Source organism: Eucalyptus grandis, chromosome 11, assembly GCF_016545825.1.
Source record: "Eucalyptus grandis isolate ANBG69807.140 chromosome 11, ASM1654582v1, whole genome shotgun sequence".
Taxonomy (NCBI): Eukaryota; Viridiplantae; Streptophyta; class Magnoliopsida; order Myrtales; family Myrtaceae; genus Eucalyptus; species Eucalyptus grandis.
In genome coordinates this window covers 36,217,280-36,289,368 of record NC_052622.1, presented here as the reverse complement: position 1 = coordinate 36,289,368, position 72,089 = coordinate 36,217,280, and the positions used below count along the sequence as shown (strand labels likewise).

The window sequence follows — 72,089 nt, the reverse complement described above, 5'->3', positions numbered from 1 at the left end:
TTCCATTAGATAAATGATCAAATAAGTAAAGAAATAGAACACAATGCACTCAGATTTTTATGGTGGTTTGGTTTATGCCAAGCCTATATCCATTCTCCCAAACTAATAGCAATCAATAGGCCAAGGTCCACTGATAATTTAGTGAGTAGTTAATACGAAACACGTGTTGCTTCTATTCAAAATAGATAGATCCCGCTATCAATAAACAATTTCTACCTACATACTTGTACACTCTTCAAATTACAAATTGAAATGAGTAATGACAACTCTCAAAAGAGTATATCACTATAGATCATGCTCACAACACACAGAGAATGTGACTATATCAGTAACCATAACTTTCTTAGTTTTATATATTATATTAAAAGTGTATTAATCTTCTTATATAGTTTTCGATAGGGGTGAGCATAATTTCATATTAGAACCTAGAACTTAAGAACCAAACCGATAAGAACTTGTCCAGTTCTAGGTTTTAAGATATACAGGGTGGGTTCCAAGTTTCAAAAATTGAGGAATCTGTTTCGACGAGTAAGTTCTAAGTTCTAGATTTGTGAAACATGGAACCTAGAACCTATAACCTAGAGTTTGGAACAAATTTTTATGTTTTTCTTGGTTTATGTCTTCGCGTGATTCTACGGTATTTCATGTCATTGGATGATAAGTGTATAATCTAGAACCATTAATCTGAGTTTCTATTTTATGACGGAAACTTTTATTTTGTTGATATTTTAATTTTTTCGTGTGTCTAAATATAAGTTATAGTCAGTGAATTGTAGTAACAAATAATGATTATTAAAAGTGATAATTCGCTACAATCGTTTAATTAATAATAGATGTGAAATCTGGGTGAACTGGAACCGACTTTGGAGCTTATGACAAAATAAGTTTCAGATTCTAAATTAAGCATGATAGGTTCCAAGTTCCAAAAAAATGAGGAATATGTCCCAATGGGTAGATTTCAGATTCCAAGTGAAACCTTCACAGAACTTGGAATCGTTCATCCCTAGTCATCAACCTCCAAGTCAATCGTTAGAGAATCTCTAAGAAAATCAATTAGTAGTTGGAATTTATGAACATAATTACCGTGAAATCCGATCGTCCATATAATCAAATTTTCTAGGTAATGATGAGGTTTCCCTAAATAAAGTAAGTTATATGCGTCAATAATCTCTTCTTCTAATTGATCGAATAACATAGGTAACAATAAAATTGATTTTTCTCCATATCTTCAATTCGAGATTCTAGGCCCCGAAATTAGCTATTTATTCATTTTAACACACAAATTAAATCAAAGGAATCTCTAGGTCTCCTAATCCAAATTGTGTAAACATGTGAAAAAAAAAAATCTTTTTTTCCTCGGTCGATATAACGAGCTACTTTTATAAGCAATTCTCTGAGTCTATCCAAACTTCCTGTTGATAATCGCCTTACGTATTGCTGCCCAATTCTTCTTGAGCACGCTAGTACTCAAGACTTCACTCAGCATTCATTTTGTCATGATACCTCCAAGTCCTAACAAACTTCCCGTTCGTCACTAAGACCGACAACAGTCTACCCGTGGGAATGAAGCGCAAGAGCTCGATACTGGGGAGGCTGATAAAGGTGTCGAAGTCAACAACGGGGGTGAAGCAGAATGAAGAAGATGTTGTAGTGGGGAAGATGAAGAAAGAAAGAGAAAGACAATAAAAATAGATAAATAAATAAAAAGCCTCTTGATGAAAATGTCCGCTGATCATGACCTTGGGAAGTGTCACATGTCATGCACATGCTTGCCGGCGTATGCTGAGGGTTATTCATTTATAATGAAGCCTATTTTCAAGACTCTTTTGAGAATACGTCCAATTCCAAGGGCTATATACCGAATCTTTTGAAGAATCTGCGACAAAAGTGGGATCAATTTCAAAGTTCCTGCCTCATTATTGAGAAGAGGAAGAAAAATGCACACATTCGAACTTTGACCACCGAAATCAGGCCAGGTGTCATCGTAAAGCCCGCCCCAATAGATATTATTATCCATATTTGGTGCACCTTTTCAGTACATAACAGATGTGACTCCTACCAAATTTGGACAAAGATGTGATGAGATAAAGTGGAAACCCACGAATGACGGACCAAGACAAATGAAAGCTCCAACCCCATTATGTTCCCAAAAGGTGATCACTCCCTTAACGTCTCTCTTAAGGCCATCTCATGTTCACGTTAGACATTTCAAAGCTAATTTCTCAACCATCCCTTTCCGTTCTTAATAAATTCTTTGAATGAATATCATAAAAGATTCCAAGTCGATATTACTCCAAACTGATTTATAATTCTCCATAAACTGATGCGTTCGTGACATATATACATTTCATGAACTTATGTCAAATTTTAGTATAAAATTATCGAATTAGATAACACGTGGCATTAACTCAACTGATATGGTAAGTTCACATGAAAATCCATATCAATTTATTACAGATATATCAATTTGAATTTTTTGAGGCAATTTAGGATTTTTTTTATGGTACTAATCCCAGATTCTTCCTATGGGGAGAACAAGAGTGCGCATGATGTATGTGTATCCCTACACATATTAGGCAAACATAATCCTCACTTTCATGCATTGAAGAGGCACGTTATTTGTGCCCTACGAGAAAAGACACTGCTAATGGCATGGCAGTGAACTACATGCAAGTGAGGAGTCTCTTGGTTCCCAAATATTTACTATATTTTATGTTATCATGAAGTGACAAATGCTCAAAGTTAAAATTTTTGGAGCTGGTCTCACATTTAGCACATAAGAAGATAAAGCAAAAGCTTCAATTAGAGATTAATCAAGTAGTCAACGTAAATAAAATCCCCTTCCTTTTTGCAAGAAAAGTGTGTTACACATCGCAACAGACTGCTGGCTCTGGCCCCGATGTTTTCAACTGAGAATTACTCTATATATTCTCTATATCCAACATGGGCTCTTGTTGCAAGCATCCAATGGGACACCGGAATTGGACCTTTTTAGTGAGAACACTACTTTAGTCAATGGTAGTAATCATTCAGTCGGTTGAAACTACAGGAGATTAGATGAAGGGCATACGATTAAGCATTGGAGTTCTACTCCCTCGAAACAATGTTAAAACATGATAGGATAAAGCTTATACAAAGTTTAATAGTGTTACGATATGATGCGGGATGAATTATGTAAAGTTTTTTCTGCTAATTAAGATTGTGATTCTTAGAAATTTAAATTGCGTGAAATAAAATTGGAAATTTTTTTTAATCAATAAGAAGTATACGTTAGATGCTATAAAGGAGAAGAGAAAGCCGTAAAGCAAACTTAGTAATTTCCCCATAAAGCTCAAAAGTTGAAATTATCAAGGATTTTTCAATGTACACGCTGAATCAATTTATGAAAAACCGAAAGAAGGGCATTTGTCATTTAAGATTTCCTATCGGTCGAGAAATTTTCTATCATTTAAATACTGATTTGAATTTCCAGGCATATTACGACGAAAACTGTAGCAAAACCAAGTTTCCAATTACCGTACAAGATACGTAGAACTCGATTATCATCCTGTCGGAGATAAGAGGCAACAAGGACCTGTGAAGCCAGGCTACGTACCTACAAGATTACAGCTAGGCAATAGGAAAGGAGACTTTTGAAGATATTGCAAAAAAGCTTGGCATGAAGGAATTCAAGACAACAGCTTGAGGGAAAAAATTATGAAGCCCATTTGGATTGTGGGGTCGTACGAGATCGGACGTTTGGCATCCTAACTCCCACTTTGAATTGTTGCACCTTGCGACAGACTGCTGTCTGGCTCTGGCCGATGATTTTTCGACCTAGATTTGCTCTATACGCTAGACAAACAGACTGCCGTCTGGCTCTATGGGCTCTGGCCGATTCTCCCTCCAATGAGACAGACCTTTGACAACCCAGGTTAGGCCAGGTGTCCTCCGAAGAGAGAGCTTATCCACCACATTCATTGCATCTTGGACTAACATAAATTACAAGAAAGATGTGGCTCGTACCAATGACCACCCAAGCTAGGCAGGTGTCCTCCTGTTAAAGCCTGCCTCAAGAGACTTTCGTCTCTATCCGGGACGCCCTTTTTTTTTTTTTTTGGACAATCCGGGACGCCCTTTGAGCACACCAATCGCTCGCAGATATTGTGGGTTCGTACTAGATTCTGACAAGATCTCACTAGATAAGTGTTAGTAAAAAACATTTTTCATCATTTGTTAGCTAATTTAATTATTTAAAAAATTATCAAAAAGTTTAATTTTATATTTTTAATTGACCAAAAAATTAGTTTTATCTTTTAATATTTTTTTTAAGTATTTTTATTTTAAAAAATCGAAATTTTTATTATTTATTATTTTTCTTTTTTTCCTTTTTCCTATCCTTCCTCATTCCTCCTCCTTTCTCCGCCGCCGCATGCCTGACAATGGTCGGCTGCTCGGTGGCCGATTAAGACGCGGTCGCTAGATCCGGCGAGCTCGAGGTTCGGCTGATCCAGGCGAGCCGCGAGTCACTGGATCTGGCGGTAGAGCTCGGGCTCCTTTGGCGAGCTCGAGCGAGGCCCAAGCCTTGCTCAGCTCGTCAAATTTGGCAAGGCCTGAGCTTCACCCCATGTTGGCGAGCTCGGCTTCGCCAAATCGGGCTAGGCGAAGCCTCGTCGGCCTAGGGCGAGGCTTGAGCTGGCTCGTAGCCGGTCGCCAGCCGCTACCATGGCCAGCGACCAACTAAGGCCAAGGAAGAAGATGGAAAGGAAAGAAAGAAAAGAAAAAAAAAAGAAACAAAAAACAATTAAAAACTCGATTTTTGAAAAAATATAAAAGAAAAAAAGAAAAAGAAAGCATAAAAATAAAACAAAAATGTGTTTGGTGAAAAGAAGCAAGGTAGAAGAAGTTATGGAAAATGTTTTTCACTTTTGAAAAGTTGAAAACATTTTCTCACTTTTAAAGGTTGTTTTTTCCAATAATGAAAATATTTTTCTTAACTAGTTTATTTTTCCGTGAAACGAACGCTGGAAAATCTGGAAAACGTTTTCCTGGAAGTCATTTTCCGTGAAACGAACGGAGCCTTAATCTAATTGAGTCAACATCAGACATTTCCAACTGATTTATTTGCCTCTCTTCACCCTTATTTGATGGATCCTTCTTATGTGATCCCCATGCTTTCCAAATTCCTATGGAATCCATTAATAATATCATGTTGGGTTTTTTTTTTATGACGTAAAGAAAAATTTGAGGTAAAAATAATTTGGAATATTTTGTGATTTTTTTTTTTTTTTTTTTTGCTTTTTTGGTCTATTGGCTTTGCACCTGTGTAACAACAAACGCCTCCTAGCAATATTGATTGGAGGAGGAAAGAGGGGCGATGAACAATACCGAAACAGGTGTGTACAAAACAAGAACAATTTTTTTGTAAAGTACGCGTGAATGTCACAACTAGTAGCATAAAAACTCTGGGCATCTTGATTGGAGATCACCCAATTTGTCCATTTCTTTTAACACAGGAATTAGCTTTCCTCTAGCATCAACATATCAATTGCTTGAGTTGCATCATTTCCTTTGGCAAAGAAGGAAAGTTATTTCCCAAATCCTATTTAACTTGGTTAAATCAGAGATGGGATATGGCTTCTTAGTTTTGAGGCTAGCAGCATCACATAGATCGTTCTTCAAATGAGAAATGAACGACCAACTCATCTGAAAAATTTATCTTGCAAAAGGTAGAGGCACTGAAATAAGTTAGCAAATGCCTCTGCTGCTAACTGATCCATTCACCACAAAACTCAAGCGGATATATAACAAGGAAAATAACGCGGATTAACCTAGGAACCCAACTAAAAAGGCTAAGCAGGTAACATTGAACTCAGCAAACACCTAAATGAAACCATAAAAAGGGGGATAACTCGCAAGATCTTCGTTGTCATCCTAATATGATCAATGTGATCATTGTCATGCTAGACACTGGAAATTTTTCATTGAGAAAGTTTCAAGTTGCAAAGGAAGAAATGAAGCCTCAACCAGACTAGTGGTTATATAACAAGGGACTGTTTGAATAAGATATGCTTCAAGAAAGCTCATCTTAGAAGTCACTCTCTCTCTTGTTCGCACACATGCACTCCCCACAAATTTGTAAGATGATGGCCATTGATAGCATGAAGAAAGTGGCAAATGAGTTCCAAAGCACCACAGCTCTGTCGATATGAACATCTGAGATCAATGCCAATGCACCTTCCACCTATGACTCCATAAAGAACGCTAAGAGCGCTAAACAAATAATATGCTGGAGCTTGCAAAGAGCATTTATGTAAACAAAGAACTTCTTGGGAGATAGCAATTAATCCAAGGAGGCTATTGACATGCAGATTCTTCATAGGTACGTGCACTTTTATTAATAACCATGGTATTGCGAGGAAAAGAAACTGGGCTTCTCAATCTGCATATTAAAAAAGGACCACTGAAGTCGAGGAGGAACAAATAGAATCCAAGTATCTTACCTCTGTTTTTCAGGATACAACAATCTCATTCGCAGATCGCCTGCCGTAGCAAGAGCAAAGGATGCTTCTCCAAGTTAAGGTTCTCTTCGTTCGGCTTGTTCCAGTATCTTGACTGTAATTTTTATCTTTTGGCGAAGGCTTTCCTTGCTCGACAGACTCCAAGCAGTCTGCAGCTTTTGTGTGCCTCTTACATAGGTGGAGCTTTTCTAACATCCAGCGTGAGATGAGAAGGCTGTGCGTCCTTCGTGAGGAGAGCCAATATAATCCTTGGCTCTTTCCTCATCGCAGCGACGTGCAAAACTGTGAAGCCTCTTGCATTTCTACTATTCACATGGGCAATTTCGAGATCAAGAAGTTCCGGTCATGGTCTCCGGATCACAGTATGCTCAGGCATAGTGAAGTGCATATGCATCATCCAGAGTGGTATAGCGCTCCTTCGTCAAAGATAGCATGAAGCAAGCCTTTCTCTAAAGTTACAGTTTCGAGATCAGATCTCACAAAAAATTTCTATACAATGTGCTAGCAATCCGTGACTTTCATCACCGCATACCCGTGCAGCGGATAGCACAAGCAAAATGTCGTCTGGGGTAACCTTGTGAGAATGTCAAGTAGGCGCCTCTGCAAACGAACGAGTCTGATTCAGTTATGCTGCATGTGAACTAAACAAAAATATCCAGCATCTCTAGCCGTAATCACCGATGTGGATTTCTTTATCGTAGTCTCCTCAGCTAGTTTCTTTTGCAGCTACTGCTGCGCTACTGAGCAGTTTGGCAATGGACAGGATCCCCCTTCCCGCAAATCATCGTATTGAAGGGGGTATCGAAACAAACAATTCTCCCTATGAATAATATCAAATAGGACGGGAATTAATCAACCATAAAGTTGACACAACCGACCCATAGAGTCAATTTATACTGCGGAAGGGTAAAATGAAAGGGCTCCAAATTGTCAGGTGCTCTTTACTGAAGTAGGTCATAGGTCTAATCGAAGTTATCTCACTTCTAGTATGCCTTAGTATATTATGTAAGAATAATTATGACACGTGATATTATCTAGATACTGAAAAAGTCTATGAAAAGTTGCAATTTTTTGGTAAAGTATGCGTCAGTCCTCTGAATTTGAACACGGACGCTGCGAAACAAAGGAAAGATTTTCAGGCCGCACAACATGATTTGAAATTAGTTTTGCTGTTGTTTTAGTTAGGGGGTTACGTTAAAACCCTTTTGAATAGCTTTGATTGCGTCTCCTTATAGCGAAGATAAACTTGCCGACGTGCTTTTCTTTACCCTCAAATATATGTGGTCTAAGTCAACATTCAGAAATTTTCTTGTCGACCCGTGTCACGACCATCCCCAAGAAAGAAGAAGGGCTTTGGACAAACAATTAGAATTTCCCAATTGGCAGAAATCTGTCTTTTGCGAGTCTTCGTCCAATCACGTCACACGCAGATTTGAAGAAACCAGAGCAAAGTTAGCAGATTTTAACAAATTTCCCAATTTACGGAAGGGTAGATTTGACACCAGCGTTCTATGTGTATAATTTTTTGTGACGTGAAAATATATTTGGGATAAATGTGGTAGAGGCACACTAATTTTGGATTTTTTTTAACATAAAAATTAATTTGAGGCAAATGTTGTATCTATTTCGAATTTTTTGTGACATAACAAATAATTTGAAGTAAATATGATGCAAATATGTCAGTCTGCAGAATTTTTATGATATTACTACATTTCAAATAGGCATGACCATAAGACATCGAGGTACTCCAAATGTACTTAGGCTCTGTGTTTTTTTTTTTTTTTTTTGGGTTAGATATTTAGGCCTTATTTGTTTCACAAAAATGTTATATTTCTGTTTCAGAAAATTATTTTCTAGGGAAATTGCAACTTTTTTCAATGTTTGACAAAAATCTTTAAAACAAATTTTGGACAAGAAAATCTGATCTGAGTTTCCTAAATACATATACACTATTGGGGTGCTTGTGACTTGCGCATGGATAATCGAGGAACCAAGATCCTGAGTCCAACCTTGATGGACCCCAACCCAAGCACTAGGGACCCATGTAAGGCCATTTGGTCCCAAGCAAGAGCGCAGGTACCAATTTCACATCCATAGAAGCCGAATTGAGAATTTGATGCCGATGCACAACTTCTTGACGCGCTGGTGCTTGTGCTCAAATCCTCAGTACCTGAGCTTGGTTCCACAAGGGCTAAGCGAGGAACCCGATGACTCGGGTCCTTAGTGCTCGAGCTCAAGTCCTCAACACTCAAGTCCTGATCCATTGAGGCTGCCCTCGAGACGCCGTTGTCTATTCCTGGGTGCCTGATGACCAAGCATGGGTCCTCAATGTGACATCCCGATTTTCCAATTCTATTTTCAATAAATTGAGACGAGCATTTCGTTGGCATGCATATAGTTCTTTTCCTTGAGTTGGCCACTCATGTGGAAACTAGTCTATCGGGTGAAGCTGTTAAGAGTTTCTAATGCATCAGACTCGAGAATTTGACCAGGAAGCAACCTTTTGACTGAGCTAATCTGCAAGGGTCATTACGGCACAAATAAAAATCGATTAGAGACCGGAGATAGGTTGATTCGACAGAGGCATGTGATTGAGTGTGGGTGATTCCACCAGATCGCACAATTCTTGTTGATCGGCACTTCTATCGATTGGGTACCCTGTGTTCGTATTTGAAACCTTGAGGTTACCCCGACAACCGAAAGTCGCCAATATTTCAAAGATGTACATTGTGGCTTGAGATGATCAACCACAGGTCAAATGCATGAAAATCTCTAAAGGTTACCCGGTAGGTTGGGCCGCGCTAGTATTGTACCAAAGTGAAATTAACCGTGGAATTGAGATCGAATTCAGAAATTGGAAGTCTGGGTGTGTCACAAATCATTTTAAGATCATTGACTTACCTTCGGAAGATTTTTCATGTAATCAGAATTTTTCAGAAATTAAATCCGAGAATGGCTATTTTGGCTCGAGAAATTAGTAGGCCCGTCATTAGTCTTGCTTTTTGGACTTAAGTTGGTTCTACGGTCAAGTGAAGATATGAATTGAAGTGTGGTGACATTGGATTAATTTTATGAACTTCAATTGGACTCAATTGGAAGAGAATTGAATGGAATTGGAGAAATTAGTGTACAAGAATTGGACCCATGAAAATGGAATTGGGCCCGTTGGAAGATGTTGTGGAGGATTGGGTGAGTGGAGTGTGATGTCGCACCCATGGTCGTGGTGGGGCGATTTGTTGGATTAAAGAAAAGGGAAAAAGGAAAAGAAATTGGCCTCCCTTCTTCTCTCTCCTCCCTCTCTTCTTCCTCTCCCGTGCGATTCCTCCATGGTTGGTGTGCGAAGACCAGAAAAATTGCAGAGGAAGAAGCCGAAGCAGCCCCTCGCCGTCCGCCTCCTTCGCCGCTCGTCGCCCGTCACCGGAGCTCGCCGCTCGTTGCCGTCGCGCCGCTGCTCTTCCAACGTTCGCCGTCGTCCTCGCTCGTCTTCACGTTTAGGAGGCTGTCCGACCAGCCTAGGTCACGAATCAGCCACCGTGAGCCGCCGTGCGCCCCCGCCTTAGCCCGTCGGAGCTTCGTTTTGCCTCCGCCGCCCTTGGCCGCCCGAACCGGCGCCGGACCTGCTCCCTCTCGGCCCCGATCAGCAACCCAGAAAATGGGTATGGCAGCCCGGTTTTGACCCGTTTTGGCCGTCTTCCCGAGCTCGGATGCTCGGCCCGCTTTGAGGAAAGTCGATCCTCGCGTCGTCCCCGTCGTTTTGGTCCGCTCGGCTCGCTAATCCGGTGAGTTTAGCTCACTAAATCTTGATTAGACGGTTAATGATGCCCTAAGTGTGCTTAGTCTAAGTTAAGTAAGTTTAGGTGGTTAGATTAGTTTATTTGGTTGATGATTATATTAAGATGCTTAATTAAGTTAAAGTGTGTTTAGTTTAAAGTTAAGTATGTTTATTTTAATATAAAGCCTTGATGTGACATAATAGGGTTTTACTTTTGAATTATTTAATGATTTCGAATTCTGGAATTTATAATATTATATTATATTCTGAAATTATTAAAACATTAATTTAAAAAAAAATGGAAAAATTATTTTTGACCCCGATTTTAGAATTTCGTGCCCCGATCGCTGCGGTGTAATCGGATTTTGAAATTGATGAATGGATATTATAAATTGAGCGTGGATCGTGAAAAATATGGATATTATTATTATATTAATTTTCGGAATAAATTTAGTTATTTAATAAATTCCGAAAATTATTTTGGGACCCTAAATTCTCAGAATTTTGTGCTTGATCGCTGCAAAGTATTCAGATTTTGAATTTGATGATTAGATATTCAAATTGAGTGATGATTGGTGCAATTAATTATCTAATTGTTGTGTGCTGGTTGAAAGACTCGGGTCGCAGTAGTGGCTAGGCCGACTGGATCCTTATTCTATAGAAATGCCGTCAGGAGAGTGACGTGGCTCGGGTCGCAGTAGTGGCTTGGCCGACTGGACCTTTGTTCTTATAGAATGCCGTCAGGAGAGTGACGTGGCTCGGGTCGCAGTAGTGGCTTGGCCGACTGGACCTTTGTTCTTATAGAAATGCCGTCAGGAGAGTGACGTGGCTCGGGTCGCAGTAGTGGCTTGGCCGACTGGACCTTTGTTCTTCTAGAAAAGCTGTCAGGAGAGTGACGTGGCTCGGGTCGCAGTAGTGGCTAGGCCGATTGGACCTTTATTCTTCTAGAAATGCCGTAATGTTAGTAGATAGCCGACCTGCGAGTAGGCTATGCCCTTGTGTGGCAGTGAATGATAATTGGAATGCGTGCTGAGTGCGATTATGATTTATATGAAAGTGATGGCTTTCCAATTGTTTGAATTATTATTACTACCTGAGATTGTGTGATATAAATTGTGCTAATCTGCAGGAAGGAATTAAGACGAGGTAAGTCTTCTGTGTGACGTGGCTAGGCCACCCGGGGTGTATTTTCTTTCTAATAGGGGTTTGGGGGGTTGAACTTGCTGAGACATCGTCTCATCCCGGTTGTGGGATTAAAATTTCAGGTGCCTAGATGGCGGTCGTGGAGGACCCGAAGCCCTAAGTCTGGAAAGGTGGAGATTGAAGTATCAGTGAACGTGTCCTGCTAGTTGGTTTTAGGATGGTTCCCCTTTTGTCGAGCTGGTCTATTTTGTAGACAGTCCAGAGTTGTATTTAAACCTATGTGTTTGGTATTGTGATTGATTGCCTGCTTTTCTATCCCAAGTTAAATTTTGTCAGGGGATTTGTTTCGCTTCCGCATGAGTAATAAAATGAATGGGTCGGCGACACTACCTGGGAATGTCGCATTTGATCGACCGTAGTGGGATGTGCGCGTGCTCAGGGTTCGGGGCGTGACATCACCGTTTAAGTGGTATCAGAGCATGGTCTGTGTATGGAGTGATAAGGTGCGATGAGTCATGGGATAGTTAGTAGGAAAGGCTTTTAATATGCTGATGCATGTGGTTGATAGTTGATTGGTAGTATGTTTGTGGGGTCACTCAAATTCTAACCTGGTGTTGGAATCGGAAAACAGGTATCTATATAGAGTCTGTAGCATGAGTGACCAGGAGTGGAGAACTCCTTGGAGAAGGTTGGTAGGACCTATACCTCGGGGTAGGATGCTGACAAGAGTCGGTACCCGAGGTAGAGCGCAGGCTTAGACCAGCGCGAGTGTGAGAGTACCGCCGCAAGTCGGTACTGAGAGTGTTATAGCACCGAATGATCCTAGGTTTGTCGGGATTGTTCAGGCGCTAATGTTCCTTGGAAGCTCGTTGGGTCAGTAAGCTCAGGATCGAGCCGCCGCTGTTGCCGTTGTTTCTACTACTGCCAGTGTTTTGACCGCTGTTGTTGTTGCGCCTGTTGAGGCCTAATTTGGAGTTGTAATCGAGGATCAAGTCTTCGTATCTGAGTCAAGGTTTAGTTTAGACAGAGATGAAAATCGGTTGGGGAGAAAGGCCGATGTCAGAAGAAAGATGCCCTGTTTCATCCAACCGGAAGAGTAGAGTTGGAAAGTCAGTGCTCAACTCGATCGATGCGTGTCATGTCTGTAAGAAAAGACATGGATCTGTTCCGTGCTGTAAGAGGGAAAGGACTTGTTACAGGTGTCGCCAATAAAGCCATTTGATCAAAGATGGCTCGTATAGATGGATGGAACTATAGCTGTTTATGCATCGTCGTTGATAAGACAGAACAGGGGAAACATGCTACGGGACATTTAGTGGGGTACTTGGAACAGACCCCAGTGCAAGGAATGGTGCATGATGTTCCTTGATGGGAAGTAGACGACTCACCGATTGTGTGCTGAGTTGTGGAAAAAGAGAGTGAGTCAGCCCAATGTCAGAGTAAAAAGAGAGCACGCTTGAATATGGCCAGCACGATCATTGGGTTAGGAATTGTCCGCGTAAGTCCATGAGAGCGTAAGTACCGTTCTTTCGAGATAGGACGCCACTAGGATGGCTAGAAGAGCATGAATGGGTCGACCATGCATTAGTCAAGGGGAAAATGTTCTTGAGGGAATTTTATCATAGTAGTGCAGCAGAATTTTCGATGAAAGTTGTAGGATCTTTGTTGTGGTAATAAAGTGATAGAAAGATGGATCTCTGACTATAGTTGTACCTGATGGGTTTGCTTATGTATGACTTGGAAGTCATTTATGAAAAGGTTTGGCTCGAGGAGCTCTCTGCTGTTATGAATCGTGGCAGTGATATAATTCAGTTTGTTTAGTTAGCGTATGAAAGTTTTGAATTACTGAAAGTTAGAAAGGACCTTCGATCCCTGTTATTCGTCACCGAAGATGACTTGGTTCAGGTTGTTGGTTATCGAACCTACATGTCAACTGAAGTGGATGCATTAGTTGAGGGGCCGAATATGAAGATCATAATCGTGGTACAAGAGTTTTCTAAAGTATTTTATGCAGAATTGCCAGGTTTGTTGTTGGAAAGAGAAATAGAGTTCATGATTGAATTAGCACCCGGAACAGAGCCAGTCCCTAAGGCTCCTTACCGGATGGTGTTACCCGAGTTAAAAGAATTGAAGGCGTAGATGCAGGAAGTGTTGGAAGTGTTGGATAAGGGATTCATACTTTCCAGTGCATCACCTTGGGGAGCACCCGTTCTAATCGTGAAGAAGAAAGTTGGTTCGTTGTGTTTGTACATCGATGTCCCTCAAAGTAGATTGGAGGTCATGGTATCATTAGTTGAGGATAAGGAAAAAGGGACACACCGAAGTTAGCATCTCGTACTCAATATGGCAGTTATGAGTTCGCTGTAATACCGTATGGTTTGATGGACACCATAGCTATTTGTTTGGGTCTAATGAGCAGAATGTTTAAGGGTACTTGAATCAGTCTTGATCGTGTTCATTGAAGTTATCCTAGTGTGTTCAAAGAGTATTGAGGAGCACGAGAGACATTAGAAGATGATACTTCAGACCTTGAGGACTCTTCAATTTTATACTAAGTTTAGCAAGTGTGAGTTTTGGATGACTCGTGTTGCGCTCCTAGGTCACGCGATTTCAGGCGAAGAAATCTCCGTAGACCCTGTCCAAGATTGAAGCAGTGAACAGTTGGCCGAGATTGACTATAGTGACAGAGATTAGAAGTTTATGAGGATTAGCAGGATATTACAGAAGTTTTATGGAAGGGTTTTCCGCGTCAGCGTTGCAGTTGATTCGACTACTGAGGAAGTAAGAAAAGTTCGTGTGGACAGGTAAATGCAAGTGTAGTTTTCAAGAGCTTAAGCAAGAGCTAACTACCGCACATGTGCTAACTGTTCCATTTGGTCCAAGAGGGTTGAGATCTACAGTGACACGTCGTTTAAGGGATTGGGTTATGTGTTGATACAGCATGATAGAGTTGTTGCATATGCGTCCTGTCAGTTGAGGCCTTAGGAGTTGAATATGAGATGGCGTTGCTGGATGGAACTCATTAAGGATTATGACCACGATATTTTCTATCACTCTAGAAAGGTGAGCAAAGTCGCAGATGCACTGAGTCGAGAGTCCTTAGTTGTATAGTTGGCACTCATTTGAGGAAGTCTGAAAATTCAGTTTTTCAAATCTAAGGTATGCCACCTTGGATCTTATTTGAGGAAGTCTGAAATTCAGTTTTCAAATCTAAGGTATGCCACCTTTTTATAAGGTAAAACCCATTTTGGCCCATCTCATACCATGCCTCAGCGCCTTACTCCATAATCAGAGCAATGCATCACAATCATTCACATGTATTCCAATTATTACGACCCTCGTCACGGCCAACACACAAGTTGGCAGTCTTCCAACATGATCGGGCATCATGGACATGGGTTTCATCTAGAACCCCGCCTGGAGACGGCATACCAAGGAGCATCGATTCGGCTCGATCACGACTCAGATTCGAACCCCGTCGGGCATCCGATAAACATCAAATATTGTCCCTAAACTCCTATTGGGTGACGAGTTCAATTAAGTGATCACACAAGCATGCCAACACTTAAGCCAATTTTTATCTACCGTCAATTAGCCTAGTGTAAAAGTTTGTGCTTAAATATCAAATCTCAGAAAATCTTTACATTTAAAAATTCTAGTAAAATAATCACGTGTGGTCACGTACTTAAAATCAACCTGCCAAAATTTGCATGCTTTCATTTTAAAACCTCATTGCCTCATTTAGCACGTAAAACACAGTGTCCAAGCACGACACCTCAAGGTTTGCCATTTTCTTTTCAAATAAAAGTTCTTTGAAAATAACATTTAAACTCATGATTTGGGCAACCAACAACATGGCATTACAAACTCAAACGGTCATAATTATGTATAATTTCACCCAATAAATCAAGCATAAAATTCTACTTAATGCCTAAACCATCATTAATTTCCACTAATCGAGATTAATTAGCACTAACACGTGATTAATTAAGTTAATGGTGATTAGTTACATGCGTGGTTAGGTCGAGTTCTCGGGCTCATCCCACTTCTAGGTTGGTTGGTGCGGCAGTGGAATGAGATTAAACACGGTGTTTCTGTTGCTTGAAAATAGCTCCTTTTTTAATTCCTATTAAACACATGTAACTTGCCTCAGAGAAACACATAATTCGAAATGATTTTCTATAGCTTTTTTTCCTTTTTAAATGTTCCTGACCAATTCATATCCTCTAGGTCAAATTAAATTAGGCCTGCGCCAGTAGACCTATTCATGGGTATAACCGCCCACATAGTCCAATGGCCCGAAAAGCATTTTTCGGAAAGAGGGTTGGACAATATTTATTTAATTATAAGCCCAGTCTAGTAGCTTAGCCCGAAAAATTGTTCGTAGTACTTTCTGCGACGGGCGCGCTTAGGAATAATATAAGCAGGCCTGATAAGGTGTGGGCTTGACCAATGACCACCCATCTCTGCTCTGCCACTATCCTCAAATTTTACTCTCGGTTAGCTTTCAATTTAATTTCGACATTAATTGTCTTAAGTGATGGCAATTGAGAACGGGACGGATCCAATGTGGATTGTTACTACATGAGACCTTCTAGAAAAAAATATTTTTTTGGCTGAAATGACATCATTTTTAGCTAGCTTAATCAAGAGTTACAATGCCATCAGATCACGCATGGCTAAAATTAGGCAAAATAGAGTATTTTAAGTAGAATAGGAACGACTTTGCTAGCGCGTCGCCATGCGACAACACGAAGGACAGTTCACAGCAGAAGAGGACCAAGTGTCGATGGAGAGTAAATTTGGGATAATGGTACCACTTTGAGGTTTCTATGCATTGAAAAACTATTTTAGGTTAATTTGTCCAAGTAATACCATATTAGGATTTCCTATGTAATTAGCCCTCACCAATAATTATGCATCAGCCGTCATATTCTGTTTAATTATGTACTTTTTAGAGGACGATGGATACGAATAATCAAATACTGGAATATGTATACTTCACATATATAGGCCACCTCCCAATGGGAAGTACTGAGAAGTACATAAACCCAAAAAGATCGCCGTGCCATTGAGCCTTCACGTTAGGCAAGGCCTATTATGGCCCAAACGTAATAAGTTGGGCCCAACTCAATTCCGCACTTAAAAAGTGCAGCATTTGGTCTACTTTCACAAAATAGTAATTCACTAGTTGACGTACAAAACGATTGAGATTACAATGGCTGAAGACAGTATTAATTGGAAAACAGTCCTTTTCGAAAAATGGACACGTCGAATCAATTTAGCTGGCTTGTCTAAATATAGCCAAACTCCAGTCCGCCCAATTGTGTAGTTTGGCTTCTTCTCTTGCATTGGAAGCTTGTGAGTATTCAAAATCAAATTGTCAACAGCCTTCATCCAACAGTCAACAGAGCCCACGCACGTGCGAGAGAGAGAGAGAGAGAGAGAGAGAGAGAGAGAGAGAGAGAGAGATTGCGACGTCCTCTGAATACATGTCCTGAGTCCCTACCTGAACAAATTACATTAAATGGTATGAGTTTGAAATGGACTGGACTATAATTAGATCCAATTGTGACGATGGGTTTGATTCGTATCCATCTTGCTGTCATCTCACATTCAAATGATCAAGCATGACAGATGATGGGTCCTTAGATCGTGTTGGCTATGAATTTCATTATGAGACACTATTATTGAGACTGGGATGAATATGAGGTGGGCACAACAAGAATTGTCGGCTCAAGCAAGATTTTTTCTCAATGAGAACAAACAAGTTATTAACTTTGATTATCAATGGAACAAATGGACTTACTAGCAGAACTAGTCGCCAAATTGTGATTTGTCTTTTTGTTGAAAGTCAAAAAATAGAACTCTAGTCATTTTCCATTGTTTTTCTCCTTTTCACATGCATGGTTAGAAATTCTTGGGGTAATCAATTTTTGAATGGTCAGGTTCTGAATTAATGGGACTGGTCCCCCATTCTTTGGAACTAGGAACCTAATCATCTGATCTTGCAACTGAACTGGATCAAACCTATAAATCTGATCTAGTTTCCAGGTGCTATTCACGTGTTTGTTGTCATTTACATGCTAAGCAAAATAATTTTTGGTGTATATATAAATTCTATAAAAGATTGATGTTGCCCATAAGTCTTCTCATGGTGCGTCTTACTATAAAATCAACACGGACTGCCGATCAAATTGGGAATTGACGGATGTCACCTTCTTGGAATATGAATCAACCAATCCTAGTTCATTAATTGCCTGAATCATGTTTTTGTGATATTAAATATGTCTAAGGTTGCATTTCGTAGGTTAGACGTAGACCGAAAATCCTAGTTCTTTAATTGCTTGAAGAATGTCATGTTTTTTGTGCTATTAAAGTTATCTTAGGTTGTATTTGTTGGTTAGACGTAAACCGGAATAGAGTATCATAAAAAATGAAGCGGACATGAATAAGGATCGAGGTCAGTTTTAAGTAAGAAGCGGACGAGTATTCCCATTCTCATGTTCATCACGTAATTGGTCTCTAGTACAAGTTCTACACGACTAGAAGTGCCCCATTTTTTCTATGGTTCACTCTTAGATTTCCTTATCCGGAAAATTATTTTCGAGGAATCTGTATATTAAGCATAACTATGAGAGCCAATTTCTAGCAGGGAAAGCTGACCCTCTACTCTAGTTACAGCACAAGTTGATTCGACGAGGGATGAGAGATGGGATTATGAGTCGACTAATATTAGATGTATATACGTCCTTCGTTAAGGCAAGTAGACTCGGTCAATAGTGACAGCTCAATGACTTCGAAGTGTAAAATTCATTGAAAAAGAAAACTGTCAATCAGGAAGGAGAGATTGAATTCGTGGGAACAGCAAGAAGAATGCCGACAAAATTGCATGATATTTAAATTGCTTTGCTTTGCTTTGCGTTTTAACATCCCCGAAAGATGGAGGACAGGAGGAGTACTTCTATGGACAAAACCATGGAGAAGAAGAAGGATGGTGTTTCGACCGAGGAGATTCGCTATGGGGGCATAAAAGCCATGCCCTTTGTGATAGGTAAGAGTGACTACAAAGCGCGGTTTTCTTCTGTATATGTCTACGTCTTCTCTAAATTACAAAGGAAATGAAAAATGACACGAGCGTGCAAAAAATGCAGGAAACGAGACATTTGAGAAGCTCGGGACGATCGGCACCTCCTCCAACCTTCTGGTCTATCTCACCACTGTCTTCAACATGAAGAGCATCACGGCTACTAATATCGTTAACATTTTCAATGGGACCAGCAATTTCGCCACCTTGATCGGGGCTTTCCTCTGCGACACATACTTCGGGCGTTACAAGACACTAGGATTCGCTTCAGTGTCCTCGTTTCTGGTACTTGCATTTAGCATCTCATCGTTGCACGGTTCACTTGTATATGTTCCAAGCAGGAAAGTGTGCAAGTGTGACTAGGATCTATTTAACATTCCATTTCATGTTCCAGGGATGCTTGTACTTACTCTCACAGCAGCCATAGCGATGATGCATCCTCCTCCTTGCAAGACAGAGGAGAGCAACTTGTGCCATGGACCGACGTTTGGGCAAATGGCGTTTCTGCTCAGCGGGTTTGGACTGCTTGTGATTGGAGGTGGCGGGATTAGACCCTGTAACCTGGCATTCGGTGCCGACCAGTTCAATCCTAATACAGAATCTGGGAAGAGGGGAATTAGTAGCTTCTTCAATTGGTACTATTTCACCTTCACTTTTGCCATGATGGTATCTTTGACAATCATCGTCTATGTGCAAGCCGATGTGAGTTGGGCTTGGGGATTGGCCATTCCCACGTTCCTCATGTTCTTGTCATGCGCTCTCTTCTTCGTGGGAACGAAAATATACGTAAAAGTTAAACCGGATGGTAGTCCGCTGGCGAATACCTCACGGGTGATAGTGGCAGCAATAAAGAAGAGGAAGTTGAAGTTACCGGACCAGCCAGGTCTCTCCTTGTATGACCATGTTCCGAGCAGTACTATCAACTCCAAGCTCCCTCACACCGATCAATTCAGGTATTTTGCTGGTGCTTTCTCATCTTGTCTTTCATTTTCATGAGTTTCCGTGTTGAGCAGCATCAGAAACTGTCTGCAAAGTGCTTTATCTGATGAACTTCCGGGGAGAACAGTAACGATTAAAAATTGAATGGTAGTTAGATAGCATAAGACAACTCGGTCTATAATTTTATTTTATTTTTTATATTTCTGATGATATAGCTGTAAGCTGTCCTCATTATTGCCGTAACAAATCAAGCCTTTGTCTGGTCTATGCATCAAAAATCTCTGGTTGACCATGTTCCCCCAAAAAAGCAACTTTCAAGAAACGACAAGCATGACTGCACCCTAAAATTTTATCACCTAATAGCAAATTCTAGAGAACATACATACCATGCTAGCAAAATGATATGTCTTGTCCTATCAACGTGCAATGTTTCATACTCCCTAAAATTAGTTGCAAAGAGTTATATCTGATCTGCTTGCACTAAACAGTCTGTGATTATGAGTGATATGTGAATATGATTTTGGGCATTGTGGAACCAATCTTCCCCCCAGAGGATAAAAAAGCGCACACTTTCTTTAATCGCAAAAGTTGCAGGAGCACATATATTGGCACTAGGGAAAAGCAACTTGAGAAAACCATTTAAATGAAAGATGGGTTTTCTAACAGGTTTTGGTCCACAAGAACACCAGAATCAGACAGCTAACAATGTTCTGAACATTTAACTTAGTCGCTGATAATTTCAGATTCATCAACAAAGCCACAATCATCACTCCACAAGACCAAATTAACCGTGATGGATCAGCAGCCAATCCATGGAGACTCTGCAGCATTCAGCAGGTCGAAGAAGTGAAGTGTTTGGTAAGAGTCGTACCCATTTGGACCTCTGCCATGATCTACTACATAGCCCTAGTCCAACAGCAAACCTACGTAGTCTTCCAAGCCCTTCAATCCGATCGACGCCTCGGGAGCTTGAACTTCAAGATTCCAGCTGCCACTTACATTATATTCTCGATGATCGCACTCACTATCTGGATTCCTATCTACGACAGAATGATAATCCCACAGCTAAGGAAGTTGACAGGAAAAGAAGGCGGGATCACACTTCTCCAGAAGATGGGAATCGGCATGTTCCTTGCCGTGATCACAATGCTTATATCAGCCATTGTCGAGAACAAAAGGAAAACTCTGGGACTGACTGAGCCCATTGGGGTCGACCCAAGGAGAGGTGCAATTTCTTCTATGTCAGGATTATGGTTGGTGCCTCAGCTGGTGATGGGAGGATTGTCTGAAGCATTTACACTCATCGGTCAAGTCGAATTTTACTATAAGCAATTCCCAGAAAACATGAGAAGCATTGGCGGGTCGCTCTCTTTTGTGGGGATGGCAATGTCGAGTTACTTGAGTAGCTTGCTGATATCCATCGTTCACCAGGTCACAAAAGGAGGAGTTGCAGATGGTGACTGGTTGCCTGAAGATCTTAACAAGGGAAAGTTGGACTATTTTTATTATCTGGTTGGTGTATTGCAGGCATTGAACTTAGGTTACTTCATAGCATGTGCTAGGTGGTATAAGTACAAAGGAAGCAACATTAGCGCTAGTGTTGAAGTCGATACGGAGAAAATCAACTCAGAAAAAGTACTTGTTTGATGCTTCACACCATTTGTACATCATTAAGAACATCAAAAGGCTATAATTCCCAGTCCAGTGTCTAAGTAAATGAAATCTAGTGAGGCTTGTCTGGAGCAACAATTGCAAGAGGGCACGACCACGGATCAGATTGAAAGATAACTTGCCCACCTCATAGCATCTTGTTCGTGCCTCAATCTTTCATCAGTTTTCTTCAATATGTTTCACCTAATATCTATGTCCTTGTCCACGATGTATTTGACTGATGGAATTGTGGAGTCTAATGGAGAAAAGTAATATCAAACCGCAAAGCTCCTAATGTTAATGGCATACATGTAACTTTCATGTTAAAGCAAAGAATAGAGTTTCTTACTATAGCTAATGTCACACATATAATTTCTAGGATAACTATATATGCCCTAAACTCGCATTATATACTGGGGCAATGTCTTTTGTAATGTAACCTAAAACTTATAACTCTGATATTTATACTGATGTAAAGAGATTGTCTAGTGCGATATTTTGGTTTTTCCTTTTGTAATTGCCACACCTCGATTCCAACTAAAAAAGGGGATCAGATGGCCGTCCTCTTACGCGAAGGATGCAGCCTAAAGCAAAACCAGTGTAAATGATGCAAGCCAAAGTTAGGCTTTCTCAAACAGTAGGATCGGAAGAGTAACTTGCACACGGGAAACAGGACGAACAGAAATTTCAGCATTGCGCAAGCTTAGGAGAACAGTCGTATATTTGTCGATACAGATCAGATCAACTTGATTTCAAAGCCAGATGAACAAAGACTTTTGGATCTACAATTTCTCTGTTTTGGGTTTTCTGAAATAAGCACTGTAGGATGGTCGAATTTGAGTTGGAAGTGGGTGAAAAATAATGAACAGAATAGGAAAAGATAGAAACTTCATTGGTTACTCTTCTAGGCCTCCAAGGAAGCTGAAAGAGCATCAATTCTTCTAGATTGATGACTGCAACTCTTCAAGGATGCAGATTTCAAAAATCTCCAACTCTTCAAGAACGGAGTGAAAACTCTTCTAAGTTTTCAAGGGTATGAACTTTGCAAGGTTCACAATACTTGCTTGAAATCAAAGTTTTCATTCATCAAAAGTCGTCTGTCTTGTACCAGAATTGGATGACTTATATCGTTAAAGAAATAAAGACAGAGCATTGAAACTAGGAAAGAGCATAAAAACTTGAAAGCATTAAAGAACATTGAACTAGAAAAATAGTAATGAGCATAGAAACTAGAAACTGGTAAAAGCATAACGTCTTCATGGCTCCCAAGGTGTCTTCTTTCAAACTTCCGGGATGGACTCAAGATATTGATATGACTTCTCGGTTGAATTGACAACTTCATTGAACTTTATCGACAATCGACAACTTCATCGATAAGAGGTTTCATCGAGCTTGAATGCGGGCCAATCTTCTTGGTCGAGAGAGCTGGTCTTCAATGCGGGCTACATCAATAAACTCACTATAAAAATATATATACATCCATGTATCTAATAAGATGGGGAGTTAATTACATGATCAGAAGTTTTTAAAATCCATGAAAGAGATTATATATATATGTATATAATCTCTAAACTTAACTAAACCAAACAAATGTCATTTAGACATGTATCAAAATATCTCAACTCATACATACAATTCAACTACCAAAGTTCCCCATCCTACCAGTCATTAGCTAAAGGACCTAAAAAATATTAGAATGAAAGCGAAGAGCAACCATAGCATAGTGAGTAATGAATATCTCTTCTAAGCAATTCAAGCACCCACAAAGTGCATGGCAATATCAAAACTCAATAATCTCAAATCTAGTAGATAATATATACACAATATCAAGATGAATTATGACCATTCAACGAAGTCTTTTATGTATTGGAAATACTCATTTAAATTAACAATATCAAACCAAACATTAATGGTTCGATTCATTGACCAATCTTATAAAAATATATATCAATTGTCTATTTCATTTATCAATCTCATACCACACATCAATAGTCTCTTTTATTGATCTATCTCATGTCAAATCGCACATCAATCGTCCATTCACTAAACCAATATATTGCTACTCGAACCACGATCAAGACACAATGGGTGCGTTTGGGAACCACTTTTGGGGAAAATCTTTAGGAAAATGCAAATACCTTTGAGTTAAATGTGTTTTACAAAATGCAACCGTGTTTGGTAAATTGTACTTTGAAAGCTCTTTGTAAAGTATTTTGAGCAAAATAGCGTTTGGGGAATTACACTTAAAAAGGATCTTTGTGGTAAAAAAAATTATCAAAAGAAAAATTAAAAAAATTGACCAAAGGGCGTGGCCGCCGCGACCTCTCGGCGACCTCCGGCGACCTCCGGCGACCTCCGGCGACCTCGACGACCTCCGGCAACGCTGGATCCGGGCAGCGAGGTCGCGGGAGGACCTCGCCGCCCCGTGATCTAGGTCACGGCGGGGTCGCTCGACCTGGCCGCCCTCGGGGCCGGGGCGGTGAGGTCGCGGGAGGTCGCGCGACGCCGCCGCGACCTAGATCCAGGGGCAGCGAGGTCGCGCGGCCCGATCGGGGCCGCAAGGTCCTCCCGCGACCCCCGCCGCCCCCGCATCTAGGTCGTGGTGACCCAAACCTTGCCGTGGGTCGCGGCGCCGCGCCACCGCTCGGCATCACTCGTGCCGGCGACGGTCACCGTGACCGCTCACGGAAGAAGAAGACCGCCCGCCGCCCCCGGATCCGGGTTGCGGTGACCCGGCCCTGGTCGCGTCACCTCCGGCGTCGGTCGCGCCACCTCCGACGTCGGTCGCGCCACCCCCGACGATCGCGGCGTCCCTCTAGCGATCGCCGGCCACTCGCGGTCGGCCCGGCCACAGAACCCCGGAGAAGATGAACAAGTTGCGACACAAGGGCAAGAACCGGAAAAACAAAAAATTCGTGAGGATAATTTCGGAAAAAAAAAAATGAACAAAGTGCCCGTGTGGGCATGCCAAAGCCGAAAGCCCAAGGCAAGTCCCCCGCCTTGGGCTTTCGGCTTCACAATGCCGGCATTTAGGGAATGCGGGCTCAAAATTTTTTGCCAAACGGGCTGGCATTTGCCCAAGTACCTTCAGGCTTCAAAGGGGCTTTGGGAAGTGGTTCCCAAACACACCCAATGTCCAAGATAATGCGACTAAGATTCCTTATCGGTAAGATCTTCATCTATCATCAGCTAGTAATTTAGCCTAGAAGGACATCTTTAAACCAGTATGCATACCCATAAACCCCTAACCAACTTTGCGGTCATATTGAGCATCAAACCATCATCCTTCAATAAACCACAATACCAAATCCAAAGCCATCTCATAATTAGAATATATTTTACAATCCAAAACATATATTCTTTTGCAACTCCATTCATCAAACAAAAGACATTTCATAGGAGATTTCTCAAACCCTTTCGAATTCATTCTATAAACCACCTTCACAAATAAATCTGCATAACATCTCGGAATGTCTTTCATAAAATGTTTCTTAAAATGTATTTCGTAATATATTTCTCAAATCATTTACAAATAATTGAAAAGTAGTAAATACTTAATCCATATTTTTATGCAATAAACATGCTCTTTCATAACTCATAATATATCTAATTTCTACAACTTTCAAGTTATGAGTTTAAAAATTCATAAAAGAGATAGCACCACTCACTAGGGAATGCCTCCAACCAAACAACAAAGATTTCTTGAATTGTCGAACTCGTAATCCTATAAATAAATAAAAACGAGAAATAACATCAAAGTCAAGTAAAACGTTACCTCGCCTATGAATTGGCTATACAAAGCTTACTCGCTAATAAAACAACTCTCACACGCTAACAAATCTCTCGTCCGAAACCGATATCCCAAACTATTAGCAATGCAAACCTTGAGCGTAAAATTTTGAATTTCACTTCAACTAAATCGTTACTTTAAATTGACTCTTGTCGAATTCCACGGTTCCACAATACTCTTATCTACCATTTCCATGAAATCCATCGGCTTAACAACTCAAGAATCATGCCTCACTGTTCACATTTTACAAAACTTCAAAATTATTCCTTAATTCCGAAAACTATTCTGATTAGACAAACAAAGGGCTTGAATCCTTATGGGACGTTGCAAATTGAAGTAAATCTAGTTTGACGAGGTATCCGTGACATGTACGCACAAAAACCCTACTTTCCTTGTTCTTTCTTCTTTCCTCTTTCTTTCTTTGTTTCTTCCTTTCTTTCTTCCTTTCTTTCCTTTCCTCTCTTTCTTGCGTGCTCTACGTGCTCACTTTTCCTTTCATTTTGATTCCTCTTTTCTTGCTATAATAAAAAAGTCCACTTTTCCTTTCATTTTGACTAGTCACAGCTTTCTTTTCTCTCTCTTTTTTAAATTTCAACCCTACTTCGACCAAGTCAAAAAGGGCAAAAAGAAAAAGAAAGCAGTAGTACACTAATTTAAAAGGTTTTCACACTTAAAAGTCACTTGTCTTCTTCTATACTTTTTCTTTTTAAATTTATGTTTCTAGTACTTGGTATAGGTTGGCAAGATGGTGGGACCCACGTATATGAACAATGAGAAGATGAAGATTGATCAGGTATATGACAAGAACTTTGGTTCCTAGAATATACAAATCAAGGACCTATTGTAAGACTTACATCGGCCTTTGTTGAGAAATAAACTAGATTCAATCAAGCAATGAGAGTGGGAATTGTGAGATCAGAAATAAACCTTTGATGAACAAAGGTTTCTACGATAAATCGATGAATTCAATGTGATCATAAGGTAAAAACTTTAATTTTGTTATTTTTTCTACCTGAAAGTTATAGTACCGCTATGACTGCAGTGAGCTATTCATTTGGTTTTTAAAAAAAAATGAAGCTTCAAGAAATTCAAGATTTGATTCTTAGCAAGAAAATTTGCAAAAGAGAGCCGAGTGAATTTTCAACTGCTACCTTAAGTATTTAAGACAGGGGGAGAAGCAATCAATGAAGGTGAAACTAATCCCATGGAAGATCAAAGTCCAAAGGGAGAAGTAAATCGAGATCTCGTGGTGAACTAAGTAGCTGAAATTGCAAAACGATATGCCATATGAGACGAGATTATGGAGTCCCAATGAAGAAAATTCTGTATGGAGATCAAAATAAAGAGAAAGAGAAATTTATGGATGCAACTCTTGAAGAGACACTTGACAATGATGCTATAATTTTGAGCACTGACAATTTGATTGAGCCTTGGATTCTAGACTAAGGTGCATCATTTCACTAAACTTTGTACAAAGAATTAATGCACAGGAGTTATCCTACATATGAACATTTCTGCTTGCCCCAAATTTTAAAAAAGAAAAAACTTGACGCAAAAGCTAAAAAAAAAAAAAAAAAAAATCATTAGGGGGATGAATAATATAGAAAAATAAGATGTTACATTCAATGAAAATATGTTGTACAAGGATAGATAAATAATAAGGTCTAGTGTGAAGGAATAATGGGTAAAGACTAGAGAGATTGAATTAGAGGGGTTTTTTAGAGTGTTACGATTAAAAATCTTAAATCTATTGTTGTAGACTCTAATGAAAAAAATCAGATGGATCACATACACTTGAACCAAATTTAAGAAGATATAATTAAACATCTAAACCTATATAGAGATATTTTTTGTCATTGCATTATTTGAACCAACTAGTGTAAGTTAAAGATTCTATTGGGTGGGAGTTAGTAATACGAGATGAGTTGGATCCGCTCGAGAAAAAAGAGCTTGGGTGTTCACTCTCAAATAGGAAGAAGGCATGGGTGTATCAAGTTAAAGAAGAACTTGATGACAGTAAGAGGTATAAAGTACAGTTAGTAGTAAAGGCTTTTTAGCAAAAAGAATGAAACTAACTACATAGATTTTCTCTCTCGTTGTCACGTTAACAATTATCAAGTTAGTGCTAAGTGTTGTTGTCGCTGAGAATTTATATTTAGAGTAGTCAAAAGCAAAGATTTCATTCCACCATGATAACTTAGAGGGAGCTATTTATATGGTACAATTAGAAGGTTTCTAGATTTCTAGAAAAGAAAATTATGTTTGTAAGTTGGGAAAAAGTCTATATGGCTTGAAACAAGCTTCTAGGCAGTGGTATAAGAAATTAGACATCTTTGTGCATGATACAATGTTCACTAAAAGTGAATGGATCACTATTATTACTTCAATAAATGTAATGACTACTATATTATATTTTTGTTATATGTCGATGACATGCTTATTGTAGGATCTAGTATAAGTAAGACCAATATACTAAAGCAATAATTGTGAAAAGAGTTTGAGATGAAAGGCTTGAGAGTAGTGAATTGGATCATGGGATGAAGATCACGCAAGATAGATTTAGAGGAATTCTAAAATTATCTCGAGAAAAGTATGCTATAAAAGTGTTGCAGATTCAGAGTTCAAAATGCAAAACTAGGAAGTACTCCTTGAAAAGTCACTTCAAGCTCTCAAAGACAGTCACCAAAGACAGATGAAGAGCGGAAATTTATGATTAAGGTGCCTTTTGTGTCATCTAGTTAGCAATTTGGTGTATGATGTAGTGTGTACTATATCAGACATAACTCACACAACGGGAGTTATGAGCGAATATATGGCTAATCCAAGAACAAAGTATTAGAAAGATGTAAAGTCGCTATTAAGATATCTAAAAGACACTATGGCTATATTACTATGTTTTATGAAAAATGTGCAACTTTATAAGACTTTGTGGATGCAAATCTTGGTGGTGGCTTGGACAAGAGGAATAGCACCTTGGGTTTTGTTTTTACCTATAGCATCAACTCGGATGTCTATGTTGGAGAAATCCTCGTGAAGAGTTTTGAAGTTGACAAAATGTTTCCGTCGCCTAGTCTCGAAGGTCTCGCAGACTCGTTAGTTAAAGTCTCGAAGACTTCCGGACAGCCAGACTCAAGACTCAAAGTCTATCCTCATTGACAGTCTTTGATCCGTTGAATAAAGGTTATCCCGAACTAGATGTTTTGTTCAGGATTTAACCTTATCATCCGGAGAAGATCTCGTGGCTGGAGAAGACGATCGAATCCTTTGATTGATCAAGATTGATTCAATGACTGAAGATTCGATGATTGTCTAAATATTATTGGAAGGTTCTCGCTTATGGAAACCGAGATCCGATTGTATGGGCGAACAGATTGATGGGCTATCAACACGTTCCTTTAATAGCTCGAACGATCTTCCTAATTGATTCCGTCCAACGGGTAGATTGGAGGAATTCCTTTGGAAAGTGCCAACGGGTATAATGGCATAAAGGAGTATATAAGGAAGACGTTCTTAGTCGTTTAAGGAGAATGCGCGATAGAAGAATTCCAAAGTCCGAAGCTCCTATTTGTTTAGATAAATCTCTTGAGCGAATACTTGTATACAAAAGAGAGTCTATATTTGTGAGAGACCTTGAGGAGGTGTGATAGAACATCTACACTTTGTGGAATCAAGGCAAAGCCGTGCTGTAACTTCTCTTTTGATCATAGTGAAATCCAGCCGGTGGGCTGTCGGTGCGGAAGAGTGGACGTAGGCTTGGAATAAGCCGAACCACTATAAATCCTATGTTTGATTTTCTCTTCCTTACTCTCTCTACATCGATCGTATTTCAATCTGTTGCTTCCGTATTTGAGAAAAATTGTTTGTGCGCCTATTCACCCCCCCTCTAGGTGTTTATACTAGCAATATCAATTGGTATCGAGCACAGTACTTACTTTATTTGAAGTGTATTACTTCATAGTAAAAGATCCATGGCTAGTATGCTAGCACCAGGGCTGATGGAAGGGCAAAGCAATACCAGACCACCTTACTTTGATGGAAATGATTACAACATCTGGAAGAACAAGATGAAAGCTTTCCTACGATCAAAGGATCCTCCGGAATGGGACGTTGTAGAAAAGGAATTACTCCTACCACTGCATCGATCTCGAAAGAGGAAAAGAAATCAAGAATCCAAATGGAATGTCTCGGGAAGAAATAACCAAGAGACAGACACTCGATGCAAAAGCAATTTATTCCTTATATTGTGCTTTATCACCAACTGAATATAATAGAATATCTTCTTGTGGTACAAAGAAAAGAAGTTTGGGACAGATTGCATATCACCTATGAAGGAACAGATCGAGTGAAGGAAACAAGAATCAACATTCTTCTCGGTCAATACGAAGCCTTCGAATGAAGCCGGGAGAATCAATATCTCGACATGTTTAGTCGTTTTACGATATTGTAAATAGTCTTGAAAATCAAGGTCAACCAACTTCGATCCCATGAAGGTAAACAAGCTACTACGTGGACTCTCCAAGGATTGGAATCACATAAAGACTTCGATAAGAGAGACGCAGAGAATTATGCCACTATCTCGTCAATGAGTTGATTGGAACTCTTCAGTCCTATGAAGTGGAAAGGATCAATGAAGATGAAGATCCAAGAGGTAAGAAATCCATTGCATTAAAATCAAATGATGATTCGATGTTACAGATTCGAAGAAGATATGGACGATGAGGAGCTTGCTCTCATGATAAGAAGATTCAAAAACTAAATAGAAAAGGAAGAAGGTTCAACTCAAAGAAACAAGGCTTTCAAAGACAGCAGACCAAGTCTCGTTGATGATGAGGAACCAAACAAAGATGTAGTTTGCTTTGAATGCAAGAAAAAGGGACACATCGACCAACCGTCCTCTTTTGAAGAAAAAGAAAGGAAAAGCTGAAAAATTTCGAAAAGCTCTCAAAGCTGAAACCTGGAGTGATACTAAGTGTGAAGAAAGTGATAATGAATATGCCAATCTATGTCTGATGGCACAATCGACTCGGACTGGATCGGACTCGGGATCGGACTCGACATGTGAATTTGAGGCAAGTAATTTTAAAATTCCTGTCAAAGTTTCTAAATATATTGAGGAACTATGCGTTAGTCTTAAGACTTCTCTCAAAAGTATTTCCAAACTAAAAAGGAAAACTCAGCTCTAAAACAAAAGGAAAATGTTTTAGCAGAAAAAAGTTAAAAGTCTAGACTTGTCTCGTTTCCAATCTTAAAGAAAATGAAGAAAATCTTTTAAAAGAAAATGCTTTCTTAAAAACAAGACTTATCTAATATATCAAAGAAATTTTCTATGGGATCCGAAAAACTTGAGAAAATTCTTTCAAGACAAAGACCTTACTTCAATAAGTCCGTCCGGGTATGACAAGAAACAATTCCCTTGATTGATTTTCCTAAAGTAAAAGAAAGAATTAAGAAAAGGCTTTCGAGTGAGGTTTACAAAAATCACTTCAAGAAAGTCTTTGTAAAACCCGTAGGTAGAAATGCTCTCGGATGTTCTAAGTGCAACAAACCAGGATCACTTTGAAAAGAGTGTCCTATGGTATGGAAACCTATTAAGAAAGTATGGGCTAATACTGTTTATCTTACTAACACCAAAGGACCCAAGAAAATTTGGGTACCAAAGAAAGCTTGAGACTCTTTGTTAAATGCAGGTCTCCATCAAGAAACAGGTAAAGTGGTATCTTGACAGGCGGATGCTCAAGACACATGACAGAGACTCAAATTGCTTTATAAAGCTTGCTCAAGTAAATGGTGGAAAAGTTTCATTTGGAGGAAACAAAAGGAAGTATTGTGGGATTTGGAACCGTGAAAATTGGAACTCTCACAATAAGTAATGTTTCCTTAGTGGAAGGACTCAATTACAATCTTCTCAGCATTAGTCAATTGTGTGATATTGGTTTCAAGATCTCCTTTCAAGAAGGAACATGTTCCGGAATCAGTAAAGACTCTACTCAATCTTTTCTAGGTCGAAGACATGGAAACATCTATCTTCTGGATGTGAAACCAAATGAATCGCAATGTCTTATCTCAATTCAAGACGAAGCAAGCTTATGGCACAAAAAGCTTGGACATGTCAATATGAAGCAATTAGCCAAAATCTCATCAAAGTAGCTTGTTCGAGGTCTACCAAAATTGCCATACCAAAAGACCGATTCATGCACTCCATGTATTCGGGAAAGGGGTAAAAAATTCTTTTAAGCCAATAAATCATGTCTCTACTAATCATGTTCTACGGTTGCTGCATATGGATCTCTTCGGACCAACCGAACTCGAGTATTGGGGGTAAGAAGTATTGCCTAGTAATTGTTGATGATTACTCCCGTTTTACTTGGGTATATTTCCTTTCAAGTAAGTCCAAAACCTTTTCGTATTTTGAAAATTTTGCTAAAAATGTTCAAAATGAAAAAGGTTGTGTTATCTCTAGTATAAGAACAGATCATGGAGATGAATTTGAAAATCAAGATTTTACAAAATTCTATGATGAATCTGGGCGTAAGCATATGTTTTCCTCTCCGTATACTCCTCAAAGAAAATGGAGTTGTGGAAAGAAAGAACAGATCTCTTCAAGAAATGGCTAGAACTCTTTTAATTGAAAGTAGAATTTCTTCTCGATTTTGGGCGGAAAGTTTTTCAACAGCTTGCTATATCATCAATAGAGTTTTCTTAAGATTTATTATTCGAAAACCCCTTATGAGTTATTCAAAGAAAAGAAGCCTATTGTTTCATACTTTCATGTATTTGGTTGCAAATGTTTTATTTTGAAAAATGCAAAAGATCCAGGTTGGTAAGTTTGAAGAAAGATCGATGAAGGTATCTTTCTTGGATATTCTATATCAAGCAAAGCTTACGGTCTATAACAAGAAGAGCTAGTCTCGAGAAGAGTCAATGAATGTCAAATTTCAAGACTCAATGCAAGATGAATCAAGTCGACTCATCAAGAAGAATGCAACCTACTCCGCACCCTCCAAAGTCTACAACTCAAGAAGCATCTCGGACTCTTGAAAACCAAGATCGGTTGTTAGTGAAGATCCAAATAAAGAAAGAGATCATCAACCGACAAATCAACAAGTAACTGAAACATAAGTCCAGTCATCCCAAAGATCTTATAATCGGCAAATGAATGAAGGAATTCGCACCATATCCAAAAGGCGAGAAGAGTCTAGTCTTTGTGGCACTCGTTTCGAAATTGAACCAAAGAGCATAGAAGAAGCTTTATCGATGAAAGCTGGATTGAAGCTATGCAAGAAGAACTCGAACCAGTTCAAGATAAATGATGTTTGGGAATTGACATCCAAACCAAAAGGAAAACTGTTATTGGAGCCAAATGGGTGTTCAGAAACAAGATGAACAAGAAAGGGAAAGTCGTACGAAATAAAGCAAGACTCGTGGCCAAGGGATATACGCAAGAAGAAGGAATAGACTATGATGAGACTTACGCTCCGGTGGCAAGGTTAGAAGCTATTCGACTATTACTTGTGTTTGCTTGTTATAAGAATTTCAGTTATTCCAAATGGACGTCAAAAGCGCATTCCTAAATGGATTTATCCATGAGGAAGTTTATGTGGAACAACCGCCAGGGTTTGAAGACCCAAAGAAGCCGACTCGCCTTCGACCGAAAAAGGCTTTGTATGGTTTAAAGCAAGCACCTCGGGCTTGGTACAACGAGTTAAGTAATTTCCTATTACAAAATGGTTTTGTCAAAGGTAAAGTAGATACGACTTTATTTATCAAGAAGGAAAATAAAAGTTTCTTACTTGTTCAAATATATGTGGATGATATTATTTTTGGATCCTTCAATGAAAGTCTATGCAAGAAATTTTCAAAGTCTATGCAGGATGAGTTTGAAATGAGTATGATGGGAGAATTAACATTCTTTCTTGGTCTTCAAATAAAACAATTGAAGGAAGGAACTTTCATTTATCAAGAAAAATATGTTAATGATCTTGTCAAAAGGTTTGGACTGGAGAATTGCAAAAGACCGACATACCAATGTCAAGTTCTTTAAAGATAGACAAAGATGAAGAAGGGAAGAAAGTTGATCAAAAGATGTACAGGGAGCATTATTGGATCACTTCTTTATCTTATTTTGCCTCTAAACCTGATATTTTGTTGAGTGTTTGCATCTCGTGCTAGGTTTCAATCGGATCCTAGAGAATCCCATCTCGGTGCTGCCAAACGCATCATAAAATACGTTGCTTCATCATCAAGCATCATCAAGAAGGGTCTTAAACTTCGGGATATTCAAACGCAGATCTAGCCGGTTGCGAGTTGATAGAAAGAGCACTTCAGAACTTGCCGGTTGCTTGGAAGCGTAACAGTGTCTTGGTTTTCAAGGAAACAAAGTACGTGTCTCTTTCAACAACGTAAGCAGTATGTAGCTCTTGGAAGCTGTTGTTCACAAATTCTATGGATAAAACAACAGCTAAGAGATTTTGAAATCGAAGACTCATGCACGAGAGATTAATTGCACAACACCAAATAAGCGCTATCAACCTCACCAAAAATCCAATTCTCCACTCAAGAGCGAAGCATATAGAAATTCAACATCACTTTATTAGAGATCACGTTCAAAATGGAGATGTTTCAATTCAATTTGTTGACTCAAAGAATCACCCGGCTAATATACTCACGAAGCCTTTGGAGAAAAATCAATTTGAGTCTATACGGACCGACTCAATATTTTGAGGTATGAGGATATCAAAGTCTAAAGACTTTCGGACTCGAAGCTTACAAGACTTTATCAACGGTCTTGTCTCGACCTTCGTACCGTAAGTCTTTCTCTCTCAATCTTATCTTGAAAAGGTACGATCATCGACTATGTTTAAATTGTTGCCGTAAATATTACATCGATTCATTTTCAAAAGGGAAGTTATTTTTGAAATAGCTATTTTTACGGATAAAAACAGTTATTTTGAAAAGGCATATTTTTATTTCCTTTGTGACGATTCGTTTACTCTTCTTTTTAACCGAACGAGCACTATCGATTACTCTTCACTTTTCTATTCACTCTCTCTCAAAAACCCTAGAAAGCATCGATCTTCCATTCCCGTTTGTCTTCTTCTCTAAATCTTCAAAAAGTTATCATCTTTTTTGGGAAAGTCAAGCTAGGAAACTTCCAAACACTGTTAAAGATGTCTTCTTCACGAAAGTCGTCAAGAATTGCAAGCAGGGGACCACAGAGAATGAGTGAGGGGCCTACGCACTTCGATCTTATCAAGATGAAGTTTCTCCAGATCGAACCGAGCCCACAACATTCTCAGCGTCATTCTCCATCATCTAGTCCTCAAGGCGTTGTTCATCGGGAAGAAATCATCGAGGAAGCGGACTCGTAAGAGTTCAAAAGCCTCGCTTTTATCTACAAGCTATATCGTGCTTTAAAAGGAATTCGTACTCCTTTGAACTATGTTGATGATTTTGTTAAAGAAAAAGCATATAGGAACGAATATATCTTTCGAAAAGAATGGAAAGTTTGGGAATCGCTCGTAAAGGGGTGGCCGAGGAAACCCTTGCGAATATCCCAAGTGATCCTCGTGATCGGGGGCCAAATCAGATGGGAATGATGATGACAATGACATTCAGTCTATTTCAACCGAAAATGGGTATTGCGGCTGAAATTCAAGGAAAAAGGGAGATTTGTTCGGATCAAAGGAACAAAAGGATCTCGTACTCGAAATTGTTGAAGCGTGGGGTAATAAACCCTAGGAGTGTGGACTTTGATTTTCTCGGATCTTTGTGAAAGTGAACTTGAGGGAAAAGTTCATTATCTTCAACTTGAAAAGTTCTGTTCGACTCAACTAAGGCTTATGCTTTGAATTGACTGCTTACTTCTATTCAAATCTTAGCTTTTTAGATGCGAATAGATTTTCCTTCGATGTCAAAGAACAAGACTATGTTGTGGATATGGATATCTTTGCAAATGTGTTAGAAGTTGAGAGAGACGTATATCAACCGATTAAAGTTTCCATTGCTCGGGCCACACTTGAACCGGTGAAGGACAGAGAACGAAGAGAAGATCACCTACTCAAGGATGAATGCATTCAACATCTTGCTTCACAAGACTGTGATTAATTGCCTTCGGCCAAAATCAACTTCCAAAACTGATGTTTCAAGCTCGAGGCAAAGTTGATGTATGCCATCCTCTCGTGGAAAGAAGTTTTCTCTCCCTCATACTTGTCATGTTTCACATGTATAGAGCGGTGATGAAGGACAGAGGTCAACTCCCTTACCCAAGCCTTGTTACGAAGTTATTCGACATCCGAATATTCAGCCTCCGCAAATCTTTTGTGTTCGATCATGCGATCTTATGGTGGTAGGACTGAAAATGGTGACCAAAATGCGTCCGAAGGAACTGAGCAAGGAATTGGAGAAATTCAAGGAGAAGACTCTGCCAAGTCTCATCAACTTTCTTACGCTAAGAGAAAAGGGAAGGAGCCCATGGCTGCTCCATCAAAGAAAAGAAGAGCTCTCCTCGTTGAGGATGAAGATGATGACGATGACATCACCATCTCCGCAATGGCTTTGAAGAACTTAAGTCGTCCTGTTCCACAGAAAGAATCGGAACAAAGGACGAAAGAAGCAGAGGAGAAGGAAGAAGAAGAAAGAGAAGCAAAGGAGAAGGAAGAAGAAGAAAGGGAAACAGAGCAAGAAGCGAGCAAGAAAGACTCAAGAAGAAAGAAGAGAAGGAGAACTTTGAGGAAATCTCTTCTCCACACTGTAGGGCATGAAAACGGGGAGTTCGGGAGAAAGGAGTGACATCTTCATTTCCGATGAAAGTGAAGGAGTTAGTCGCTCGCCCGGACCCGGAAGATGTTTATGCATCTCAATTTCCGGAGGAAGGTCATGAAGCTTCATCGCCCAACCCGCGAGATTATGCCGATCCACCATCGTCTCGCTTTTACTCCATCGAACGAGCGAAGCAAGTACTCGGACGATAATGGAGCAGATTTTCGCAGAATCATGGATATTCTCTTGGAGATGAAAGGTCAGATTTATGCCTTGGGATGCGAAGTTCAAAGCTTGAAGAATGAAGGTCAAGCTTCTTCCTGTTCATTAAATGAAAAGATGCAAGCCCTCTCTATTCGAGAATCGGGCCAATGCCAAGAGTGAGGAGGTTGTACAAACCGAAGGAAGACTTTAAGAGGCCGGAAGGCATTGTTCGGTCTATGGAAGATTTCCACTTGTCCGCGTTCCCAAGCAATCTTGATTTCATCTCATCCTTTTTAAATGATGACAAAAAGGGGGAGAGATGCATGATTTGAAAACTTTCAATCTTTTTTAACTGTTTGTTGGATTGTGTTTAACTGTCTCGTTTGTTTTTGACGACTTTGACTTTGTTTTGTGTCCGGATAAGAACCGCCTAGACTTGGATTTGACCGGATTTGACTGCTTCTATTTATCAATATTGATATCTTATGAATGGCTTAAATCATATATTGACTAACCTATTTTCGTGGTTGCGATTCTAGTGTTATTCTATTAGCCATTTATTTCCATAAGATATGCATATGTGTTTGAAAAATGTTTTGCAGGTCAAAGTTATCCAAATCTGCAGGAAGGTTTTGTCACCATCAAAAAGGGGGAGATTGTTGGAGAAATCCTCGTGAAGAGTTTTGAAGTTGACAAAATGTTTCCGTCGCCTAGTCCGAAGGTCCGCACTACGTTAGTTAAAGTCTCGAATACTTCCGGACAGCCGGACTCAAGACTCAAAGTCTATCCTCATTGACAGCCTACGATCCGTTGAATAAAGGTTATCCCGAACTAGATGTTTTGTTCAGGGATTTAACCTTATCATCTTGAGAAGATCTCGTGGGTGGAGAAGACGTATCGTAATCCTTTGATTGATCAAGATTGATTCAATGATCAAGATTCGATGATTGTCTAAATATTATTGGAAGGTTCTCGCTTATGGAAACCGAGATCCCGATTGTATGGGCGAACAGGATTGATGGGCTATCAACACGTTCCTTTAATAGCTCGAACGATCTTCCTAATTGATTCCGTCCAACGGGTAGATTGGAGGAATTCCTTTGGAAAGTGCCAACGGGTATGATGGCATAAAGGAGTATATAAGGAAGACGTTCTTAGGGTGCGTTTGGGAACCACTTTTGGGGAAAGCCTTTAGGAAAATGCAAATACCTTTTAGTTAAATGTGTTTTCCAAAATGCAACCGTGTTTGGTAAATTGTACTTTGAAAGCTCTTTGTAAAGTATTTTGAGCAAAATAGTGTTTGGGGAATTGCATTTACAAAGGATGTTTGTGGTAAAAAAATTTATCAAAACAAAAATTAAAAAAAATTGACCAAAGGGCGGGGCCGCCGGCGACCTCCGGCGACCTCCGGTGACCTCCGGCGACGCCGGATCTGGGGCAGCGAGGTCGCGCGACGCCGTCGCGACCTCCGGCGACGCCGGATCTGGGGCAGCAAGGTCGCGGGAGGACCTCGCCGCCCCGGATCTGGGTCGCGGCGAGGTTGCGACCTCGCCGCCCCCGGATCTGGGCGGCAAGGTCCGAGGCCGCGACCCGCGAGGGCCGTGAGGTCGCGCGACCCGATCGGGGCGGCGAGGTCCTCCCGCGACCTCGCGCCCCAGATCTAGGTCGCGGTGACCCACACCTCGCCGTGGGTCGCGATGGTCGCGCCACCCCCGGCGTCGATCGTTTGGGCGACGGTCGCCCGCCGACCGCCGCAAAAAGAAGAAGCTCGCGGAAGAAGAAGACCGCCCGCCGCCCCGATCGAGGGCCGCGCGACCCGGCCCTCGGTCGCGCCACCTCCGGCGTCGGTTGCACCACCTCCGGCATCGGTCGCGCCACCCCGACGATCGCCGGCGTCCCTCTAGCGATCGCCGCCGCTCGCGATCGACGCCGCCCGTAACGGAACCCCGGAGAAGATGAACAACATGCGACACAAGGCAAGAACCGGAAAAACTAAAAATTTGTGAGGATAATTTCGGAAAAAAAAAATATATGAACAGTGCCCGTGTGGGCATGCCGAAAATGCCCAAAGCCCAAGGCGGGTCCCCCGCCTTGGGCTTTCAGCCACAAATGCCGGCATTTAGGAATGGAGGCTCAAAGTTTTTTGCCAAACGGCCCAAAGATTTGGCCAAGTATCTTTAGACTTCAAAGGGGCTTTGGGAAGTGGTTCCCAAACGCACCCTTAGTTGTTTAAGGAGAATGCGCGATAGAAGAATTCCAAAGTCTGAAGCTCCTATTTGTTTAGATAAATCTCTTGAGCGAATACTTGTATACAAAAGAGAGTCTATATTTGTGAGAGACCTTGAGGAGGTGTAATAGAATATCTACACTGTGGAATCAAGGCAAAGCCGTGGCTTTAACTTCTCTTTTGATCATAGTGAAATCCAGCCGGTGGGGTGTCGGTGCGGAAGAGTGGACGTAGGCTTGGAATAAGCCGAACCACTATAAATCCTGTGTTTGATTTTCTCTTCCTTACTCTCTCTACATCGATCGTATTTCAATTTGTTGCTTCCGTATTTGAGAAAAATTGTTTGTGCACATATTCACCCCCCTCTAGGTGTTTATACTAGCAATATCAGTCTAGACTTAAAAACTTATATCTCTCTAAACCTCCAAAGCATAGTAACTTGACATATCTGAAGTTGGCAGTGTGATGATTTACTCAAAAATTTTGCTAAATGAGATAGGTAAAGAGCAGGATAGCAGTGTTTTTCTCAATGATAGTCAGTGTGTTATTCATCTTGCAAGGAATCCAATAATTCATTCAAGAACAAAGCAAATTGTGTTAAACTATCATCATATTTGTCAATCAACAAATGATGGGACATTGTCATTAAAGAAGATTCTAGGTGCGGAACATCTAGCAAATATGTTAACAAAGGTTCTTACTATGAAGAAACGAGGTTATGCATTGCCTCAATTGGCCTCCATGGTTAATGATGGGCAAGTCTCCGCACTAGCACAAGTTGGGTTATAAAGATGAGTGAAGATTATGAAAGACTATTGATATTTTGAAGATTAACCTCTAATGGGAGATTGATGGAGTCATAAAGTCTAACAGAGAAACTAATATTAAAGCTCATAACTTTTACTGTTATTGGGAAAAATTAATTTTCACGTTAAAGTGAAGAATAGAGCTTTTTACTACTATTAATAGCATACATGTAATTTTCATTATAACTATGTATACCATAAAGTCTTGTTATATATTATGGTGATATTTTGGTAGTTTTAATTCTCATACTCATACTCATGATGAAGAGATTACCGAGTTTTCACTTTCTGATTTTGAAAAAGTTTTCGACAAAAATTCGCCTATCTCCTCCTGTATTTTTCCTCTTCAAAGATTCATGTTCTTAACATTTGATCAATTTACTAAAAGTAGTTGATTAGATATTGCGAGTTCCTTTCTCACCTAATTTAAATAAGAAGAGAATTTACAATGATAAAAGTCACCCACCATTATCTTCATCGCAACGTGCACGTCGACTTAGACATGTACATGTATAAAAATTCCAAGCCTCCGATCTTAAGCAACATTCAACTGAAAACCAGTTGGAAGAGAATAAAATTGGCGCCACCATAATTCTCGGCATTAAACAGAGTAATCTAAACGATTTGCTGAGCACAAAGAAACTTCTTGGAATGGAAAATAAAAAAAGTAGGTCTTCAATCAACAGATTCTAGAACTTGACTAAGCTTTTAAGTGAAAAAAGAGAAGAGTTTTCGAACCATAAGATAATCAGTCCAGACCACTGCCTCACGGACAAAACAAGGCCCACTCTTTTCGTGTAAACGCGTTAGGTTTCCATGTCACGTGTCTGCTTTTTCTCCTCGGGATACATGACACTAAGCACAAAGTCAGAGAGTCCACAGATTGTCCTTTCATGAGAAAAACATGTTGCGGAGTAAAACCATTTGGTTGGACCGTTGGTTGGATTGCATCAACGTCCACATCGGTTTTCAAAGTAAGACCCGAGTGACCTATTGACTGGAATAATGGGAGGTTTAGACTTTTGCGGCAGCTTCCTGGTATTGATGCTATAATATCAAATCCAGCGCACCTTCATCACCCGCATGATGATTTAATTGTTTTTGTTTTTTTGGGTCCTTTTGTACAACCCACTGGGGACGTTTCAACCAATCGTGGAGAAAAATGCTGTATGTCGACATGGGCTCTTACGTCAGCAATGACGACCGGTGGGGTCCACCAAAAGCTACTGAACACATTCAAAATTTTTCAGATTCAAACCTACCATGAGTACTCCCGTAGGGGCCATACTTTTTTTTTTGGTCGAAAGGGGCCATACTTTATTGTTGACGTTTGGACAAAACAAATCGCAAGAAGACAAGCCTCACAAGATTGTACGGTGATAGAATCCCCTAAAACGAACCTTGCTTTCATAAATATTTTTCACGCGAGAGAGAGAGAGAGAGAGAGAAGATGGCATTGGTTCTCCCAATCAAGACTCGAGGGAGTGGAAGAAAATTCGGGTAGCTGGGATTAGGAAGTGGCATGAAAATTTGCTCCCAATTATTAAAAGAATTCTCCCGTTCACATTGACTATTTGGTCAATTATGCGACACTACAAAGTCCAGAGGGACGGGGAGACGGTAGGAGCATCCAACAAAGAATGGAGGACGAGAGGAAGAATGAGAGTGCACAGGCCATCCACCCCACCAATGGAGAAGCCACGGAGAGAGAGCACAAGCTTGTCAATGGTAGCGCCCAAGAAATGGAGGTGGAGGAAAAGCTGTCACAAGTGAAGAGACCATCAACTACAGAGGATGGAACGCCATGCCCTTCATCATAGGTGACCACAAAGTCTCTTCTTGTTCAGACCCGCGATAGAAAATTTCTCCTTGTAAGCCGTAATTTAATATTTTCCATGGGGAAAAATCTGAAAAAAACTTCCCAGGAAATGAGACTTTTGAGAAGCTGGGAGCAATCGGGACCTTGGCTAACCTCTTGATCTACCTCACCACCGTGTTCAACCTGAAGAACATCACAGCCGCAAACATCATCAACATCTTCAATGGCACCACCAATTTATCCACCTTGATCGGTGCTTTTTGTGTGACACGTACTTTGGCCGCTTCAAGACCCTTGCGTTCTGTACAGTCTTTTCTTATCTGGTAATTTGTTTCTCCTTCTTCTTGATCTCTCTCATGTCGAATCCATGTTGGACACACTGATACTGGGGCTACAAGCAGTTATTTAGTGCAGAGCAGACACCTCATGTCAGAACTATGCACAGATTTGGCATGCTTGAATTTTCAATTTCCATTGCCATAGGGCATGTTGTTTCTGATCTGATTCACTCTCAATAGGCAGCAGCAACTACTATATGGTTTGTGCTACTGGATTTAGGGTTTTCATTTAAGCGAGTTGCTGTCCGAATGCAGCTGATTTACTGCCTTGTTGAATTAGGGCTTGCAAGTGATACAACTAACGGCAGCATTCAAGAATCTGCATCCGCCGGAATGTGGCAACAACACCACATGCGTTGGACCAACAGCCGGCCAGATGGCCTTCCTATATACCGGGTTCGGGCTGCTGATTTGTGGGGCAGCCGGCATCCGCCCCTGCAATTTAGCATTTGGAGCAGACCAATTCAATCCCAGGACCGAATCAGGGAAGAGAGGATCAACAGCTTCTTCAATTGGTACTTCTTTACCTTCACTTTCGCACAGATGGTCTCGGTGACGCTTATCGTGTACGTGCAATCGAACGTGAGCTGGGCGATCGGGCTATTGATCCCAGCAATTCTGATGCTCGTATCATGTGCAATCTTCTTCATGGGTTCGAAGATATATGTGAGAGTAAAAGCTCAGGGTAGTCCACTAACAAGTGTAGCGCAGGTCATCGTTGTGGCCATAAAGAAATGCCGACTTCCGACGCCCGTGCAACCCTGGCACTCTCTTCATAATTATACTCCTCCAAAAACTATCAACTCCAAGCTTCCTTACACAGATCAATTCAGGTACTGAAAATGAGCTGCATTGACATGTGCTGGATCTACGATCGTGTTCAGAGACGAAGCTTAATTAGTTCTTTTGTCATCAGGTGCCTCGACAAAGCAGCAATCGTGACAGCTGAAGACAAAAAAGCCGGATGGATCATCGGTTGATCCATGGAGACTCTGCAGCTTGCAGCAAGTGGAGGAAGTGAAATGTATTATAAGAGTGATGCCAATTTGGGTAGCGGGTGTGTTCTATTACCTTGTCATCGTCCAACAAAACACCTATGGAGTCTTCCAGGCCACTCAAATGGACAGACGCCTCAGGAACACCGGCTTCAGCATCCCAGCGGCATCGTATGGTGTCTTCTTGATGTTGAGCATGACAATCTTCATACCCATCTACGACCGACTGATTGTCTCATTCCTCCGGAGGCTTACCGGGAAAGAAGGCGGCATCACACTCCTCCAGAGACTGGGCATCGGCTTGTTTTTTGGCGTGCTAACCATGCTGGTGTCTGCCATAGTGGAAGAGCGCCGGAGATCAATAGCTCTGACGAAGCCCACTCTTGGGGAATATCCAAGACGAGGCGCGATTTCATCAATGTCAGCCTTGTGGTTAATCCCTCAGTTCACACTTGCAGGCCTCACCGAAGCATGCGCATCGATCAGCCTTGTTGAATTTTACTACAAGCAGTTCCCCGAGAACATGAGGAGCATTGCAGGTTCTCTGTACTATTGTGGCATGGCAGGCTCGAGTTACTTGAGCAGTCTACTCATATCGATTGTCCACGAGAAAACAACAGGAGCGGAAGGCGGGAACTGGTTGCCAGAGGATCTGAATAAAGGAAAATTGGACTATTACTATTTCCTGATTGCTGCGTTGGAGTTTCTGACCCTGGTGTACTTTCTAGTGTGTGCAAGGTGGTACAAGTATAAAGTAACAGATGTTGTCGGTCCTGAAGCGGATAAAGAAATGAAGCAACATGAGCAGAATCATGTTTGAATGTTAGTGTCAGAGGATCAGATCACCACATTCATCTCACTGAAAACTAGGCTTCATAAAGATTTTCGTAGCAAGTTGGTTTAAGATATGTAGAATTCCAATAATGCTTTAGATATTAGAAACCTATTTATGCAGTGACTTTGGTTTATACGCGCGACCATTATAAATATGTTTACATAATAATTTAGCCCAAACCAAAGAAGTTCACCCATTAAGCTAATTCCTACGAGATAGATATTTGCCGATTTTGTCAAATGATGGTAGATGATCATGTATGAGGGAAAATTCCAAATAAAAGTATGAAGTACTCTCATTTTCCCAAATAATGACTCAAAAGTGAATTTTGTTTCAAATAAAAGTTTGAAATGGCCAAATTATCTCAAATAAGTATTTGAAGTGGAGTTTGTTTCAAATGAAAGTCTAAAGGGGTTATATCAATTTCAAAAATGGCCTAAACTCTCAACCAAAGGACTTTTTCGTCCTTTAATTTATTTTTTATATTTATTTCTTTTTCTTTCCTTTTTTTTTTCTTTATTCTTATTCCTCTTTCCCTCCATCGGCCATGACGAAGGTTGCTAGACTCAGGCGAGGGCCACCCTCATCGGCATTGGGCGAGGGTCGCCCTTGCTTGGGCTAGTGAGGGCAGGCCCCACCGACATTAGGCGAGGGTGCTCCTCGCCAAATCAAGCAAGGGCAACCCTCGCCCTCTTCAACGTTAGGCGATGGGCCCTCTTCGGCGTTGGGCAATGGTTGCCCTCACTGGCATCATGCAAGGACTATAGGTAAGGGCGCCCGACACCAGAGAGGGCATGGGCCACCCTCACCAAATTTGGCTCGAGTGACCCTTGCCCCACCTAGCCCAAGCAAGGCGACCCTCATCCGACGCTAGCAAGAGCAACCCTCACCAGCCTCATTTTCGCCTAAGGCGAGTGACCTGCACCAACCATTGATGGCAATGGCTGAGGGACATGAGAGGAAAAATAAGTAAATAAATAAATAAATAATGAATTTTTTTTTAAATATGGTTACAATTTTCTTACCACAATACCCTATTTCCAATGATCGAAATAGTCACCGGCCCACCAAAGACCCTTATTTGAGACTATTTGGCTACTTTAAGCTCTTATTGAAATAAAGTCCACTTTAAATTCTTGTTTAAAAAAATGATAACACTTCAAACTCTTATTTGGAGTTTTCCTCACGTACCATCAATGAACATTGTTGCAAGTATGCAACTCATGTAGGTGTAAGTGGTTTAGGCTCCATTTGGCAACCACTTTGCCAAGTATCTTTGAGCCCCTAAAGATCTTTAGGCTAAAGTGGGGGTGTTTGGCAAAAACATTTGAAGGCCCCTTTGGAGAAGGCCAGCCTTGTGAAGGCTGAAAGCCCAAGGCAGGGGTACCCCTGCCTTGGGCATTTCAAATTTCTCAGTGGAGTACTGTTCATTTTTTTTTTTTTCGAAATTATCCTTAAGAACTTTTTGTTTTTCCGTTTTTTGCCCTTGTGAGGAGTACTGTTCATCTTCTTCGTCGAGGGTGGCCCCGGCGGCAGCTGCTCGAGTCACGCGACCGCCGGCGAGGTCGGCGACCCAGGTGCTGCCCTCGCCGAGGTCACGTGACCTTAGGCGAGGGTTGTGTAGCCTCGGTGACGACCGATCGGGGTCCCGCGACCCAGGCGCGGCCCTCGCCGAGGTCCCCCGACCTCAGGCGAGGGTTGCGTAGTCTCGCGACGGCCAATCGAGGTTCTCAGAGGTTGAGGCAGCGTCGCGCGATGCGCGGGAACTCGCCAGCCCAGATCCGTGGTCGCCGGAGGTCGCGACGGCGTCACGCGACCTCGCCGGCCCAGATCCGAGGTCGCTGGAGGTCGCGACGGCGTCACGCAACCTCGCCGGCCTAGATCCGGGGTCGCCGAAGGTCGCCGAGGGTCGCCGCTGGCTGCCGGATGCCGCCTGCCCTTGCTGGTTTTTCATTTTTTTATTTTTTTATTTTTCTTTTAATAATATTTTTTTTTTTCACAAAAGTCATTTGTCCCCCAAACACCATTTTGCTCAAAGGTACTTCACAAAGGGCTTTTAAATTACAATTTACCAAACACAGTTTGCATTTTGGAAAACACATTTAACTCAAAGATTTTTGCATTTTTCTAAAGACTTTTCCCAAAATCTTCCCAAACGCACCCTTAGTCAATGGACTGCTGATAGATACATAGAGAGCCTATCTAGTATTTAGAGTAGCTTCTAGACTTCTGGCATTGAGAATTGACTTTTGATACTGAGTATAACTTCATTGAACTATATGTTCGGTCAATAATGGCTTGTAACGGCAGTGCGTACGCCTTGTTGCGAGGAAGTTCAACGTCTGCCACTTCCAATCTATAGATACAGAGATAATTTGACTTTTGTGTGCCTAAATTTTTTTCGATAGATATTTTATACCACTTTAGTATATTTGTAGAGCTGTGAAGCTACTTGAAAAAGTTGGAGAGATTGTCCAAACAATCTTAAATCTATCGTATGGATGTCTCCGTATAATAAGTTTAGAATTAATCAAATAATTTTTCTTAAAAAAGTTCGGCAGGAGAGAAGCCAAAGTCGACAGGCTGAGAGTCCCCAGAAGCACGCAAGTGTAATGGTTTAAGTCCATTCATCACAGTTTCTGATTTTCAACCTTCGTCTTACAAGGTCTCGCTCACCTACTTCAACCACCATAACATAAAATAGAAGAATCACCAGATCAAATTTAGCACGTAAGAATGCATGTGACATATGATCCTCATTTTCTGTATTTTGCTGCACCTAATAATCACGCCCTTATCAAAGCTCGATCAGTTAGAACAGCACACGTGGATGCTCGTGCTTGTCTTCTATTTTGACAAGAAAATTATTCATGCTAAAAGAATGTAACGTCACATCCCCGGAGTTAAGGCTCAAATTAAATACCAGAACCACTGTTTGAAATGGCTCTCTGCTCTCCTCTCATTTTCACACAGCTCTCTTCTTCAATCTCCAAGGAGAGGAGGGTTTGAGCTAGATCTTCCGTACCCTCCCTAATTTTCTTTTGTTTTTGGCTGATTTGGTTCTCTATTTTCTTTTGCTTACTTTCCTCCCATATTGAGAAGTGTCTCTCTTATAATATAGTCTAGATCTATAAAAAATTTCCTCCCCAAATGGGGAGACTTCCATCCCGATCTACTATAGATTTGGGCTTTTCGTGCATATGATTTTGGGTTTCGCTTCTCTCGGGTTTCGTTAGCATACAGCTCCATTTTCGAATGAGATCAGAAAAGTTTCATAAAGATTTTGCTCTTACAAGTGTCAAATCTGTGTGCGTTCAACTTTGTTACTCTAAACCTAGGCAAGCACAAAGGCAAAGCAGTAAGAATAGATGGAGATTTCAATGTGTGCTTATCATTGAAGATGGTGATCAGCCACCGATTTTGGTTTGAAAAAATCATATATCTACTATTTAAACGTGAGACATCTAATCTTATTTAACCTTATTACAATGATTCATTTTCTTATTTAGAACATATTTTGTTATGAATTTTCTTAAAATTTGTCTTAGTTTGCAATTGGACTGCGTTTCTCTATTGTATATCCGTATAGAAGAGTGGGATGTTTCTTTAACTGAAAAAAAAAAAAAAAAAAATCCTGGAGGTGATAGAGTCTCAGATTAAATCGGCTGCTATTAGAACTTGCCAGGTTGTTTCGAGTAAATAAAAAATGAGCAAAATTTGCAGCAGTTCAAACGTCAGATAACGCAATTGAGCATCATCCACCAGCATTTTCATTACTCATAATCAACATCGGCAACAATTGCCAATATCGGCAATAATTGCCGGGTTCCAAATCTTCATGGTAAAGCAACGGCTCAAATTGTCTATTCCAAAGAAATAGAAAATCTCGAATTTTCTAATTTCCTTTGAATTTGATTTTCTGTGATACGAAGATCAACCAAGTCCAGAAATAACAGCAGCTTGAAATTACCATCCGTTGTTTTGACTTATCGGAGAAAAAAAGAAGAAAATATTACAGTAGCCCTCGTCTAGAAAACAATGGGAAATTATTTAGCTTCTCTTTCCTTCTGTAACATGGTCATTTGATAATTTGATGCTACTAGTAAAAGGTGTCGAAGATCAGTCCTTAGTCGTCCACCGAGAACCTAATCTTTAGGGAAACAATAACATGATGAGCAGTTAATATCACTGAATGATATAGATATCACTAATGAGAACGTAAAAACACAAGTTGATTTCCACCCATAATTTGGGAATTTTGCTGACTAAAAACTGACACACAAATAGATGAAATTCGGCAAAGCACCTGAAGTGCCGAAGATTGGATATGGTAACAGAAATTAAGATGATAACTACTCATGACATGCTAATTACAAGTCCTCATCTCAGTGCAAACGTTGAAGTACAGAAGATGGACTGCACCTCCAGGGAGCCTCCTTCAGACAGTGTAAGCTTGCTGGATCGTTTCAATGTCCAGGCCCTTTATTCTCAACACCGACTCCACGTGACCTTTCAGGGTATGAAGTTCTCTCAACCTGCAGAAGCAGCGAAGTTGAAGGAAAATATCAGGAGGCGAAGTAAACAACCTATAAAAGTTCAAAGGAGATTTCAAATCACTGTGAAACTAATCTCTCTAAGAATTCACCTACCGGGCAATTTCAGCCCTTCTTTTCGCTTCTTCAGCGATATGATTGAGTTCAGTGAAATGGGCTCGTTCAGTAAACATTTTAGTGTCAGGTGGTTGCAATCCATGCAGTGTTCTTTGCGCATGTGCCCACTGAAGCTCACGCTGCTCCTTTCCAAAGTCCTTTTGCCTCGTGAACGCAATCTGAGGAAAGATCAAACAAAGAAACATACTGATAAGGATGCAACACCCAAAGACAACAGATCATAAACCAATTGCTGAACTTCATACCCTCTGCTCCAAAACCAGATCCCAAGCCCGCCCACTTAAGGCATAGCGTGTGAAGAACTTTATTAAATCTAGCGGGATATAGAAAATTATGTTATAAAGCCAGATCACGCCAGCCCAACCCCATCCAATTCCTTCAATTGCAGCAAAACTCCAACTTGCATATACAGCAATCAAAGTAGCGATCTGCACAGTGTGGAAGATATGAATGGCTTCTCTACTTGAGTAAAACAATTTCTAAAAAAATAGCTCAAGAATGATCGGGAGATAACTCACCAGCTGAGCAATTATAAAAGCCACTACAAGCAATAATCCGGGACGCTCAACATAAGACCAGCCCCTGGATCGCGTAACAAATATGAGGGCCTGACTGATGGTGCTTACTTGCAGATATATTGCAGAGGCAAGTTTCCGGAAGTCATCATGTGCAGTCTTCTCCAGAGTCGATACCCCGAAGGTTCTCTGCAAATTACAGGCTAATGACTATCCCTCCAAGAAATAATTTGTAGGTGGACAGAGTCCAAAAAATTTTACTCTTCATACTCCCAAGTAACCGTGTTCCAGTGTGATAACAAAATTTTCATTGGACATAAAACCTTAGATGCTTGTGTCAAACAAATTGCATTCGAAGAAAGGGGATGAATTCCAAATGATACCACTTCTAAAACATGGTACTTCTAGGTTTATCAGGCAAAGAGATTTTGACAACAAAGCTTGCTTCCATAAGCACAAAGATTTCAGATCCAAGACTGCAGATTCAGATGAATGTACCGGGAAAAAATCCGTTTTGTATGCTGCCCAGAAGAATATAACTGTCATCATAGCCAGGTAACTGCCAAGGACAACGCCAGTTGTAAAAATTTCAGCTAGCTTCCAGCTGTCTGGTAGAGGAGAGGGTTTCACCCTATCCTTTGAAATTGTCATAATGGTACCTGAAAATTCGAAGATAAATTTCAAAACTAGAAAATCAAGCAAAGAAAGGAGGTAGGAATGCTTCTACATGAATCACAAATGTCTGATTAGTAGTTTAATCAATTACAGAGATAAAAGGGGCACATCAGGTTTCACCATTATAGTAAATTACAGTAAAAGAATGGATAGATCTACAAAAGATCTGATAAGAATGCAGAAAAAAATTCTCAACAATGATCAGAGGAAGTAAGAGTGAGCTAACCATCATTCAGAATGGCTATAATCAGCACCATAAAAGGTGGAAAATCGAATTTCCATATGAGGGCCAGCAGCATAAAGCCAAGCTGTCACAAGATCAAAGAGGGACCCTGGATATTAGGATGATGAAAAGATTTGTCATATATTCCACATCAAAAGGAAAAATTATGACTACTCACCACTATACGGATTGTAATAGAGACTGCATAGATCTGTAAAACGTAAGAAACAAAAATTAATGTGTAACTACTGAAAAGAAAGATCAAATACTTAAAGACTAAAGATCTCGCAAATCACATAGTTGAGTCAAAAAAACATATTCTTAGGGTTGAAGCTTACAGTATAGTTTTTCATCCTTTGGAAGATTGCCCGACTAGTCAGAACAGCACTGATGATGACACTAAGGCCAGGTTCAGTGAGGACAATGTCAGAAGCACTGCGGGCGGCATCAGTTGCATCAGCAACAGCTATTCCAATGTCAGCCTTCTTAAGAGCAGGAGCATCATTCACCCCATCTCCAGTCATCCCACAGATATGTTTCCTTGCTTGAAGTCTTTTCACAATCTCATATTTGTGTTCTAAAGCATGAAATTTCGACACACTCAATAGCGCACAGCGTATGCACATAGCTTATGGCAAAAGCCCAAAAAAAAAAAAAAAAAAAAAAAAATTACATCAAGACACATAAACACAGTATTTACCAGGGAAAACGCCAGCAAAACCATCTGCTTTTTCTATGAGCTCATCAATTGGTAACGCTGCAATGGACTCATCCTTGTCCTGCCCCAATAAAGCTGATGAAGGATACATGTTGGTTCCCATTCCCAAGCGGCGACCGGTTTCTTTTCCTATTGCCAGTTGATCCCCTGACAAAATATGCGGAGGTTAGCAACAAAGACGAACAAAGCGAAAGTTGATGCAAGGCAACAACCAAAAATTCAGCACCACTAGTTCATATGTGGCCATTGAGGAAACTAAAAATTCAACAGGGATTTTAATACGTTAAGAACCCAGATTCACACGCATGACAGCATTATGTCAGATAAACTAAAAGCATTGCAGACGAAAGAATGAATGATTGCATAATAGCAAAAACAAAAGCATGATGGTACTTCAAACAAGGACATCATCACAAAAGCCCCAGCACTAAAGTCAAACTCTATGCATGAACCCCTGTCCAAGGAGAGACTTCCGCAGGGTCCAATTTTGGGCTTCCACGAGATATTAGACATAGAACTTCTGAATGGCAGATGAAACACATTAATGCCATGTATTTTTAGTCAGCTAGAGCACCCATAGTCAAAGTTCATGCATGATCTTATAGCAACAGTGGAAGGTTATCAATTCAACAAGGTGGATCGACTTTTACACTAAGCCAAGTTCACATGACCTCCTCTTGGCAGAGGAAGCCAGAGCATTATATCGCCTCCAAAATAACCAACATACCTGTAATCATTTTGACATTCACCCCAAGATTCAAAGCCCTCCTTATTGTCTCTGCACTATCATGCCTTGGCGGGTCGAAAAGAGGCATGAGACCAATGAATTGCCATGGGCCTCCAGGACTCTCCTTCCTTCCTTCTGGAACTTCCTGAGTAGATAACATGGATCAAACCGGACTAATCAACAAAACTGAAAATATGAGCAAATCCTTTCAAATTGTTGTGCAACATGTCAATTCAACAAGGAGCAGAACCTGGTATGCTACTGCCAGAGATCGTAAGCCACGCTCAGCAAACTTATCGATCACTGCATGGACGCGACGTTCAATCTCCGACTTGTTGTGGGCCATGTTTAGAATCTGAGGATAATTTAAAGCACGATGAGCTTTGAATTTCTCCAATCAAGTTGAGAGAAGAAAAACCTATACAGATATGTAAACTTGCCTGCTCGGGTGCGCCTTTGCTAACTCTATGCATTCTTCCTTCACTGTCAATGTAAGTCAATGCAGTCCTCTTGTCTGTGGGATTGAATGGAAGAAAGTGTACCTCCTGAATTCCAGCCCGGGCCTTATGATTGGTAGGTAGGCAGCAAAAGAGAACAAGATTAAGAGTCAGGTGACCAAAAAAGGCAGCAAGGTAGAACTGGATGAGCAGCTTGACATTTAAAACTCACCTCCTTCGGGTCTGCCAGCGTCCCTACTATAGCAGCATCTATGGCATCTTGGTTTTCCGTTCTCGAAGCTCTAGCTGCCATCACAACAACAGTATCTGGATCTACTCCTTTTGCGAAAACCTAGTATCATGTTTAAGCAATAGGTTCAAAAATGGCCAAAGCTGAATGAAATACCCCAACACAGTGAACAGCATCCAACAAGATCCTCAACCAACCTCAATTAAACTTTTGTCAACAGTGAGCTTGTTTAATGTCAGTGTCCCAGTTTTGTCGCTGCAAAGAACATCCATACCAGCCATCTCTTCAATAGCAGTCATTCTCTTGGTAATAGCTCCCTGAAACCAGAGTCATCATAGCCACATCAACTATCTAACCTCTGTGAGATAGAATCGAGTTGAAGACCCCAACTAACCTGTTGAGCTAGTCTATGAGAACCAATGGCCATTGTGACTGAGAGAACAGTTGGCATGGCAATTGGAATACCTCCAATAAGAAGCACAAGAAGATTGTCAATTCCAGGACGATATTTCCTATCTTGAATGGGGTACATGACAATAATCTCAATAACCATCCCCAAAGCAATCGAGCATATGCAGAAGTTCCCAATAGAAGTCAAAACCTACAAGATATCAATACTAGTTATGAGTAAAGAACTCAATGCACTCATCAAAGCACGCCTTTGCAAAACCACCGGTACAAGATGAGTTAATTCACATTTATTCGTAATAAAAGATGGATTCTGTCTTTATCTTCTTGCCTTTTGGAAGTGTCCCACTTGGTTAGTGGTGTCGACAAGGTGAGCAGCCTTCCCAAAGAAAGTATGAACACCAGTGGCAATAACTACTGCTTCAATTTCTCCTTGCTTACAAGTAGACCCAGAGTAGACACCATCTCCGGGGCCTTTAGTAACTGGAAGAGATTCGCCAGTGAGAGCAGACTGCAAATTCAACAGCAAAATCGCTTCATCAAAGAAAGCCACGCATCTCATATAATTATTATATTGTAACTAATAGAAGAAATATCCAACCTGGTCAATTTTCAACGGATCTCCCTCAAGTAGACGGGCGTCAGCAGGGATAATATCGCCAAGTTTGACACTAACTATATCACCAGGAACCAAATCAGCGGCATCTTGCTCATTCCACCTCCCATCGCGAAGAACCTTTAACACACTCAAATTTCAATTAATTCAGCTAAGAATATTCTGAAAACACCGATCAGCAACTTTCCACCAAGAGAATCAACATAAAAACAAAAAGGAAAAAGGAAGCGATATACCTTTGCTTTGGGGGCGAGGCGGGCCATCAAAGCAGCTGCGGCATTACCTGCATTATTTTCCTCTATGAAACTGATTGTTGAGTTGATCACGAGCAGAGTGATAATACCAACAAAGTCTTGCCAATCCGGAGGCTTTCCCTGCAAAAGGCAAAGCACAGATAATAGGACAAGATTTCCAGAAACTGAACAATGAAGCACAAATAATGCAACTCAAAAGCAACAACTCACTCCTCCGTTTGCAAGAGCAATGGCCATGATTGCAGCAGCTTCCATGACCCACGACAGAGGATTCCACATAAAACCCAGAAACTTCAAGAACTTGCTCTCCTGATACACACCGTAAAGTACAAAAATTTGAGGGAAACGACAGGAGTGAAATCACCAGGCAACGAGAACAACTGGGTATAATGTAGCAACAGATCATGTCAATGCCTTTTTCTCTTCAAGTTTATTATGGCCAAAAATGGCGAGCCTCTCCGCGGCTGCCTGAGTAGTGAGACCTTCTTTGCTGCATCTCAGATTCTCAAACACTTCCTCAATGGGGATATTTTCCTGCAAGAACGAAATCTTCAGACCCCCCAAAACCAAAAAATCCACAGACACGACCCCATAAGAGAATAAATAAATAAAAAAAGAGAAACATCTGCAAAGCGAGCTGCAACAAAAGCCCCAACTTTTCGGCCTCAGATCCATTACCAAATCCACAGTCTCCTTCAGCACCGCCTCCAACACTTCAGGCTGCTCCGCCATCTTTCTCGAGCTCTTCCTTCTCTCCCTTCGAAATGTCCTCCTCAAAAGAAGCAAGAACCAACTAAAGACCGAGACCCATCAAGAGACGAAGCCAGACAGCCAAAATGCTGCCAAAGAACTCCGACCCGGGACAGGAACCGAGCGGAAATCCAGAGGGCGGAACTCGTTTCGGGCGTGAAAAGTGGGGTTGGAGAAGAAACGAGGACAGCCCACCAACACCAAACCAAATCTTCAAGAGAGAGAGAGAGAGAGGGGGGGAGAGGAAGAGGAAATGAAACCGCTAGGAGTGGTAGTGGCAAAAGTAACATCCGCAGGAGTCCACAAATACTCTCCCATTTTTAACGTTCCCCTCTATTTCTGGGCCAATTTTGACCAAACAGCCCCTCCTTTGTAATCTAACATCTACAGAGTCTAAACTACTTATTAGTTATTTACCGTTACCCAATAATTTTTAATTACAATTTACTGTGCGTTGCATTGATAATTACAACGTCGGGGAATTTCCTCTCGGACAATTTCTTCTTCTTTTTCTTTTCTTTTCAAGATAAGTAATTTAAAGATTGCACAAGCTGATTATGTTAGTAATTGTTTTATCTAAAATCGACCGGTCCATGCGACACGTTTAAGCACATAGTAAGGCACCACACACATAGAAAGCCTTACATCCCTGCTATGATTGAGAAAACTTTTTTGATTGCATTAACCTGATTCCTCATATTAATGACTGTTATTTCTTGGTGTCTCTTCTTTACAAAATTCTGTACTTGGGAATTTATTTCCATAATTGAAGTGAAAATTGATAATAAAAAATGCACCGATTTTCATTAAAATCTACGGTAGTTATACTCGCCTTTTACAACTTTTCAATTTTGCTCGCTATGAAAACGTTCACGCGTCTATATGACTCATCCGACCCACTCTACAAAGATGATAAGGCGGATCTGTGCATGCGCATGATGTGAACCACATTGTAAGAAGTCAAACAATCATGCCTAAATCACCCCGACAATCGCACGAATTTCGCCAGAAACGCTAAAAAATTTCGAGCGACCTAGCTTGCAACGTTCACGACTGATTCTTTGAACGATGTTGCATGTTCTTCGGTGTATCTGATGACGAGTGGCTTGATGTTAAAGCGCGAGGGGTCTCTGCCATCGGAGAGAACAATGTTTTGGAGACCCTTCGTGAGAACACCAAATGGAGAGAACCTTCGCACCGACGTTTCAAGACTCGAACAAAAGGAATTGCGAAACACGACACGAGGATGGCCATGCAACTATGCTCTTTACCAGACCCTCCAATGTATTTTCTTGCACTTAGGATTTATTTATTTTTAGCACCCTGTAAAACTGGAAAAACGATGTAAACTATCTCATAACTTTAGCTCAACGTGTGATGTTGTCTCTTGACTTGTTCAGTATAGTTCATGAATTATTGGTAATGTCCAATGTAGTCCTCTTTGCTCGAATGACAAATCGGACAATGTTTGATGGGATTTTTAAAAATGATGAGTCGACATGTCCATTTCACTTTAGGAAATGAAGAAAAAAAAATTAGGGCATTCACATATCTTTTATTATTTGATGGCATTAATTATTATGTCCTAATTTGAGATTAATATTTTATTTTAATAATCCACATGTAACTTATTTTTGTTGTCACCTTTCAGACTCAATGGATTGGAAGTCTAGCAGATTTTGTTAATTTGAATTAACAAAAACACGACATTGAACATCTTTTTATAGTTTAAGATCAGATTGAATGTGTACTATTAATTCAAAGATCACATCGAACAAATTATAAGTTCAGAGACAACATTACACGTAAATCATAATGCAATGACTATTTGTATCATTTTTCCATAAAATTGAGCTAGAGGTTGCAAATTAGATTGATTTTAGACGACGCCGAAGGTCGAGCACACGCTAGGATACTACCAAAAAAAAAAAAAAAGATTGAATAGTTCTCCTATCAATCAATAAGGATCTAATGCACTGCAATTTAATAGAATTCTAGATTATATATGCTCTTAGCTATACATCATATCATTGCAAGCAGACCTTACAGCGAATATTCTGAAAAAAAATATGATGAATCTCCTCCTCCAATTATTTTATGGAAATTTTGATATCGCGTCTCACAATAAAAATGGGCTAAGGCAGAAGAATACACGCATGGAGCTCGCCGATCGCTCACATCTGTAAAGGTCCAACAAAGCAAAGCAAAAAGTACAATAATGGAGCCATAATCAATGCAGCATGTTATATGGAATAATTAATCACATGCACTAATAATAATAACATAATTAACAACAATAAATAACTTGATAAAACGTTATAATATGATCAATTTCAATCAGCAGTGAACCTCCTGTTGACTACCCCTGGCGATGGCCCCCGCGTTGGTCACCGGCTCGCCAACAACCGCTGGCTTCCTTTTCTTTTTTTCCCTAATTAAGAATATTGTTTAATTTTAATTTCATTGCCCAACAACACTTTAGGACAACTCATCGAAACAAAAGTAAAATAAATCAAGCATATCATCGTATCATGTCGGATTCTCATTAAACCTCGTTTTCAGCTAAATATGATTTAAATACGAGTGTCACTTTAAAAATATACTCTGAATTCGTTTATTTCGCGAAAGATGAATGATTTAAAAAATATTTAAAAAATAATAATCGCTTGAAATAATTAGTCAATAAAAAGTATTTTCATTATCGACAACAATATATGTCTAAACATATTCATGAACGATTGAAATATCTTTCATTTATGAATTATTTTAAACGATATGAACAATCATCTTTAAGAAAATATGTTTTAAACCATTCACTTTTTGCAAAACAAATATGATTTCGTCTTTTACAATCAATAGATGAAGGGAAAATTTCAAAAAGGAACCCGAAGTGCCCTTATTTTCTTAATTAAGGACCCGAAGTAGATCTTGTTTCAAATAGACACCTGAAGTGACATCACTTTCTCAAATAAGAATCTAAAGTATATATTATTTCAAATGATGACCTAAACTGACAATATACGTTTCAAGTAAGGACTTGACTTTTCGACGATCAATGGTATTTTTGTCATTTGCCATTTTCTCCTTTTCTTTTTCTTTTCTTTTTCTTTTGGTTCTTCTTCTTCCTCTTCACTGGTGGGCGGCCGGCCACCGACGATGCCCATAGAGGGCTAGGCGACCTCGCTGGCTATTGGCGGGGGTGGTCGAGCCCTCATCTAGGGCAGGTGAGGCCGACCCTTGCCATATTTAGCGAGGGTGGCCTCGCCCATGGCCAATGAGGTCTGGCGAGGGTTAGCCTAGCCTAGAGGCCAACCTCATGGATGGCCCTAGGTGAGGGTCGCCTCACCCAGCCTTCTTTGGGCATCGTCAGTGGCTGGCCAACCACCAACAAAGAGAAAGAATAAGAACTAGAAAAAAAAAATGACAAATAATGAAAATACCCATGATCGGTTGGAAAAATTTAACCGGTTTAGGTCCTAATTTGAAACAACCAAAGCCACTTCAGATCTTTATTTGAAACAATCAATGCTACTTTAGGTTTTTATTTGAAACAAAGTCCACTTCGAATCCTTATTTGAGAAAATAAAGATACTTCGGGTCTTTTTTGAATTTTTCCCACAGATGAATCATCGAGCTTTTGCTAATTAAAGGAACATACAGTAAGAAAACCTCATTTTACTTCCCTTCTTTAAAATTTGAAGCACAATTTATTTCTCATCTTGCAAAGCAATGAATGGGCATTTTGACTGGAAACAGTGACTATATTATTGCATGCATAAATAATTAGCTTTTATTCCCGACCTAAAAAAATGATTAGTTTTGTTGATATTTGGTAATTGATATCTTAATGGATGCTAGAACTGTCAAAACTTAAACGAGGTCCACGGCAGTTAAACTTCCCCATTTGACTTAGCCAAAACAAATAATAATCTTCTTGGAACAAGTGCTTGTTTACCTACTGTAAGTAACTTGTAGTTTCACCCCAAATGAAATTATTATTGGGATCGATTATATTCTTCTATTATAAAAAGAGGGATATATTTTCCGTGCCGGTATATCTATAAAAGAGTTAGTAAAAAGAAATATTGGTACTAGTAATTATCGGCCTGCACTCGTAAATTGCGCAAAATTTCATATGTCAGTTTGAATGAATGATGATGGGGGACATGTTTAATTTCATGCCGGTTCATGTATGATTGATTTTTGTCTGGAGTTGGCTAGACTAGTGCACATGACCGGTGCATTTGCACGGCAAGAATGGTTTTACAGACTTTGCGCAAATATTTTATTTTTACCTTTTTCACACATATATGAATTCCATTGTTTTTCTTAGAAAAGATATAATGATGCCATATAATTAAGTGGATAGATTCCGTTATAGTAGTGGGAACACATAAAACTGCCCGTTGCTGAGTCAGTTTCTTAGTGCTTTTCTAAATTTCAAGCAATTAACAATTTTTTGTGCGACCATCCCACGTATAAAGTGATTTTAACTTGTTTAGAACCTTTTTCTTTTTGTTTTGACCTATAAATTTGATATTAAACCCCTTTAATTAATGCGACTCATTTAATTTATTTTTATCATTTTTTTTTTCAATATGGAAATAATTTTATCGTTCCCGCTAGAAAGTCAAATGCCTTCTTTGGAATAAAACGTTCCGCTAGTTTTAATTTTTTTTTCCATATAGTTCACGTATATAGTCGGCAGTATTTTTTTAGGCTGAGCTTTAAAACTGCAAATCTTAGAATAAGAGAAAAGAAAAATCTTAAATTGTATGATTGTATAGGACATTGTCAATACTTTTTTTTTTTTGTCTTCGTTCTTAGTTTTGTCTCTTTCTCTGGCATGTGCCTCTACAATGGCACATTAGGTGAGGGGCTCCATGGCGGCACTTGACCTATATAAATGAAATGCCAAGTGTCAATTCTACAACAACACTTATCAGACCCTTCAGAATACTATGCTTAGATTCCTTGAAGACTGATTGATGACATGAAATTGAAGTGAAATAGCAAGATAATTATAAGAATCAAATATATATATATATATGTAAACACATGATTGCTTTTAATATGTTGCCAACCTCTCCTTCTTCCTCTTTTTGGCTTTTTTCTTATTTGGATAATTTGTTCAGACCACATCATTGAATGAAATTGAATATGTTGCACGTTTTCAGGTGGAAAAGAATTTTATTACAAAACCACTCAAATCGTAATTATTATTGGTGACTGAATAACTGACACGATAATAATTTTAAGGACTTATGTAGGTCCAAAATGCTTACTAATTTGAATAAAAGAAAATGTTCTTTCCAGCGAGTGGAGTTTCGAGCATGAACGGGCCCCATGGACCGACTTAGCGTACCGATGATAATTGCGCTGAAACCGAGATTATATTTTTCTAATTTTTTCCACATGATTTACGTCGAAAAATTTAAAAAAAGTAAAAAGACAAGATCTTTTGCTTTTTGGACTAGAAGTATTTTCGTCACGGAAAATCAGGCGCCAGCACGTGGCTAGATGGAAAGTTTCCTGGCTTGAATCATGCAATATCGAATAAATTATGTATATATATATATATTTTTTATTTTTTTGACTAGAGGTCAAAAATGGTCGTATCAGAATCCGACACGCGTGCATCTCCTCGATCGTCGGTCCACCGTTGTATTTTTGGCCGGATCTCTGATTTTATGATAATAGTGATAAGGATTTGATACCACCGAGGAAAAAGCCGAAAGACGGGAAAAAATGAACCAGGAAATGGATTCCGAAAGTAACTTTAATGACCTTTAGAAAAATTAAAGGAAACTGCTTTTAAATAAAAGATATACTTTACTCGAGCAAAAGCGGAAGATAACTTTCGACCACAAATCAAATCTGCCGAAAGCCTGTCTGAATTGATTATCTATGTTCTATTTTCTACTTAATTTAGATTTTGCAGTTCACGTGCTTTGATTTTTTAATGTAAATTTCCAAAACTATCATAGCACTCAATTATTAACTTGACTCATAGGTTTATGTATAATTGTTTTTTAATTTCTCTAAAATTTGAATGATATTTTAAGTTTAGATGAGAAAGGGGGAAAATGCCTTTTTGTTTAATACGAACAAACGTGGAATATTTTTATTCACCGCTTAAAATCGAAAGCATTAGAATCATTTTTTTTTATCTTGCAAAATCTCCAATCTGGTAAGGAACAAGGGTGCTTGTCTGATTGGTGTTGTAATTTGACAAACGTGTCGCGTAATCTTATTAAAATAATGAAATTGTTCGAATTCGTGGTGGAATTTCGCCCTTGCTCAATTACTTTCGCCAAGAGGAATTATCACATTGTCTCTTTTGATTTCTTTTCCACTCAAAATCATTCGCTCGATGATTTACCTTTCAATTTGGTAATGCAACAAATGTTTATGTTTAGGATTATAGAGAAAATAACGGTAGAGTGTTATTGTTGGCTCAACCCCAATTAAAATTGTATGATATACGGGGTGCATATTGAAATATAATCATAGAAAAATCACACAATACATATAAATTGATACTCCTAAATGCGAAATAGGTATAACAATCAAGAGATTGGATATGAACAGCGTGTGGGGCGAACAAGATAGTCCCTTGGTAAAAATGTTTGCAAGTTGATCCATTGCAGGCACATAGCAAAACATGTAGATCACTAGAAACAACTTGCTCTCGAACAAAGTGAAAATCCAACTCCATGTGTTTGATGCAAGCATGAAACAAGAGGTTGAGAGCAAGTAGATGGCAAAGACGTCATCATAATAAATGGTAAGAGGATTAAATGAGGGACCCTGAGTTCACAAAGTAAATTATGAATCCAAATTATCTTAGTAACACAGTAAACTACAGTACAACACTCATCCTATATACTAGAATGGGCTATAGTTGGTTGATTCTTGGCATTTCATGAAACAAGATTGGCGCATAGAAAAACTCAAAATCAGAGTGAAGCATCAAGTTTTGAAGCAACTAGCCTAGGCTACATCCGCATAAGCTATCATTGAATTGGTGAACACCACTCAATGAGTACATTGTGGTGAATGTGCTAGCGAAGTATTGGTACAAGCATTTGATGGTCTAGAGATGAGGCAATTTGGGTTGATGCAAGAACTAACAAACCAAATTCAAAGCAAAACTAATATCGAGTCTGGTCATGGATACATGTGGTAGAACACAACCATTTGCCGACACAACGTTGGAGAAGCGAGAAACTTACCATCATTAGCAGACAACAGAGTTTCCGAAGCCAGGGGAGTAGATACAAGATTGACCTTATCAAGGTCAAACTTGTGTAAATGGCCATTAACATACTTGGCTTGACATAAAAGTATATCGTCAGAGCGTTGATAAGCCCTAATGCCAAGAAAATAGTGAAGTGGTCCAACATCCTTCATAGCAAATTCTAATTTGACCTACTGCTTAAATACTTATCAAATGAGGCAAGCTTTGAAGTTTCAATAGTTTCATGTGTGATTAGTGACTAAGGCATTAAATTTATTTGCCATGGATGCTTTTCCAACGTAGGTCAAGAATGGCCTTAGAGTAAAAAGTTGATGTCTCTTCATGAAAAGAGAGAGAGATTAACAAATTTTCTAAGTTTAGAAATTCTAAATTCGGCCTAAGTTTGCCTAATATGAGTTGGAAAACAAGAAATAGAAATGGAGGAGTTGGAAAGAGATGTAGAGAGGGTTTATGGTTGTGAAAGGAATTTGGTCGAGAAAGAAGTTAGGCTTGAACACAATCATTAGATTCAAAGGTAGTGGCAATGGAGGTGAAAAATAATTGGAAGAGGTTGGTTCGACCAAGAGAAGGAGGGAGGCAGGAGGTTGGATTGGGGAAAAGGAAAGTGAGGAGCTTCGAGTCAAATGAGGTAAAAGGAAAAATAGATTGATTGAAGAAAACAACAAATGAAGGGGTTGATTTGAAACGGTGAGTTATAGGACTAAGAGTAGAAGAATTTTGTGAAAATGGAAAATTCTCTTCATTAAACCGAACATAACAACTAATAAAGGCATGACCACTCGACCGATCAAGGCAACAATAGCCTTTGTTATTCAATGTGTACCCAAGAAATACATGTGACATAATTGAGGTGCCTATAGCAACCTGACTCTAGGTCGCAGGTGTTATCGTCGCGACATCCCAAGCACCGCATCGTCCTGTTTCTTTTGCCTTTTTGTTATGAGCATGCGAAAACATGTACAGCATCAATTTCCTAGACAACAAACAAGCACACACAACATAAACTACTACTTTTATATTATGTTAATATATTTACAAGCCCTTTTTCTATGGCCCTTTTTCTTTTTACACCATCCTTATATATTCGTATAGACCAATGGAATTCATATCTCCTTTAGTGTGACTTTAGCTCCTAAAACTAGTGTGGGACTTCCATACCTACAAATCTAAAAGATAAAATGAATGAGTCAAGGACCCACTAAGTAAAATCACTAATCCTCACCTAGGAGGAAGACTCGTCATCGAATTAAACATGCGGACATCTCACGCACTACAACATTTATGGTAGGTCCATAACAAATCATTACTTTACCTCAACTATATGTATATATCCATACCAGCTTACCTTCAATTCATTACCCATTTTCAACTTATCAAACAAACTATCAACTTACCTAATCAGTTATTTTCAACTTACCAAGCAAGCTTCCTTTAACTTATCAAATAAGCTACCTTACAAAACAAGCTTTCTTCAACTTACCAAACAAGCTATCTTACCAAACAAACTACCTTCAACTTACTAAACAAGCTATCTGACCAAGCAATCTAAATTCAACTTACTAAGCAAGTTATCTTCAACTTGCTAAACAAGTTACCTTACCAAGCAAACTAATCAAACAACACACAACAACATGTATAAAAGGTTCGTTAATTGTCTTAACAGTTCTTCCCATACTTTTAGGGGCTTCCAACTTCAAGCTGGGCATCCAACCTCAAGCCGTGCATTCCATACTTTTAGGAGCTTTCTAGCTCAACCTAGGCATCCAGCTATTAAGCCAGGTATCATATGCATGTGAACCATTTCAGCTTACTGTTAATGTATGCTATATCTCAAACTTATTAAACAAACTCATTAAACAATGCACATAGAAGCATATATAAAGAAGTTCATTCATCAATTTAACCATTCATGCAGTTCATCTAGAATCCATTGAGTATCTAAAATCTACCAAGCATCCTATTCTTATGAACGAGGCACCACCACAATGTTATATGATGACAGGTTTTATCTTTCATTTAGTAATCACACGTTGTATAACACACAAGCTGATTTATCATTTTTCCTTTTAACTCATGCATACAAGGCTCAAGAAGGGATGCTCATATAAATGTGTGCGTGTCATGTTGTACAATACCATAACTACATAATATGTTAGGCAAGCACAAGATTTGTGGCTTGAATCAACCCATTGATGTGCCGACCCTCAATCAAGCAAGGCGCGGATCGACACCCCTCAATGCCAACCCAAGGCCAAGTGAGACCTATTTGTGGCTTGAGGTGTTCTTCCACTTGTGGATCCATAATCATGAGCAAATTATAGAAAATATTGCAAGAACAAGTCATGGAACAACTAAAACACACAAGCACAATTAAAAATATAACTAGCTCAAATAATGTATCACAATGCCCTAATCAAGGGTTAGGGGATCCATTTACTCATGCAAAGAAATAACTAGTATGTTCATAGTCGGATCCATTTACTCATGCAAAGAAATAAATAGTATGTTCACAGCCAAATCCAACAACGTAATACATTATTTTAGCCAAAGATTAGAGATTCCACTTACCTAATGCGCTAAAAATGATTTTTCCAAAAAGATGGTCGTCCGGTGGAGGCGGTGGGTGTGCAAGGCCAAAAGGGAGAGGGAAGTTTGCAAGAGGAAAGAGAGGAGAGAAAATGAGCTAAGGTTTAGTGAGAATGAAGGGGGTGGCTCCCTATTTATAGGTCAAATCTACTTGTTCTCCAAAGAAGATCTCATGGCAATGATAACCACATCTTAATTAACTTCCTCCCTAAGCCAAATATTTTTGTAATGATAACCATATCTTCACTAATTTGTTCTCCAAGATGCACCTTCTAGACTTCTATAGTAAATTCTCTTCATTTAGGGAATGACTTTTAAAGAACATGTGCTACTTGTTCTCCAAGCCAATTCTGCCAACATAACCAAATTTTGTGCAATGATGACCATAACCACCTAAGGGGGGTGATTCATCCCCTCTCATTAAATGCCTAGATTTTGGTCATCACGAAGCTTAGATTTAATTATATGTTTCTTATCAAAACTTGTTTACCAAGCCAAGCCGATCTCTAGAATATTCTATTTTGTTCTTTTCCAAAGAATATAACAAACATGAGAAATAAACCATTAGAAGCGCTAAGTGAGAGTTTGTCACATTCATTCACGATTGACTGTCTCATTTGAATTGAGGTTTGTAGCCAAATCACCTTTGGTGGGTTGGTTCATGTCCAAACTCGCCTAGCGTAGTTAGGTTGGTGGCCAATCTCGTGGATAGAATTATAAATGTTTAAAGATACGAGATGGAAGAAAAGGATAATAAGCACATCCAAAAACCCAAAAAAACAAGTAATCAAATCAAAACCCAAATAAATAGTGGAAAATGAGAAATATTTTACAAGACTATAGTAGGAAGCGAATTAATAGGGTAAATAGTAGCAAAAAGAGCATCAACCCAATATGAAGGAGGTATGTGAGCATGGATTAATGAGGTTCGAGACATTTCAAGAGTCTGATTTTGTATTCTAATAGACCATTCTGAGATTGGGTGGCTAAAAAAGAAAAGCGTTAAATAAAACCATTTTCATATAAAATGTTGAGAATGAATTATTGCTATATTTACCTCCTCTGTCATTTTATAAAAAAATTAATTTGGCATTGCATAGATTTTTGATAAAACAATGAAAATGATGAAGGTTTAGGTACTTTATATTAATTTTTTTATGGGAAAGACCCAAGTCAATAGTATTTATAAATGAATAGCACAAAATATTTAAAATCGGAATTAGATAAAAGTGGACTCATCCATGCATCAAATGAATTACAACTAAAGGAAAAGATGCACAATGACTAATGGACTCAAAAAGCAATTGATGAGAGTTGTCCACGAGACAAAACTTACAAAGTACTAGTATGAAATTAACATTGCAAACATGACTCAAAACTTATTTATTAGGATGGCCAAGACAAGCATGTTAGCTTATAAGTGAGATGACACCAATGAGTTGAAAATTGAATAAAGATCTTGAGAAAAATAGCTTGGAGGAGAATCTTCCCAATTCATTGGCCATTCAAAGAAAAGGATAAACCATTAAAATCAATAGCACCAGACTTTTTAAAGCAAAATTGAGTAATTGAGATGAGATTGCAAGCAAGATTAGAGACTTGATAGATAGAAGATAACAGCAAAGATCAGGAACCAGTATGTAAAAAGGCTTTATCAGCTTGCCTAATAAACAATAAATGACCATCACAAATCGAGATTTTTGTCAAATCATAAAATCGGTCTAGGATTTGAGATTTTACCAATATCACTAATCATGTGTGCTGACGTTTCGCAATTAAGATACCATATTGGATCAGAGGTCTCATTGACTAAGAGAGTTGAGAAAGAGGCTTAGAAATCAGTAGCAATGAAGGCATGGTTGAATCATTGTTGACATTATAGCGCAATATTGCCTGGTCTTGTTATGGATTTGATAAGAAAGATGAGGCCTAATTTAGAGAATACTTCATAGGTGAATGGGAACATAGGGTCTCGAACTATCACAAGGCTAATTAGAGGAGGTGGAGAAGTGACAAGTTTGAGGGGTCGAGAATGACTATGAATTGAATTGATCATTAGAGGATTGCCAACCCAGTTGATTATCCAAGAACCAACCACTTTGTCCTCGACCAAATCTTTGACCCTTAGAATTATTTCCACCTCGAACCCTCGAAACGATGGATTAGGCAAACTAGCATGATTGAACAAAGCATGATAAATATTAGATGAAGATGAGACACCTAACTTTTGGAGATATCATTCTTCTTACATGAGGAGACATGAAAGAATCGTAGGGCCATTAGTGACCATGGTGACAAAAGAATAGTGCTCATATGGGAACCAATAAGGGCACGAATCACCAAGTCCTCATTAGAGACAAAGTATTAGTTGTAGTGAGAGAGTCCACAATTAACTTTAGATGCCAAAGATAGTCAAATATCGATTGATCAAATTTCTCAACTACAATCGAAAAGTTGAGTTTTAGACCAATTTCCTTAGCTACGCAACAATCAATAAAGCATCATTTTAGAGTAAGCCAAATCTCCCAAGATGATTGAAGGTCATGAACTTGATGAAATATTTTGATTGTAAGAGTCAAATTTATCACAATACGAATGCATTGATCTGTCTTAATGAAAATCAAATAGAAGGTATTGGTCACCATAGTGCCAATGATCACTGATAAGATTTGACATATACGGAAAAAAGCCATCCACATAACCTAGTAGATCATTGCAGGCCAGATAGATATACATTGAGATTTCCATAAAAGATTATTGTCCACATCAAGCTTGATGGAGACCAGACTCTTGACGTTGGGAAGAATAAGAGACGGTGACATTGATTGCACAATCTTTGTTTGAGCATTAGAAGAAATTGGAGCAACAAAGAAAAGATAAGAAGACGTGAAAGTGGGCACAATGTTGTTGAGAGGTGATGAGAAATTGAGATCAACGGAAAGAGAAGATGATAGGTAAAGAGATGTTAGAGGAGAAGAAAGATTTGAAGATGTAATGGACATTGTTGAGATAAAAATTGGAGCAAAGGAAGTGTTAATTTGGGATAGCGATTTTAGAATATTTGATATGTTTTTCTACTCTGATATCATTTAAGTCAATAGGAAATAATGACATGATGTTTATGGCGACTCAACTCCAATTTCAAGTTTATGATATGTATTAATAGGAATGGTTAATTACAGTCAAGGTATAGATTGAAACGTAATTACAAAATGATCCCATTTTACATATAAATTACACGTTAATAACACCTTAATTTCAAGGTAGATTTGAAGTCTTCAATTCAAGTATATCAAATCTCCAAAAAAAAGGAGTATGCAATATGATTTCTACAATGAGATACCACTTTTGCCGTGCGTGTACATGCATGATACTGATGTGAAATATCATGTCCTCGTCGGGCTAGCTAACAAAATTCAAATGGCTTCACTTGACCAAACCATATCATGCATGTTTCGTCGTGTCAATGTCTAAAAGAGTGAATGATCTAATAAACATGTGAGTTACAAATATGGAAGTTGAATATAGGTAGGTCACACCAACTCTCGAACGCATTAGGCTATAATTTCTAAAGGATCACTTGATGTGTGTGTATTATGATCTAATATGTGAACTTGCATGTATATAGGGAGCTTAATCCCGAGAAACCTAATGCATTTGTTGGAGTAATTAAATATTAAATCACGCATTTATCTAACTGTTTAAACTTTTAGAACAATCAACTGTGATATCAATAAATCTTACATGATATCTAAGTAAAGGATTCTTAATCTAAATATTTTCAGACCTCTATTTTTCTCTCAAATTATATATTTTCATACTTTAGGCTTAGGCCAAAATTCAACTTACATGTAAAGAGGAGTGTTAAAGTAATTGAATATCAAATTATACATTCATTTAATAATTTAATTTTTTAGAATAGTTGATGATAATTTTATCAAAATCTCACAGTATTCTTTAGAAAAGGAACATGTAAATGGAGTTCGACACCACTTTTCATCCTTTGTAAGTTTTCAATTGCTCCCCTGGGTACGTTCGCATTAAGTCTCGACAGATTGATTTCTGGTAAGATCTTAAGACAAAACATTAAACAAGCTCTTTCTCTGTTTGCTCATGGACGCATGTCGATAAAGCTCAGGCGCGACACGTCCACGAAAATCTCGGCCTCCCCGCTGCTTTGACTCGAAGAACGAGGGAGCCCAGGCACGTGTCTAGGGCGGCGGAGAGCGTGCGAGGGCTCGCCGCGAGTCGCCGTAAAGAATTAAAAAAAAAAAACATTAACAGAAAATTAATTCATTGTTTTTTACGTTTTTTACCCGCAATTATTGTTTATCCGAAGAAAAGGACCACAAAAGTAATCGCGTCACGTGGGCTTGTCCCCCGCATGCTGCCTTGACGGACGTACCGTCCGTACCCTCTTCCGTAGGTACCTCACCTTTTTGCCCTTTATGCCGCTTTTGCCCCTTTCGGATTCTATGATGCGACGCAGCCCCGTCGCCTTTCGTGGAACGCGCGATCGCTTGCGTCCAAGTTGAGATCGCCATGAATCTTGACCTTTCTCCTTTCTGCCGCGAGCTCTCCGTGATTTCGTGGAATCGACAAAAGATGGCGCGGCGATGGACGTAGGGTTTAAGATTCTTAAATTTCCTTTTATGGACGAACGCGCGTGAAGTTCTTCGCGAAAGAAATTTTGGGGCACGCCCAACGGGTTCAAGGGGCCATCTTAACTACGGATGCAAAGGGCAATTATGGGACCTCATGGATGGGTGGGCCTGAGTCACCCGACTAGGTTCGGTCGAGAAATTCAAACACCTTCTAATTATGGGTGAGTTTGAATAAGCATTTTTGGGTCCGATGGATGATCCGTCGGTCAATTTGATCGAGTCTAGCTCTAGCTAGCTTACGCGTGCCGTCAAGGGTTCTTCGCGAAAGAAATTTTGAGGCACGCTTAACGGGTTCGATGGGCCATCTTAACTATAGATGTGAAGGGTGATCGTGGGGCCTCACGGATGGGTGGACCCCGACTAGGTTCGGCCAAGAAATTTAAACAGCTTTTAATTATAGATGGGTTAGATTAGGGATTTTTGGGGCCGAGACAGGATCCGTCCATCAATTTGATCAAATTTAACTAGCCAGCTTGTGCGTGCGGTGGATGATGAGTGAAGCTTAATTCAGCAATTTTTAACAAGGGCTAGTTAACGATTGTCCCTAAGATGCTAGTTTAGTTAGATAAAAATAGAAATTAGGCTTATTCAAGACAATTTGGAAATAAGAGAAGCACATCTTCTGATGGAGCTATCAGTGTTGAATAGAGAATTTTACATTTTCAAAGCTTATTTATCAGGGCTAAACTAGTGCTCTACCAACCCTCTTTAGACATTTCTCCATCCACATTTAATGTGAAAAATCTTATATGCGGGAATATGCCCAATTGCCCTGCAAATTCATCACTTTTAACGACGAAATAGCCCACACGGGTTATAAATTCTTCTAGCGTTTGGATCAAGGTGACGACTAAAACTTAACTTAGAATTTATAATATCGGAATCACTTATACCATACGGTGTGTGGACAAGATGATGAAATGTATCTAATAGTCGCACACACCCTTATTTCGAACTCCGTTGAGCATTTTTACAAAAATTATTGGTGTTCCGTGATCACTGGATCTCAAATGAGCGAATCTTTCAGTCTCTCGGTTGAAAATCTTTAAATATTCTTGAGGTAAGACATTTTGCGCAAGAACCGCGAGAAAATGTAATTTAGACGCGCCGTTTCTAAAATGGTGGCTTGATTTTTCGAGGAACGATGAAAAACCCTCCACATTGCATCGAGCAGCCGTTCAACCGACGAGAGGGAGGACATGACCACGTGGCCATGAATTCGAGGAGAACGGAAATCAGGTCACGGGCTGCGACAAGAACCTAACCTTCAACCTTTGACCGAGCCCCCTCCTCGCATTCACCCGACACGAATTTCAAACGTCCATCCATCTTAATAATATCAATATTAATTAGATCTTTTCCATTTATGTCACGGCAACTGAGCATCAAATCTACTATTCATCTTCTCGAGAATAACTTTACAACGTACTTTGAAGCTTGGGACCGTGCACACGATTGAATATATAGGATACAGCTTTTGGAGAAAGGACACCCCTCGCCTTCTCCATTCCGCGACACGCAAAAGGAAGTCGTTTCGTACGAAGCCCGTAAAGGGCAAAAAAGAAGAGGGGGAATTTGCTGGCATGGTAGTCCTTCGCACAAGGGCTTCATTGCCTTCCAAAAATCCGAAATTAATTCTATACACGAGTTATAATTGTAAAGGACACCCCGCTGCATCATGGTTAATGAACCCATGAAGAACACCACCATCGAGACAAATTGAATTTCCAGAATACCTTACTTTTGAAAATTTAGAGAAAATAACATGAATGATTCTTAAATCTTAAATTAATATGAAAAGTCATTTTTGAAATTTTAATTTATTCAATTTTATCTTTAAATTTTAGTCTAATTTCAATATTATTCATCAATTTTGAATTTATTTAATATGGTTAACGAATTTGGATCAAATGTCTACTGTGATTCATGAACTTTTATATATATATATATTCATATAATTTATGGATTACAGTAAATATTTACTAATAATTTAAGGATCATTTTGATCAAATCAAAATTTTATACACGATATTGTACATTTAGTCAAAGTTCAAATATTGCATTGTGCAAACATTGTTAAAAATATAAAGATAATATTACATATTAAATTAAAATTTATGGATCATTTATGTTTTTATTTAGAAAATTTACACGAACAAAAAAAAAAAAAAAAAACAAAGAGAGGGGCTTTTCTTCTTTATTATTATTTTTTTTTTTTAAAGAGAAAAGATGAGAGTAGAGTGGGTGAGTCATGAGGCAGAGAGGATAAGGATATACGGACGCCCCATGTCAGTCATCAATTATTGGGGCCCGCTTCGTGATGGCCAAACCGTCAGGGAAAAGAAGACGGTATTTTTCTGTGCCAACCCCATAGAGTTTCTTCTCGTCCATTCAATCCCATTTTCCCTACCCTTCGATGATTTATAAAGAGCGTAGAACATTTAAAAAAAAAAAAAAGTGCATGGAACATTTAAAATGGGCCTCTTGTTTTTAACCGCTTCCTAGTCCCTATCTCCAACACTCCATTTAATGCTTGCCCTACACCCTTCACATGCCTTCCTCTCCCCCATAACCCCACCCCCCCGTGTTGTCGGGGTTGATCGTTTGATGGGCTCCGGACCGGGGCCATCGTTCGATCGGGCACATCTTGACTCGGATCGACCCTCCGCATGTCGTCTTCTCTTTCGCCTTTTCGATTCATGAAGTCTGAGATGATCCGGTTTCGTTGATAATTGAAATGAGAGAACACGTGCGAAGAAAATAATTGAAAGGGCGCATTCCCCATAAGAAAGGGGTTGAAAGAGCCGTAAAGGAATTTGGTGATTTCGCTTTCTTTGGGCAAACAATGCGTGGTGATGATTCAGGATGATAATCTCACCATGGTGTCAACTTTCTGAAAAGCAAGGAGCTACAGGCACAGCCGATCGCAAATGCATAACACAAGTAAATGAATCGTGCATCCTACTATCTCATTTGACAAGGCTTATCCTCATACGAAGCTCATCTAATTCAAGAGCTCACATGCATTGAGTATACGTGCACTTCTTTCTTGCATATGAAAACGAAACTCCTGTAATGCACCACCAACCTAGCTTCTCTATCAAAGCAAAATAAAGAAGACTCAAAGAGGGGGAAAAGGGCATTAAAGTTAAAGCTGTCAATGTGTGACCGAACCATCCAAAAAAGCATTGAAATTGAACGTTATCATATTCTGGTGAGTGGACTGTTTGGTTTTGGCCGTTTTCTGGCAATAGTGGAATCTGATTCTTGATATATCGTGGACCACTCCTGCCTTCACTTTCCTCTTCCTATTTCTAACTTAGCTTTTGCCATTACGTATTTTTGGGTTAGTTGGGGTTGCTTTCTTCAGTCCAATTGCAACAGCTAAAGTAAAGATATGATCTCTCCAAAAGCATACAAAAAGTGTCTGCTTTTCCCTTTAGAATTATACAGCGATGAGTCTTTGAAAGTGAGTTGGACTGTCACTACTCTAATCTGATATCCATGATGAAATCAACATAAAGAAACGTGAAAAACCACGGCCCTTGTCATACACCACTAACTGAAAAGAAAAGGTGCATGTTGATGGGAAAAAGCTGAAAATAGACATTAATGCATCTACCTGTGTTTATCTACATTTGCATGCATGCGGAACGCGATACTATTTTAACAAGATTGTATGTGCACTGATTTAGAGCAGTTTTCATTTGAATCATCATGGGTCTTGAGAATTTCGATTGCTTCCTCATTCAAAATGAATAATTAGTGCATGTGTCGGAAAGGTAAAAAAGAGAATTAGCCCAAAGAGAAAAAGGGTAATGCAATAGTTGTCTCAATTCATGGAGCTAGTAGCTACAATTAATATCTCTAGATGGCATTTGGTTTCTTCAGATCTGTCTCTTTCGTTCCATTAACCCATCTAAATAACAAATAATAAGCATATAGAACAGAAAAATAGCAATAAACATAAGAGACAATGACAAGAAGTGGCTAAATGGGTTACGCTACTGAGAGAAAATTTTCCCTCTAATAATATCCATGATTGTTTTTAAGTTTAATCAATTTGGTATACTTTTGAATAACTTTCTAATAAGCATTTCTGCTTTTAGGTACATGATGGCCTTGTTTGGTTGGGCATTTGGAAAGCTCATTTGGGCTCTAAAGTCCCTTGACTAAATACAAACATGTTTGGTTCGGTTTTTTGGACGACTTTGGCGAGATGCAATTGCATCTTCAAGTGGTTCTAAGGGTCTTTAGCCCAATGCAGCTCCGGAGGTACTTTGGGAAGTTGCATCTCCGGAATGCAAGTTCGGTACTATTCATCTTCTCCAAAAATCACCGCACACCACCGTGAAGAAGCTGACTGGAGGCCGACGACCACCAGCCAAGGGGTTGCGCGTGTCGGCAAGGCGTCGGCAACCGCCGCCTGAGGGTCGCTCAACCCCGGCGATCGTCGCCGGACCTCAGGCGAC

The 72,089-nt window shown here is 39.6% G+C and overlaps 2 protein-coding genes, 1 long non-coding RNA gene and 1 pseudogene across 3 annotated transcripts; 3 read left to right on the top strand and 1 right to left on the bottom strand.

The window, feature by feature from the left end:
• The first annotated feature begins 9,749 nt into the window (after nt 1-9,749).
• On the top strand, nt 9,750-11,730 carry LOC104438094. Its single transcript, XR_005547909.1, has 2 exons — nt 9,750-10,279; nt 11,538-11,730. It is a non-coding gene; the product is annotated as an uncharacterized LOC104438094 (long non-coding RNA).
• A 6,599-nt stretch (nt 11,731-18,329) lies between these two features.
• On the top strand, nt 18,330-21,371 carry LOC120289461 (protein NRT1/ PTR FAMILY 2.9-like). Its single transcript, XM_039304374.1, has 4 exons — nt 18,330-18,469; nt 18,570-18,786; nt 18,895-19,455; nt 20,185-21,371. Exons 1-4 carry the CDS (start codon nt 18,358-18,360, stop codon nt 21,086-21,088), a joined length of 1,794 nt encoding a protein of 597 aa, XP_039160308.1. The 5' UTR covers nt 18,330-18,357; the 3' UTR covers nt 21,089-21,371.
• Nucleotides 21,372-40,516: 19,145 nt separating this feature from the next.
• Nucleotides 40,517-42,996, top strand: LOC120289916 (annotated as a pseudogene).
• Nucleotides 42,997-47,035: 4,039 nt separating this feature from the next.
• Nucleotides 47,036-53,395, bottom strand: LOC104426330 (ATPase 11, plasma membrane-type). Its single transcript, XM_010039332.3, has 21 exons — nt 53,035-53,395; nt 52,771-52,890; nt 52,567-52,665; nt 52,339-52,476; nt 52,088-52,222; nt 51,818-51,997; nt 51,473-51,679; nt 51,276-51,395; nt 51,061-51,180; nt 50,832-50,954; nt 50,642-50,746; nt 50,392-50,536; nt 49,647-49,811; nt 49,285-49,523; nt 49,125-49,157; nt 48,950-49,031; nt 48,547-48,707; nt 48,052-48,237; nt 47,779-47,961; nt 47,513-47,691; nt 47,036-47,398 (listed from the first exon to the last, which is right to left on the bottom strand). The coding sequence occupies exons 1-21, from the start codon at nt 53,086-53,088 to the stop codon at nt 47,302-47,304; spliced, it is 2,871 nt and encodes a 956-aa protein (XP_010037634.1). The 5' UTR covers nt 53,089-53,395; the 3' UTR covers nt 47,036-47,301.
• Nucleotides 53,396-72,089: the final 18,694 nt, after the last annotated feature.

Coding starts and splice junctions, on each gene's coding strand:
- LOC104426330 (XM_010039332.3), bottom strand. CDS start 53,088: ATGGCGGAGCAGCCTGAAGTGTTGGAGGCGGTGCTGAAGGAGACTGTG. Junction 51,396..51,472: donor CTCATAGACTAGCTCAACAG/GTTAGTTGGGGT, acceptor CTCTGGTTTCAG/GGAGCTATTACCAAGAGAAT. Junction 47,399..47,512: donor AGAAGGGCTGAAATTGCCCG/GTAGGTGAATTC, acceptor CTGCTTCTGCAG/GTTGAGAGAACTTCATACCC.
- LOC120289461 (XM_039304374.1), top strand. CDS start 18,358: ATGGAGGACAGGAGGAGTACTTCTATGGACAAAACCATGGAGAAGAAG. Junction 18,470..18,569: donor AGCCATGCCCTTTGTGATAG/GTAAGAGTGACT, acceptor CAAAAAATGCAG/GAAACGAGACATTTGAGAAG. Junction 19,456..20,184: donor CCTCACACCGATCAATTCAG/GTATTTTGCTGG, acceptor TGATAATTTCAG/ATTCATCAACAAAGCCACAA.